General features: G+C 42.0%; 1 protein-coding gene across 1 annotated transcript; it reads right to left on the reverse strand.

The window, feature by feature from the left end:
* Window positions 1-11,379: 11,379 nt before the first annotated feature.
* On the reverse strand, window positions 11,380-54,694 carry hectd2 (HECT domain containing 2). Its single transcript, XM_056395698.1, has 22 exons — window positions 54,074-54,694; window positions 47,080-47,209; window positions 42,134-42,272; window positions 41,844-41,946; window positions 41,561-41,650; window positions 41,111-41,175; window positions 40,762-40,807; window positions 38,519-38,628; window positions 36,336-36,484; window positions 36,079-36,202; window positions 34,983-35,079; window positions 34,704-34,811; window positions 34,222-34,354; window positions 30,966-31,054; window positions 25,474-25,538; window positions 25,248-25,341; window positions 23,473-23,547; window positions 21,094-21,181; window positions 20,674-20,780; window positions 16,487-16,602; window positions 15,627-15,770; window positions 11,380-14,995 (listed from the first exon to the last, which is right to left on the reverse strand). Exons 1-22 carry the CDS (start codon window positions 54,155-54,157, stop codon window positions 14,875-14,877), a joined length of 2,277 nt encoding a protein of 758 aa, XP_056251673.1. The 5' UTR covers window positions 54,158-54,694; the 3' UTR covers window positions 11,380-14,874.
* Window positions 54,695-64,766: the final 10,072 nt, after the last annotated feature.

Here is a 64,766-nt window from a genome sequence, read left to right on the forward strand (position 1 = left end):
CCAGTGTTTGGGTAATTGGGAAATTATTTAAACTTTTAGATTATTCAGGGTGAACAAACAGAAACATGTGTTGAACTTTGACTGAAGTTATTAGATTAGAAATTAAAATAAAAGATGCACACACACACACACACACACACACACACACACACGCACACACACACACGCACACACAGCGGGGATGGCTGGTTCTCACACCTCACTGCCAGGACCAGTTTAGTCTGGAGCCTCAGACAGGTTGTGACACGGCTGCTGGGCTGCTGCCTCATCCGATCACGTTTTAGCAGTATGTGGAAACAGGTGTTGAAACCTGCTGTTTGTGAAGGCTCAGTTTCTTATTTCTTTATTTATGTGTTTTATATATTTTATATATCTTATGTGTCCGTTTCCTCTGTGTTGCCAGATTGCTGTAGACACGATTCCACCTCATGCAAATCTAATGGACAATAAAGTTTTTATCTCATCGTGTCTCATCTTCACTCTGATCCTGAGTCTGATTTATGAGAGAAAAATTCCTTGATAAAATAAAACAACTCCTTCATGCCTCTGCTCGTCCTCCACGTTTGAAAGGTCTCACTTCCTGTTTCCTGTGTGAAAACAGATGAAGAGATGCGGCGTCAAAATGCTGATTAATTCTGACTGACAACACACTCGTCCCACTGAACTGACTGTTGTGGGTAAAGTAGGTCAAGACTCAGCCGGTTATGTAACATGCTCAGTCTATCCATAGTTGCACAACACGCACACACACACGCACACACACACACACACATGCGGACACATACCGATCATCAGAGAGAGTGAGAGTGGGACTGACTCCAGCCTGATGATGAAGCAGAGTCTCTTCCTCTGGAGCAAGATGAATCCTCCTCTTAAACGCTGTAAAGTCACGTGACACTGTGCTCTCTGGTCATCACGGTGAAGTTAGTGTTAGTCATTCCAATGATTCTGACTTTCAGGACTGAAAACTCAGAGTTAAACCTGCAGTTACCTGGATAAACTCAGACCTCAGGTTGAGTTTCACCTGTTGCATCGTTGCTTCTTTTGTTTCCGCTCGATGGAACAACAAACACTGAAGCCTGAGACGTGTGGAGAGCAGCAGGAGTGACGCAAACAGCACACTACAGGTGTTTCTGTGGGTGCACAGCTTTATTGTAGCTGCCTGTGTGTCTCAGTGTTTGGTTGTAAAAGGCCGAGTTCAACGGGTCGGAGGACTCGGCCGTCAGAGAGACGTCTGAGCAGTATGTCCTATAAGGAACGCAGGACACATGGACGGATACATGCAGCCGTCTGGTTTAAGTGAAATAAAATGGGGCCTGAACTGGGTCAAGAAAGTAAAAGTGAATTTAAAATAATTTGATAAAATGTCATTAACACAGTGTCATTAACACAGTGCTACTGCAGAACTAATGTGATAATAACAAGGAAAAATGTGTCAAAATTCACTGACAATAAGCAGTAAATGAACTCATAGTTTCTGTTTATCATAATGACAAAGCTTTTAAGGAAATTTGTTTTTTTGCAATATTTCTTCTCTGAAGAAACAAAAGTCTGTGATGCAACTTCAAAATGCCACAGAACGTCTTCACCGACTCACGTCCTCCTGCTTTGACGGAAGTAAACATGGCCGACCAAACACACAGCGACTAAACTAAAAAAAGGACCTTAGTCCCTGACTGCTGAAAACCAGAATCAGTTCTTCATTGATCCATTAAAGTGAAAATAAAGTGAATATTGAACAAAGTTGTGGTTTGATTGATTTGAAAGTAAAAAAACAGACACTGTGACAGAGGGTGAGACAGAGGTACGAGTGGAGAGTTTTGTTTTTGTCAAAAGTTTAAAAATGTTCACTTCTGTCTTTTCATCATCACCTCTGAGCCACAGGTTCCTCCCACACCAGCGAGTTATTTCAAATCAGCATCAGCGTCTTTCTCTAGAAATTCAGGAACTTACTGTGAAGCACACATACTACATCTGTGTGTGTGTGTGGTTCAGGTCTTACTCATGTTGTGGGGACCTAAATCTGATGACACAGTCACATTATGGATGATGTTAATCATGAAATTTTAAGGTGACGAGTTTTAAGTTTAGATTAGGTTTAGATTTAGATTAGATTAAGTTAACTTTAGATTTGGTTTAGATTAGTTTAAGGTGATGTTTAGATTGGTTTTAGATTAGTCTAAAGGTTTTATATTACACTAATGTTAACTTTAGATTAGGTTTAGGTGAAGGTTAGGTTTATGTAAGTCAATGTAATGAGACACGACTGTGTGTACTGTGAAGGTTTAAAGGCTGTTTGAAGATTAGGTTTCAGGGTGAGAATTAAGTTCTGGGCAACAACAGGCAAACATTTCACAATAAAATAAAAATAATTGCCAAAAGAAAATACAGTGAACAAACTGTACAGAAACACGAAACCATGGGCCATAAACGCTGGACACAGGGGGATATTTAAGTTTTACAGATGTCCACAGCTGCTCACTGTCATTAAAACTTTATTCTCTCCACCCATCAACCAGCTTCTGTCAGCTGATGGAGGGAAAAAAATAAACACACATAAGCAGCACATCAACAGAGGAACATGGAGTCCCGACCAAGGGACATCAAGTCTCTGTTTGATCTGACCAGCGGCTGAACCTGTGAATGTAGGTTACAGCGTCACAGTGTGAGCCACTTTAACAGGGTCACTTCATGTCAAATACTTTAGCTGGTACACACACACATGCACGCACGCACGCACGCACGCACGCACACACACACACACACACACACACACATAGTTTAGGCCTTTGATATTCATCATTACAATTTTAACATTTAATGATGGACAACAAATCTGGTTCAGTGGCTGCAGCTTCATCTCAGTGGCATAACTGGACGTGAACAGCAGTCTGCACTTTATTTTGTCATGCTCTACTTTCCAAAATGGAGGAATTGCTTCATCTCCTACCCATGAGCACTTGCAGTCACTTTACTGTAGTTGGCTCAGATTTAGTTTCCTCAAATGTACAGTTCTTTTCATATTTCGGTTTTAGCTACAGTACAAATGGCGCCATTTTCAACCTGGATATAAAATAATGTCGGATTTTACTGGAATTTGGTGGAAAGTTTCATAATTTTCATAATTTTCATCATCCGTTTTGATACATGCATAACTTCATAACAACAAGGCGTAGGTTCTTTATGATTAATCAGTAAGAGACAGCTTGTTTTCAAAGAGGCTTTTCGGCCATTTTGAATACTTTAAAAAAGCAGTTCCTCTCCTCCTGCACATAAAGAAACATAAAGTTAGATGAGACAAAAATATAACCACAGACTATATAAAGATGGACGTCGCCTCTGTGACGTCACCCACAGGTTTCTGAAGCTCAGAGTGAGCTGCTCCACCGTCACCATCTTGGCAGTGTCTGACTCCGCCCCCTAACTCCCAGCTAATACAAAAATGGTCAAAGAGGAGGGGCCTGTGTGGAGCTGGGACTTCAGTGCATGTCGGTTTGTGGCAAGCGTACGCTCACCCACCTGTCACTCAAAGAGGCCACGCCTTCAATCCTCCATAACTGTAGTCCTTAATAAAAATATAAACAGGTGAGTTATATAAACAGGTGAGTTATATAAACAGGTGTCATGAAGGAGGAAATTAGCTCTAGAGACCAAAACAGTTTTTGTACCAGGCTGTAAACATGTTTATTTCTGCTGTAAAGTTGGACATTTTAACATGGGAGTCTATGGGGACTGACTCACTGTTGGAGCCAGACTCTAGTGGTCGTTAGAGGAACTGCAGCTTTTGGCCACTTCCCCTGGAGGATGTCCTCGCTCCATACAGTTTCCTGATGATTCTTCTTCTTTGTGACATGAACTCTTGAATGTATTATGAAATTGCAAGTAAATCTAGATGACACATTCACATGCTGACTCAGAAACACGCATTAAAACAAGCAGCAATATAAATATGTCGAGCAGCGTCAGAGGTTCAGCTGAAGCACCTTGAGAAAAATAAGGATTTTGTTTTAACTGTGAATCATGCAAATCTGCTTTAGTCCCAGAATAAGAATATAGAGCTGGAAACTCCTTTAAGCTACGGAGTAATCATGGTCACGATTCATTTCCTGGTCGGAAATGGTTTCCCATCTACGTCTTCATGCAGTGGTGGTCCTTTTTCACTACACCCCACTGCAGGACAGGTTTACTCCTGATGTTTGGCATGTGCATGGTGTTTTTTACTTGCTGGGGGGGGGGGGGCAGATGACTTTCCCCTGGCATCAAATGGACATACCGAAGATACTAGATATCCACTCGTGGGCTGACTGGGAGGGTTTGGTGGCCAGTAAAGGAGTTTGAGCCAGAGAAAGATAATTCAGGTTTGAGGAGAATCAGATCACATTCTCTACTCTACTCCAAATAAACTGTAGATAAGAGACTTTCATCTTCTTGCAATGAATTTGTCACAGCGTTGAGAAAGAGACGAGGGTTGTCATGAGAGTCTGGGCGACGGCCTGAGCAGCGGAGCCAATTTTACCTTGAGTTACGAGCTAGTGGAGGAGTTGATGCTGCCTTACAGGCTGTCTCAGGTTATAGTGTCTTTTTAAAGCTGCTACATGTGTCAGTAAATCATTACTTCAGACAGTAGTATGATTAATGGAAATAAGATCACTGCCGCAGGGCGAGCCGGAATTTTATAGCTTACAACTGGATCATGTTTGGAGGGAAAGAAGAGGAGATATCAGGCTGATGGACAAAAATTGGCCTTATGGATGACACCATTTCATTTTGTGCTCACTGACATTTATGACTCAAGTTCAGCTCTGGTGAAATCTGACGTGTAAATCTTTACTGTAAAGCAAGACCCACAGTTCAGTCTTCTTTTTTTATAGGCATATAGAACTAATACATACCCAACTGCTAACACTTGCTATCACCTGCTAACACCCGCTAACACCTGCTCACACCTGCTAACACCTGCTAACACCTGCTAACACCTGCTAACACCCGCTAACACCTGCTAACACCCGCTAACACCCGCTAACACCCGCTAACACCTGCTAACACCCACTATCACCTGCTATCACCTGCTCACACCTGCTTTTACCTGCTAACACCCGCTAACACCTGCTCACACCTGCTAACACCTGCTAACACCTGCTAACACCTGCTCACACCTGCTAACACCTGCTAACACCTGCTAACACCTGCTCACACCTGCTAACACCCGCTAACACCCGCTAACACCTGCTAACACCCGCTAACACCTGCTAACACTCGCTATCACCTGCTAACACCTGCTAACACCCGCTATCACCTGCTAACACCTGCTCACACCTGCTAACACCTGCTAACACCTGCTAACACCTGCTCACACCTCCTTTTACCTGCTAATTTTAGTGTAAAAAGGGTAAATGTGAACCCTGGACATTCTCTTCTTCTGTGGTGAAATAAAACATGCACTGTAAGGTCCTGTGATGTCAGAAAAACTACAAATCAAGGTGGATGAAACAACAATTTAGCTATTAGCACAGATAACACAGTGTCTATAGCATGAACAACTCTCACTGTGAAAATACGTAGGTGTGTTTTGGTGGTTGACTCAGCTGAAAGAGGAAACTGTGTGTGAGGAGGATGTGATGGATGAGGAGAAAGTGGAGGACTGGAGCAGAGCTCTGCATTACTCTCTCTCTCTCTCTCTCTCTCTCGCTTCAGTGTGATGAGTGAGCAGTGACGAAGCTAAAAAAGCTGCTTGTGTAACGCTTCTGTCTCTCTGCCAAGTCTTTTTTTTTTTTTTTCTCCATCACCAAACCAGGTCGTTAAAGTCTGTAAATCTGTCGTGTCGAACTCTGACTCTCGTCCAAACCGAGACTCTGCAGCGCACAAAGGCTGCTTCTTCACATCTGGAGCGCAGACAGCTGGAGCTCGTATAGAGCTGTGTTTAAAGACGGATTTTAACCAGAGGCAGAGAAAAGCATTGTGGGAACAAATACCAGGGAATTTTTTTTGACTGTATTTAGAAGGATACAAAGTTTTTTTGTTAACGTTTCCAAAACAAAAAAGGTGCTTGTGAAACTATTTTAAAAAAAGGAATTGAAGGAAATTTTACATTAAGTGTAAAACAGTTGAGAAAATCTTTACATTTCACAGATTAGAAAAGACAAAAGTGCAATTGTTTCCCTTTAATTACAGTGACATTTAACGATGCATATAATTGCAAATGTATATAGTTAGATTTCAGGTTATATTTTTTAAATTTTTTTTATAGAAATTTTTTTCCCTTCAATATAAATATTTACAATTTTAATCCTATTTGTATTTGTAGCATTTTTTTTTATAATACAAAAAATTTCATAAAAAACACAACAAAATACATCAAGTTGTCAATATCAATTTCATACTCAATTTTAATTATTTATTATTTCATTTATTATTTTATTATTATTCATTATTCTCATTTTACATTCATGTTTTTCATTTTACATTCATGTTTCAACATGTTTTTATCTTCATTTTACGTCTTTTCATGTGAAGCACCTGGTGCAGCTCATTTCTTTGTTGTAAAGGAATTTGTGCTTCATTTCTTGTTTGAAAAGTCCCATACAAAAAATCATATATATTATTATTATTATTATTATCATTATTATGCATGTACTCCTATGATGCATGTGTGTAGTATGTACTTGTATGAACTTTATGTGTAATAAACGTCCATTTTATTCTCTGCAGGTTAGCAGCAGTCTGTTTTTATTTTGGCTGATACTCTCCTGCTTTATGGAGCCAAGACGGCAGGAAGAAGCCACAGGGGTGAAGTGAGGACGGCAGCCTGCAGCAGGAGGAGGACCTAACCACAGCAGCAAGATTTACTTCAGCTGTACAGATGGGAGGATCGGTGGTGGGGAGTGTACGCCTCTGGTTGGAGAAGTGTTTCCATTTTAGGTCAGAACCCACTGACCCTTTGCACCTGGTAACTGTCTGTGATTCAGAATGTTTGAATCTGTGTCACAATAAACCAAAAGTGCGTTTGGGAGCTTTTATATCTATGACGTAACATCCTCACCTGTTGCTCTCATCATCACTGTGGGAAAGCAGTTACAGTAACAGCGACTGTAACATGAACACACTTCCACTCTGAGTGTGGGTGTGACTGAACCTGACAGCTGCAGTTTTAACCATTACTCTACAACACACTTAATACACCATCCGAAACACAGTGATGAACAATGTTTGAGGAAATCTATAAATTATAATCTAAATAATTTAGTTACCATGCCAACAGTAACCTGCTCTTATTTAGTTTGACCCCTTTGGCCTGTTGCTGCCTGATTTTACATACGTCTGATTAAAGGAGCTATATTTGTTGTTTTCTATCGCTACATAGCTAACGTTAGCATTAGCTGTTTACTTAACAGTCTTGAACAAACGAGTTCGGCATCAAACTTTGTTCCTTTACTTGCCAAGAGCTGTCTCTGGTGGTGGAAAGAAAATATCAGCTCTTGTTTTTTTTTCTTCTACTGAAGTTAGCATGCTATCCTGCTAGCTAGTCTTGTCACTTTCCGATACCGAGTCACTGTAACGTCCAGTCTGCCTGAAGGAGTAGCTGCTCAGAGGAAGTATTATAACCTCTTGTCTTGTAAACGCAACAGTGGCTGAAGCTCTTGCCAAGGCTGGTCAGTAAACAGCTGCTAATGCTAACATTAGCTATGTAGCATTAGCAAAACTTACGAATGGCTCCTTTAATAGTTAATAACTGTTTATGTAAACATCACAGAACCATGGTAAATGGCTTAAATTGGAGAAGACACATGTGCAATTAAATGTATAAGGATAAATTAATGAATTCATCTGCAGAATTTAACTGCAAAAAGTTAAATAGAAAAATTTACTCTATCGATGAAAATAATTATGTTCAATTAATACCCAGAAAACTGCAGAGTAAGTGCAAAGTAACTGCAGAATGAGCAGATTATGCTTTAAGGAAAGTGTTAATTAATTAAATTTATATTATTTATAAATCATTTGTTTTATCAAAATTAAAATGACATGTTTTTGGATGTGGCGATCAGATAAAGTGCAGATCCGCTGCCAGGAGGTGATGACTCATCATTCACCACCCAGCCACATACATTGTTGTGACATTAACAGTTGAACTGAATCATCCAGATGATGGGAAACTTTAACGTTACGCTGTGAGCTTCGTTAATCTCCATTGTCTGTCTACCTGCTCAGCCCACATTCAACACCTGAGTCAACCTGGATTGGGAAATATTGTTTCTGATTTGTTTGACCAGGCTGGTGTCAGGTATGAGGTGTGATAACACGGGACAGTAACAGGAGTGTCAGAGAGTTTTCTTCAGTCACGGTTGGTTTGTTATTAAAACAGGTTTATTTTATTATATATTATTATTACATATACGTCTAACCCGACACAAAGGAGGGAAATTCAAATTACAAAATTGTTTTCTCAAATATAAAGTTCTGCCTTTTCTGATTAAGAATTAAAGAAGAATATTATAAACAGAAAACATACTGGTGTGGTGATTGGACGGTTGCTGCTGGAAGTATCCCATCATCTGATCTGAGCCAGTTGAACCTTAATAAATAGATTTCTGCCAGTGTTGAAAACAACAAGTCGATATGAGTGTTGACCCGACTGGGTGAGTCTCGTTATGTAACTCAGATATGACCCATTATTTCACACTTTAATCTTTTGTTAAAAAAACAAAAAATAACTTTATATCGACTATGGAGAAATATATAAAACATAAATATCAATTATTCAAATTAACAACTTTTATTTCAGAAATCCTGTGTCACTGCTGGACAAATAAATAATATGATGAAATATGATGAAACAAGGTCGGTTATACAACTGTTAGAGCAGCTGGACACGTTCCAATATTAACAAATATGTGGTTCCATCCATGTTTTTTTACCTGCAACAATCAGTGAAAAGTAATGTTTTAATCAATGTATAAAGGCATTAAATGATCAGGTTGCTGATTAACACTAATATTCTGATATTATTTTAATATATTAATTCTTTAGGTCCCAACATGCTGCAGAAATGAGTTCGATCTCTAGAGGTTGCATTATGTGTGTTCAAAAACCCAAAAAGTCCCTGTGAGCTACAGACACGATGACAAGTTAGAAATGGAGGGAACAGCGGAGTGGTCGCACAGTCCACGAGGAAACGACAACAGATATAGGTCGACGCCTACAAAGAAAAATGGGAAAACTACAGATCAATGTTTTTAAACTTCAGCATGAACCTGGAGTAACTTTTCCCCTGTTTATTCACATGTTAAAAAAGAGTTAAAATCACTCTGATCTGAATGTCAGAGATTTGTGGGTGAAAACTGTCGAAGGTAAATTTAGTTTGATGTTGCCAAGTTTCTGTTGAAACAGGATTTGAGTGACACCACGTTGAACGCCATGTTTGTTTGTTGGTAGCTAGTTTTGTAAACGTCTTTTCTGCTTGTTGTCAGCTAACAACAGAGAAGCCGTGTCCCAAATCAATTCAGAGGCTTCATCTGAAGAGCGATGGCGTCACAGCGGCGAGACTCCAAGACTTCTTCAAATGTGTCCTTCTCCTCCTGGACTTAAAACCTCAGGTTTTTGAGAAAAAAAAAGTTACGTGTTCTCAAGGTTGCTAGGCGACAGGAGCCACGTTTTGCGACGCGACGGTAAGGGCGGGAACAGCTGCTGATACACAGCGAAAATACCAGACCGTCTCATGGCGGTTCGGCCCTCGCGGTCGACGAAGGATGCGCCGCCTGAATTGACTTGAAATCTTCAGCTCGTGTGTGGGAACATATTTAGACTGGCCAAGATTTATGAATGTGTGCACGCACTTATTAATATCCAGAATAAACTGACAGACGATGTATATTTTCTAGGTGTGTGTGAATCCGAGGACACAGAGAATCTGGTTGAATAAATGTGGATGTAGAGAGAACTCACAGCCTTCAGGTGGTTTCTGACTCTTTAAAGTAAAGAAAATTGAATGAAGACCTTTTACGCTCTGCAGCATCTACTTGCTCTGGATGCTTGTGTTACATCAGGACAGGTAGAGAAGCAGACATGGTGAATTCGAATGTTCAAATTTCAGTTGCTGTGTCTCCTAAAAACTGACAGTCCCCCTCCATGTTCAGTGTCCAGAGGGAGACACAGTTAGAGGTACACCCTGCGATCCTGAATCTGTGGTCTTACATTAACTCGTGTCAATAACAAGCCACCAATAAGTACAGTAGCGCTCCCACTCCTCCCCCCACGTATCTGCAGCCATGTTTGCATATGACAGTAGCAATCAATACGAGGACGGACTATGTGACGGGATTCTGAGGAACTCCGTGATCCAGCAGCAGCAAATAAAAGAAAAGACCAACTTAAGGTCATTGTCCCGACACTTGGCACAATGTGTGTGATTATTTTTGATTTTTAATAGGCTGAGAGCGCTGGGTCGGCCAGAAAGCTCTCCTATTAAAAAAAAGATAATGGCGGCCTGTTGTTGGCGGGTTACTGAGTGACAAAGCAGCGCCGGCCATGGCCTACATATTTCTGTTTGTTTAATAAACGATAAGATCCCTCGTTCCCGGCATTAAAGTAGGACACCTCAGCTCCACAGAGACGGACGGAGGGAAAACAGAAAGTAAACATGGGAAAACATATTGTTGGGCATTAATTGGTGTCTGCAGTAAAGGAGAGAGAAACACTGGATACGAGTGTGTGTGTGTGTGTGTGTGTGTGTGTGTGTGTGTGTGTGTGTGTGTGTGTGTGAGGTAACAGCTCCACCTCTTAGTGTCTTTAACTGTGACTCTGCTTCAGTGTCAGGATAATTAGTGAAATGAAAACATGAACCCGTCATTATTCTGTTCACTCACACCACACGACAGATCGTCCCGTGCTGCTGTTTTTCCCGCCGTTTGTCTCACATCAAGGTCAAAACACGAGCTTTACATCTCGGTAACAAACTGAGACTCAGAGTCAAAGTGTTTCTGTTTGTCTCGGCCGTCTCTTTGTGGCAGAGACAGTGAATTTAAATCTTTATAAAATTTATTTCTGCCACTTTAATAAGAATATTTAATGTTTCAAACAAAAATCAACTTCTTTCAAAAACTTTCTGGAATAATAACAAGTTGATTTTCATTGGAAATCAGTCTCACTGCACTAAAAGATTTTCTTTTTACTTTTTCTTTTTAGACAAAGACGTCTTATATTCATAGTATAGAGTCTATTTAATGTAAAGCTCCGTGTTTTCATCTTTTTCTGTGTTTTATTTTGAAGTGTTGATCCATAAGAAGATATATTTATGGTTTCATCTCAGTCTCATCAGTCTCATCTCATAACAACAGGTCGGTCAGCCAATCAGAAGAGAGGAGGCTCTGCACCAAGCAAAAAATTATTATGACAAAATTTAATACAAATGTTTAATATTTTCTCCGACTCTGGATAAACAGGACGTCACTTTTCTTTTGTTTGTTAACGTCATGAAACGAACACCGACACAAACACTGGTCCTCTGAACTGTAAAGCAGCAGCTGTTCTGTGCAGCTCCCAGTGTGAATGTGAGGACGAGCACGAACCCAAAGCATCTAAACAAAAGAAACAGAGAAGAAGCAAAGACAGAAAAGGTTTTTTCTAGAGGGGAACGACCCCTCGTCAACTTTTACTGTAAATACTTGTGGAAACACGGCAGTACGTACAGTATTATATAAGACTTGGGCAACAGAAGCTCGACAGGATTCAGAAAATGGGTCATGTTTGGTCGACTCAGTGTAGAGAACATCTGGACCTGAAGGTTTGCAGCTGTCGCTACATGACGTTTCTCTGCTCTTACATTTCAAACACCTGACAAGTGAAAATATTTATATCTCATCAAATCCTCTGAATCCATCTGAACTATTTTCAAACAGATTTTCGACAAGGTCTTTTCTCCGCCGTCCCACTGTATAACCTGACACAGTTTGGTCCCTTTAACAAACAACAGACCTGGTTCAGATCAACATTAAAACAACAACAACAAAACAACAACACTTTGACATTTACATGATCCCATTTGTCCGAACTGCTGCTCCTCCGACATTTCCCTCTCCCTCTTTGTATTCAGCACCAGGATGCTGACATGTTTTTATCCCCGTCAGCAGCTCCTTTTCCTTTTTTCTTTTTTCCGATAGTTCCGACGTGCCGTGAATGCAGCATGAAGTCCTCCTCAGACAGATGCTTGGACTGAAGCGTCTCCTGGCTCCAGCTCCTGCTGACTTGTCGTTAACCGCCAGAAAGAACCCGCTGTTGTACCAGGATCTTTCTCAGACCCTATAGACGCTCAGTGAGACTGGGTGAATGGGTGAATGGGTGAATGGGTGACCCAGATCTGGCTGGTGTAAGTCTCAGCGGTGCAGCCATACAAGCTGCTTGACCGTTGCTTGGTTACTTGGTTTTTCTTGCCAGATCGTTTTTTATTTTGGGGACTTTAGGCGTGTTACCGTGGCAACCTTACATGAGACAGTGCTGTCCCCGCTCTGGACGACACAGACAGAAAGAGAGACATCAGTGGCACGAAAACCATGAGAAGCTCCAGAGAGCTTCATTAGAGGCAGAGGGTTTGGATCCCACCAGAACTTTGTGGCACTTAAATCGTGTTTGTCTGATTATGTGCGATAAGCTGTTTCCCAACTCAGGGGCCACGTCCTTCAGAGACCTTCAGGGGCCTCGGGAAACCACATAGACCACGAATGCCGAACAGAAATGAGACGGTTTGGTCTACAGAGTTCACCTTTTTGTAATAGACATAGACTGTAAGGAGCGCTATGAATCTTGGGATATGTTGTCCCCTGAACTGAGACACAGCTTTACAGAGCTGCAGGGATGATGTATTTTCGTTGAGATTTTTCTGTTGTCTTTTGTACTGCAGAAAATAAACATGTTTCTGATCCTGACAGGTTTAGTTCAGCAGGATCATCTTGCTCTCTGCTAATGCTAACGCTAGCTATGTAGCAATAGTAGAACCTACAGATAGCTCTGTCGTCTCATTTAGACACTCGTTAGCAACCGGCCTTTTTTTTTACAGACGGATATGCTTAAAGAAACTTACTGACGTATTTTATGTCGTAGAATAAAACGTGAAAATGTCTCGAGCTTGTGTTAAACACAGAAACTTCAGACATCTAACTAAAAACACAGAGACTTCAGGACGAGGGAACCAGAGGTGCTAAAATGCTAAAATGCTAATTTACTTCCAGGTCTTAGGAGTCTTTAATTTAATATTTTCTGATCTGACAAACAGGAAATTGTGATGAGAATGAATGTTATGTCCACACCTTCTGCTACAGGATAAGATCGCCATTACTGAAGTTTTGTTTTTCAGAGTTGCGCACGGTGCTGCCTCTGGTGGCCACAAGTCATATTTCACCAATTTATCAATAATATTTTCCATTTGTTTTGAAAAGCAGAACATTTAAATTATAATTTAATTAAATATTGCTAGAATATAATTTTTGACCACCAGTGGCAGCAGTGAGCACGGGGCCATTATGAGGTAGACATGAGTTATTTTGGATTTTCAGAGGACGAGTGGCGGGTTTGTGTCTCTGAGATTTGTCCGATAATGTCATCTTAACTCAAGCATAGTGTGTGAAGGCTTTGCCACAATAACCGGAACATATCAATATTCAAATAACCACAATGATTATCAACATGTTAATAACAGAACAGGACTTTTCTACTCTCATCGTCTGTTCTACACTCGAGCTGCAGCGTCTGCTGCTCGTTTCTCCGTCTGACGGCAGCAAAGACACGACATTAAAAAAAACAACGTCAAACCAAACACTGATCTATAAATCAACAGCTCTGGATCAGCTGTGTCATAATATCACAACATTCAAAACAACATTAAAACATTTGTGCTGCGGCCTTTTGTTCAGTGAAACAGGCGGCAATGTCAAAAAAACAACAGGAAAACTATTCACAAGACAATCTACATCTCATGATACACAATATTATTCTTCTCCCAGCAAAGCTTTATATCCTGACAGTGTGCTGCAAACAAAGCAAAACCATATAAAACACATTTACTACGTCTTCATACAAATATATTTAAACAGTCACCGAAGCGCTGACGTCAGAAATATCAAACCCATCACCTCAAAACTCAGATTCTTAGATTTCAGTTCATTTACCTTCATATTTTACTCGCACTGGATCTTATTGCTGCTCACAATTAAATTCAATTCTTACTGAATACTCAATGACGTAATGTTGGTGATTAAAAACTGTAGTTTGAGCATTTTTTTTTAACTCACAAGGGTTAATGTAAGAGGTGGGAAAATAATTGATATTGATCTTAATTTCCTGAGAGAACGAGCAGCATTTTATATTTTAAGAATAGTTTAATTACTTTGGTGATATAAGTTTTAGAGAGCGAGGACCGGGGGAACGACCTGATCCAGTAGGAGTGATATGTTTTCAGTGGTACGAGAGCAGAAACATTTGAAATATCATTTATGAATTTGACCCGTAAAGTTTTTGGAAGGTGATCTGTCACTGAAATGAGAACTTCTTCTTCTTCTTCTTGGTTTATATTCCTTCAGTTCTGTCTTACAATCGACGAACACAGTCCGTGTGCAAATCAAAGAATTTATAGTGTCAGGAGGAAGCTCCCGTTTCACCTGCTGCAGATTTGAAAAGTTCAACATCGGCAAATTGACGAGTCCGACCCCCGATGTACCGAAACAAACCGCATCAATGTCCATTATCATGATGTCTGACGCTAGAAGCTCCTTCCCGCTACAGAGATACATAAGGCGCGTTGTGGTAGCTGTGGCGAACAGATAGCTAGCGTTTGCTAATAGTGCGAATGAGAGTGTGTGTGTGTGTGTGTGTGTGTGTGTAGGCCGGTCACTCCAGGCCGAAGCCCTCAGCGTTGGAGATGGCGATGGTGAGTTTGTGTTTGAGCTCCTTCCTGGTTCGGTACGGAGGCAGACAGATCTGATTGAAGCAGGTGTGAGAGATCGGCAACCTGAAAGAGAGAAAGACCAGACGACAAGTTACAAAAATAAAGTTAACTATCAACTCTTAAAATTTTAAATAAAAGTTAAATATTTAATGATTCTGAAAAGACTTTTTTAACCAAAAAAACACACTTTAAAACATCAAATCACTGAAATTGGAGCTAGTTTTTCATTTCACGAGCAAAAAAGTAAATGATCCAACAACAGTTATTTATCCTGTCTTGTCTGATATGAACTTATACCCAAACAGATCGTATGACTGATAGAGAAACCTCCTGCATGTGTGAAACCAACGCCTTGGAGCAGCTGGTTCACTTTCTGACTCAGAGTCTTATCACACCTCAGCCTGTTCAGTGCAGTGTTAATGCTTCACCCGTCTGTTGAGCAACTCCAACACTTCTAATAATCAAACTGTAAAACTCTGACTCAGCTGAGGCTCGATAGACTTCTGGTGACTTCTTGACTTCTCATTGTTCTACTTGTGAAACCAACAATAAATTTCAGCCGCTGCAAGTTGCAGAATGTTTGGATGGAGGTTAATGTGTGAATAGTGTTTCTGTCTGGACGCCATTAAAGAAACAACAGTCTGTATTTGTTGCTCTTATTAAAACTTCCTCGTCAGTCTCTCCAGGTTCTCACCAGTCGGTCGGAACGTCGATCTTGGAGATTTTGAAGTTGAGGTCGGCCATTCCTCCGACGGGGACGCGGTCGCTTCCTGTGGCGAAGTGGAGGAGCTTCTTCTGCAGCTCCAGGGGGAAGGCCAACACCACGTCCCAGAAGCACCTGGTGCAACACACAGATACAGCTGTCACATGACACGTATGAACAGTGTTAGTCAGACGGGTATTTCAGTAGATGAGTTATAGGTGTCGGGGCCTGGTCGTCCATCATTACTCAGTGTGAGCCAGCTCGTTTCTGTCCCTATTCAACCTGGATGTAGTGACGCGTATTAAATTGATCAAAAACTGTCAAGTAAGAATCAAAATGTGTTCAAAAGAATCAAAAGAATTTTTTCTGGTGTTCTAATCCTGTCAAGTTTAAAAATTGTGAAAATATTCTGCAGAGTGGATGACTCTGGAAACGCTCAACTTGGTCTGTGGCGTGGACGAAGCTCTGCCTGTGCAGAAGCTCCACCACGACAAACGTACACACATCTGTTGTAACACAGTGGGACAGACAGTGGTGAAGTTGAGTAACAGGCCTGTCAGGCCTTGTCGATGGATGGCTTCACTATTATTGTTGTTGCTTATTTGTTTATTTAATTCATTTTATTGTAATATTCTTCATTTATTATTAGATAATCTAAAGAAGAAAAGAAAAAGATTAACTCTGTTTCTCGTCGAAACAAACTCGAACTGATGTCAGACAGCAGCTTCACCGCCGCACAGTGGGTCTGTTGAACAGCAGCTTCCCAGCCGGTGAGGTCAGTGTGTGAACAGGAAATGTGAGGTGCTTGGACTCGCTGTATGAGCAGTGAGTAGGAAGTGGAGACGTCTCACCGGACGGTGGAGTCCGTCTTGCCGTATCCTTCGTACTGAGCGGCTTTCTGCAGGGCGCTCATGTCGAGCTCCGGGCTGCCGCACACCAACATCTCCACCTCCTCCGGCCGCAGCAGCTGGAAACACAAGAGAGAAACACTCAGTAAACACACACACACACACACACAAATTTGGTGTACAACTGAACTCATGAATCATTTCCTGAGTTCATAAAAATCTTAAAGCTCCATGTTTCTCTGTACCTCTCTTTTGATTTGCTGACTGTTTTCTGAGTGATCCAATAAAAATAAAGCAGATTTCAGGTTAAAACACTCAGAGAAACCAAATCCTGCAAGGTTTGGATGGTGGGTCCAGGTGGGCGGGGCTTGGTGACTGCTTTGTTGTGACATCACAAAGTTCCAGAAGTCCTGACGGCTGGTTTTAAGGCTCAGTTTCTGAATACAGGCTGTGTGCATTTCTCTGTGGACTGAGGCTTTGATACTTTCACAGTATTAATATAGAAGCTAGAGCTGATCTATAATCACACTACACATGGACACACACCTTTACACTGGAGGAGCTTTAAGGATACTGACTTTGACCTGTGTGGCTCATTTTGAAAACAGCTGAGCAGATGCAACATCAGCCTTTCTGCAGAATTTCCACTAAGATACAACAGTGGGCGAATGCAACACTCTCTTCCGCTGATGTAAGATCATGTAAGTGCAACACAACCAGTAAACCAGCAGCAGAAACAGGAAGTTCAGCCTCGTCAGAGCAGCTGATAATTGCAAAATGTGTCAAACTGTCAGAAAGTCAGTGGTTTACAGCAGAGAAAGTTTCTTATTAACAACCAGGCAAAAGTGACATTACATAATGGACTTTAAGAGCTTTACAGTCACACAACTTACACCTAATGTCTGACCTGTTGGATGAGTCTGACTCTGCAGGTGACTGATGCAGGTACCAGCAGGAATTTATCAAGATTAGAGACGTTTTCAGAAAGAACTACAATAATAATGTGACACTAATCATTTAAAATGATCTGAATATATTCGATAGCAGCACTGACGAGATGATATAGGTCATAAAAACACTTTACACCCCACATCACTGATGTTGCCGTTTGACTCTTTACTGACCTAAAAACCCTGGAAACTCCACAACACACACACACACACACACCAACATCAAACCACACACACAGCCACAAACTAACCACAGGCCTTACTCATCACATCCGAGCACGTCGCACAGTGTGGACGTGACCGAGCATTCATACACAGTCAGAGAGAGAGAGAGAGAGAGAGAGAGAGAGAGAAGCAGAAGAAAGATGCTGTGAAATGGTGTCACACTGTGTTGCTTTGAGTGTGAGACAGGTGTGTCTTTATTTGCCCCAGGTCACAGGTGATTCTTCACTTGTTTCATCCAGAAATATAACATTCACTTACTTTGAGCCTCAGACCTGATTCAAGTCACAGCGTACAAATGGTTTTAATTTAAAACCTGATACACCTCTCCTCTGAAGCCACTCAGGATCAACTTTACATGTTTACCTCCACTGCTGTTAACAGCTAAATCATCAGTATCAGTCAGAAATATGGCTGTTTGTTCGGTCTCGTATAAGAAGGGCTTTAAGCACTTGGACCATCAGGCATAGAAGAAGAAACAATGAGCAAAAACATTGTGATTTCTAGTGTAGTTTAGATTTTAAAAGATGCTACAAAAAGTTTCCTGTCAAACAAAGTTTTGTTGCGTTATTTTTCCAGACTGTGGGAAACGGAGGAGGCAGCCGGGGGAGAGTTTATCCCAGGTTGAGATCAGCCTGTCCCTCCTCTGACCCACATCCAGACTCAGCTGATAAACCGCAGTCTCTCCCTCCATCTGTCCGTCTTATCTGAGCTCCCACAGGTGTTTCAGACAGCTGTTCCGACACTGCCCCCTGACTGTGGCCGATAAACTGAGTCAGGACCCACAAGGTCAGAGGTCAGAGGTCAGAGGTCGCACAAAAACTATGAGCCACTGCTGGAAGAGAACATCAGAACAACCTTAGACATTTGAGTCTCTTGTTTAGACGTCATTCCCACACAGAAAGTAAATGTTACTTAATTACAATTAAGTTAAAAAATAATAGTTATTGAAGCTAATTAGGAAAATTCTTCTATTTTATAGCAGTTAGGAACGTTAACGTTTAAGTAAATTTTAATATTTATATATCTGTTTACTTACTGTTATGAAGTAAATACGTAGAATTTATTATAATTTTTTTCTGTTTGGCATTTTCAATTTATTTATTTATTTTATCAAATACAATAAATGTAATAATTTTCTCTGTGTATAAAGTCTTATATTATTACATATATACATCCTCTGGATATATGATGATATACGTTTCTAACATATATGAAATACCCATAGTAAAATGTGTATATGTACATTTATTATTATTATTATTATTATTTATTGTACATCATTATTTGATGAATCTTTATCTGGTATAACATGTTGTGTACTTATTTGTTAATCATATATATTTAATTTATATATGAAAGTTTATCAAAACAACAAATTCTACATGTTTATATATGTTTTAAACATGCATGTCTTTCTTTTATATTTAAATATACAATATCAACATCCTGTATGTCGACAATATAAGCACACATACATCAACATGTGCTAGACATACGAATATGTGAATATATGAAATTATTCCAATTTCTAAAATTGCACATTGTACATATTTGTATTGTTTTATATATATATATATATTAATTGTTATTGTAAATACTTTAATGAAACTTTCATATGGACGTATACTTCATTACATATGAATTATTCGTTTCTTTTTGTGTTAAAATGTGTTTATTTTCATTATAACTACTTAATTATTATTATCATTATTATTTAATTCTAACCTAAAAATTTTCCCTTACTATACCACAAAACATGGAGGCAATATTTAACAGTACAACAAAATAAAAACAGTCTGAGCCCCCCCCCCCCCCCCCCCCCCCCCCCCGGTCCCCAAAGCTCTACAAACAACAACATGATCAGGTCTGAGTCAGCAGCTCTTTATCAGGAGAGCAAACATTTGGCTAACGAGGAAGTCAAACAGGATTCGCTGCCTCGCCTCCATCTATGGTCACATTTCCCTCCGTTCATGACGGAGACATTCACAAGCTCGACTCATATTTGTGAGGTTTGTTCTCGGCTCCAAGTTCATATTAAATCAAACGGTGATTCAGGAGATAAAGTTTCAGTTCTGTCACTGTTGCTACACAGGAACTTCTGCATGACTGAAGCGTTCTTCCAGTGAATTAAGGTCCTTCATTTATCTCAAGTCTGAGTCACTGCTTCCACTGTCTCACTCAGTTCAAGTGAAGTTTAGATCAGCTGATGTCGTATCTGATCAAACAAGAGATGATTGACGTCTCTTCATCCTTAAACTGACGAAACACTCAGATCTAAAAATAACTGAATGCAGAATTCAGAAGGTTTGAATGACTTTTTAAGAAACGGTTGATAAACTGAAGAACGTCACATTTGATGGACTGTAAATTATTTGAGCAAGAACAGGAATGAATCTCAAATCCTTTCTGTACGATCGACCTCAGAGTCGACATCAGAGGAAGTTCAATCACAAAAACTGGAGGGAAATATTACAAAACAAAACAAAACAAAACAAAACAAAACAAAACAAAACAAAACAAAACAAAACAAAACAAAGGTCTCGTCTAAACAAAGATACATGATTAAAAGTCGAGACTCAACATGTGAGAACTGACAGAGGATTAGAACAAAGGTTTTATCACAGCGTGATCTCACTTTCTCTTCCTGTGATTTCTAAACAGCTGTTAGCTTGTGACTTGTTTTGTATGTGTTGGTACCGGAGCCTGTGTCAGAGGAAATAACGGAGTTTTTCAGCTGATTTGATTTTTGGCTTTGGAAGTTCAGGGTGACCCGGTCCGACCCGTCTCGTTTGGTGATTGTGCGTTCGACCTGTCTGAGCTAACCGTCCGGTTTTCTGTCGACAAGAGCGTCACGGATAAATGTGAGAAGGCTGGGTGTTACTGTCGTACTGCGTGCAATGTTTATGATGCTGAGAGACATAATGTGACCCTCACACACACACACACACACACACACACACACACACACACACACACACACACACACACACACACACACACACACAGTGGACTCACCATGAGCGCGTCAGAGGCACACACACTGTGGAAGCCGTGGTAAAAGGCAGCAAACTGCTTATAAATGGATTTATTCAGCAGGAAGTCGACATAGAGCTGGACGTACTCTGTGGAGAGAGAGAAAGATTTTCAATATTCCATTACACACTTTTACAGCGTTCACCCTGCAGCCCTGGCTCCTGTGTTTAACACACACACAGGGACGTCGGCCCAGCGCCGGGCCGGGGTGGAAAATAAGGTTTTAATAGCTTTTGGGCCGAGCCGGGTTTGAGTGTCGCCGCTCACATGATGCTCCACATTTAAACACCTTTTTATTTGTGTTCACACTGAGCAGGTTCATGCAGCTATAAACTCTGAGACACTGAGCGCTGACCGTCCTCCAAGTCATTTCTCCTGCCGTGACTCTCGGCGTGGACTCACCCTTCCTGTTCTGCTTGGTGACAGGAATTTTGTCTCCACCGGGCTTCAGGTTGTAGGATTTGACGACGCCCATCTCCTCCTGGAACACCTGCAGCACGCACGCGCACGCACACACACACACACACACACACACACACACACACACACACACACACACACACACACACACACACACACACACACACACACACACACACACGGGTTATGATTATAGAAGAATTTAACCCTTAAAGGACTTCTGGAACTTTGTGATGTCACAACAAAGCAGTCACCAAGCCCCGCCCACCTGGACCCACCATCCAAACCTTGCAGGATTTGGTTTCTCTGAGTGTTTTTACCTGAAATCTGCTTTATTTTTATTGGATCACTCAGAAAACAGTCAGCCAATCAGAAGATAGACTCAGAGCCTCCTCTCTTCTGATTGGCTCACCAAATAAAACACAGAAGAAGAAGAAAACGCAAGAGCTTTAAAATCAATTCTAAACCGGACAGGGAGCCAGTGAAGAGGAGCCAGGCCGACATGATGGGGATTTAATTAGTTATTTGATGCTATAAACCGGGAGTCAGACGTCATGATTGACAGCTGTGATTGACTCGTGATAGGGTGGAGCAGGCGTATGGGCGGGACCTCCACTTCCTGTTCCCTACAGCGCAGAATCCGGCTTTAAATGACGTCACCGGTGCAACATGGCAGCGCTCGTGCGCGGGAGATTCTGGCTTCATTTTTGAACAGTGACAGGAAGTGGAGACGTGTCGGCCATCTTTATCTACAATCAACACATTATGGTATTTTAATAAACTCTGGGTTTAAGTATAGAAAGGTGTGTGTGTGTGTGTGTGTGTGTGTGTGTGTGTGTGGACACTGCAGGGTATAAATACAGTGAAGGTTACACAGTGATGAACAAACACACAGAGAAAATATTGGGAGTGACAGCTGGTGGTGGGAGCTCCAGACGTGACGGACAGAGAGGGGTCCAGTGTTGGCGGGTCAGCGGGTTCGTCAGCACCGCGGTGGTGTGACTGTGACCGGCCTATAGCTCACGGTCGGCTCACACACTGGGGTGAAATAACACCTCCACTCAGGCCTTTACATAATGCTGCTGCCCACATATGTTCCTGCTTCATGCATAACCCCCCCCCCCCCCACACACACACACACACACACACACACACACACACACACACACACGCTGCACAAAGCTCCCATTATATGTGGTTACTCTGCTCAGGAGCAGCGAGCTCAGAAACCTGCTGATGTCACGTCATGTAACGCTGAGGGCGAGGAGCTGAGTCATGTTTCAGATCATTACTGAGCAGCTTCTTCTCACACTGCAACTCACCACTTCATTTAACTACAAATTAAAACACATCGCTGACACACAGATAATGTCCTGAAGTGGCTGATAAAGAGTCGTTAATTATCGTCTGAACAAAAGCAGTTTTACAAAACGTAGCTTGAATAAAATACAATATATTTAAATCAGGGAACTTATTGATTTAAAGAATAAATCTTTATTAATCTGATATTTGATGGCAGCTTTGGAAAGTTGTCATCCCGCCCCAAACATGGTCATTACTTCCTGTTAATCGCTTTGTGAGAACATGTAAGATATTTGGAGCCACACCCCTCGTACCGACTGAAACTCTGACTCCTGATGGATAAAACAAACATCAGATCCAGACTTATTGATCCGGATCACGGCCTGGTCTAAATAAAGCTGCACAGCAGAGAGAGCTGACTGTCAGCAAGTCATGCACGACATGCCGAGACACTTTAATCATGACATCTGTGGAGTGTGTGTGTGTGTGTGTGTGTTGTCCCTGTAGAGTTTTTAAATGTACTCATATCCTTCTCACATCTGTGATCAATAAAAACCAATAAAGTCATTATTTACAGTTTTATTTGAACAGCTGATCACTCAGACTGACACACTACAGCTGTTTCTTTTTCCCTTCACGATTTTAAACAAGAGGAAGTAGAATCGCCGCCTCGTGGTCGTTTGCCTCCGCTGCTCAGACTGCTTTCAGATTAAATATAAATATTATTTAATATATATATATATATATTAACCCTTTGTGTGAAAGTTTGTCTTCGTTGCTGTGTGAAGAGTTATGGTTAAAAAGCCTTTCATGTTTCCTCGAGTCTTGTGCCAAATGTGAAGGCCAAAACTGTGTTTAGCGAGGTCACTGTGAACTTGACCTTTGACCTTTGGCCACCAAAATGTAATCAGTTCGTCCTTGAATGAATGAATGTTTGTGCCAAATTTGAAGAAGTTTCGTCAGGGTGTTTCTGAGATATCGTGTCCATGACAACGGGACGCCCCGAGAACAAAATGGCAGTAACTCCTGCAGCTTTACTGTCAGTGCAGTTTTTCTCACCTGGAAGGTGAGGTAGAAATCCTCCTCCACGTTCCCCTCGTAGCTCAGCAGCTCTCCCAACCCGTGAGCCAGCTCCTGCAGACACACACAGGACGCAGCATCAGATCTGTCGGAGCAACTGGCAGCAGGAAGTTACAGACAGAAGACGTCCGTCCCCTGGTGTCGCAGCCAAAGCTCCTCTTCACACACTCACAGCTGAAGGTGAGGAACTTTAAACAACCTCCACAAGAGCTGGACGGGTGTGTGTCTTCATCTTCATCATCATCATCATCATCATCATCATCACCTGTTCATTCATTCATTAACATTTCTCTCTTCGCAGCACATCTGTGTTAGTGAACGCAACTTCTCAGATTAAACTTCATTCTGTAAATCCTGATTTAAAGTTTTCTTAAATATCCATCCATTCATCCATTCATCCATTCATCCACTGTTTATTCCCTGTTCGTCTAACTGCACTGTTTCAGAGACCATGTGACTGCAGTGTCAAACACTCTGTTACTGGATCAGATTCATGTTTGAATGGAGCTTGTTCGTTAGCAGTCACCAGAGTTCTGGTGCCGCTGCCAACTGCAGCTTCATATCTGGTGTCCTGCTGTTACGTAACCAGAAGGCCAGTTATAGCACCTCCTCTGTGTGTGTGTGTGTGTGTGTGTGTGTGTGTGTGTGTGTGAGGATCTTTCTCCCTCTGCTGCTGTCACACTGTGAGCTTCCTGCAGCAGGTCTCTGCAGAGTTTAAAGCCTTGCTCGAAGGCCCCTCAGTCTCTTTCAGCAACTGCATGTATGACACGGTTCATCTCTGACTGCAGCTTCTCTGTCAGTGTAAATGAAAACAGGCTCCAGCTGCTTCAACTCACAGACGTCTCTGTTCCTGTGGCTGCACAAACTGCTGCGTAACACAACCAAATAACAACACTTCACTATCATGCTCATATAAACCTCGGCACACAGGAGTCTCATAGAAAATGTAAATGTGTGTGTGTGTGCGTGTGTGTGTGTGTGCGTGTGTGTAGGCTTCACATCTGGGAACACTCAAACCACTGAAACTCAAACTTTCTAAGTCGTCGTTCGGTGTGAATTTAACCGAAACGCATCGTCTGTGGAGAAAAACCTGGACGAGTCGAGGGTTTGATGCGCATGGATCCACAGGGGGAAGAACATGGTGTACTTTACACATTATTTTAAATAATGTTTTTAAAATCAACACAGAAATCTGCATGAAAGAATATACAATGGAGAGATAGAGTAGTGTGGTAGAAGTGCAGAGCAGGATGCTGATTAAAGGGATTAACAGGGTGAAAGAGATTAAAGGTGTAACTCCGGCCCCCTCTAGTGGCCGACCAGGTGAATGCAGGTGTTGGCAGGAAAGACTCAGACATTAAAAGAGTGAGTGTGTGTGCAGGTACAGAGGATATAAAACATCGACATGCTGCTGTTAAAAAGAAGAAGAAGAAGACGTCAGAAAAATCCTACCAGAACAGCTGAGCTTCAATTCCTCACTTTAATTGACAACACGTTTGTACTGACTACTAATTAACATGAGTGTGGATGTGATTGGTTAATTGTGAGCACAGTTAGAAGAGGGTGTGCAGACTTATGCAACCACATTATTTTAGTGTGTTATCTTTATTTCCCTCCTTAAAGGACTTCAGTTTGTTTCCACTGAATCGTGCAGGTTAGAATTAAACTAAAGTTCTCTCTCTTCAGACTTCGGTCTTTGTTTCTGAGCTCGTATTTCATGGGGGGGGGGGGGGGGGGGGGGTTAAGACACCTACTGGCATGATCTGCTGCAGGTCGTCCAGGGTGGCGGTTGCCATGCCGACAAGGGCATTCTGGTCACATGGTACAGTGGGTGGAGTGAGGAGTTTCCTGCGAGGGAGGGGAAACATTCAGAAATAATTAAACTAAATTACAAGTTGCATTAAATTCGAGATAAACGTTCCTGCTGCTGCTTTTTAGACACACACACACACACACACACACACACACACACAGTCTTACCTGTAACAGTAGAGAGGGAAGTGGATGTCCAGAGCGATGCTGTTGTAAACTGCTAAGCCCATCAGCTGGACACGGAGCAGGTTAAGGACGTCACCGCTGTCAGCTGTTAGTTTCTATGTCGGTACAGATGTTTGAATTTACAGCGTCCAGATGTGAACATGAGAAAGTCTTTACTACATTCACTTTACACATAGTATAATTATTACAAACAAATAAAACCCTCACCAGGAGTCTCTAACGGCCTGTAACAGCTGACATGATGTCACAGATTGACCTACGACCTCTAACTGTCAAATCCTTTCACCAGATATCTGGTGAAAGATCTCCATAATGGCCGCCATGTTGTTTTGTTTCAGGAATCAGAAGCAACGACTGAAGGTCTGACAGGTTGACAGGTCACCTCTGAGCTAAGGCTCATGGGAAACATTCAGTATTAATTGACCGTAATAACATAATATTTGTTTTTATCTTTGTCAAAATGTTTTTGGAATCTGGATTAAAAAAACTTCAGAAACGTGATTCAGATCTGAAATAAAAGTGAAAACACAAAGTGACTCAAAGCTGGAAGAACAGAAGCTAACACAGCTTCTTCACGCAAACATGGAGCTGGAAATCCAACGTACATGGACAATTACAATGCTAACATAGCTAACGTAGCTAACGCAGCTAACGTAGCTAACGCAGCTAACGTAGACCTCAGGTTTCATTCGACAGACTGCTGAGCCACTGTGTGTGTGTGTGTGTGTGAGAGAGAGAGAGAGAGAGTGTGTGTGTGTGTGTGTGTGTGTGTGTGTGTGTGCATGTACGTGAACTCAAAAAGACCAGCCAGTCTTTTTTCTTTTATGGCAGAATGAGTGTAATGTAGATGAATGACTTCATTGTGTAATTTCAGTGTGTGTGTGTGTGTGTGTGTGTGTGTTTGTGTGTGTGTGTGTGTGTGTGTGTGTGTGGCCAGGCGACGGCGAGTTCATGTACTGAATGTCCCATCCACCTGCAATTTTTTTTCCATTTACGTCCAAAGGGCGGCGGCATGAAACACACACACACACACACACACACACACACACACAAAGTGCTCTCAGCTGCCACATGTGGTGACCATATGTGGTGTAATTGTATGTGTAGGTTGAATGTAGGTTTGTGCGTAAGTAACACACACAAATAAATCCTTTTCCACACACACACACACCACACACACACCTATACACACTCAAAAGCATCGACATGAAAATAAACATAAACTGTACAATTACCACGACCATTAAGGTCATTAAGAAGTCACACACACACACACACACACACACACACACACACACACACACACACACACACACACAGATATCAAAGGGAGTGCAACAGAAAGCATTTGGAGGCCCTCGTTTATATATCTTCACTTTATGGGACAGACATGAATCAATCTCTCTCTCTCTTTTCTACCCACTTCCTTCTGTGTGACAGACTGGTTCTTAAACTTCATGTTGCTTCATTGGTGAAAAACCCTGAAAACAACTAATATAAAGATCTTAAAGCTCCTCCAGTGTAAAGGTGTGTGTCCATGTGTAGTGTGATTATAGATCAGCTCTAGCTTCTGTATTAATACTGTGAAAGTATCAAAGCCTCAGTCCACAGAGAAATGCACACAGCCTGTATTCAGAAACTGAGCCTTAAAACCAGCCGTCAGGGCTTCTGGAACTTTGTGATGTCACAACAAAGCAGTCACCAAGCCCCGCCCACCTGGACCCACCATCCAAACCTTGCAGGATTTGGTTTCTCTGAGTGTTTTTACCTGAAATCTGCTTTATTTTTATTGGATCACTCAGAAAACAGTCAGCCAATCAGAAGAGAGGCTCAGAGCCTCCTCTCTTCTGATTGGCTCACAGACCTGTTGTTACTAGAGCTGCAGAGAGAAGCCTGAGAGAGGAGATGTAAAACTACACTGAGATGGTTTTTATATCTTCTGATGGATCAACACTTCAAATAAAACACAGAAGAAGAAGAAAATATGGAGCTTTAAAAAGACATTAACAATCAGTTTATCCGATAATGATTGATTATTTTAACCTGTCAGGTGATCTCAGGTAAAACTGAGATGTTGCCCTATAAAGCCCTTCTGTGTTGTCATGTGCACTAGCTAACCAGAATAAGATGTTTACATGTGCCGGATTCTCCAAAACTCTTATACCCAGATCTTATTTACTTCCCTCACATGTAAACCATGCTCGGCTTGTGCAGCTTTCACAAAGATTGAGACGTATGAAAAAAGGAGCACATGTAGATATTCAGGTGATTATTATTATCTCCAGGTGGTTACCTCTCAATTATCTAATTTTCCTCAATTGTTCAGCCTTGGCAAAAACTTCCCTCGACTGATGGTTTGGATGGTTTGGTGTTTGAGAGCTGCATCACCAAACAAAGCAGGGCCCTAAAAACTGCCCTGGGTCCTAAAAGCAGCAGGTTCAGTATCTGGAAGCTGGTTTTTATTAATTTGACTAAATATGATTCTGTTTGGGAAATGTGTTTTTTTTTAACCTTTTTACGTTGCGTTCATGACTCTTTTATTCCAGGTTAGCGAAGCTTCTTTCAGTTCTGCTCTTTACCGTCTGATGTCGGGAAACTGATGTTTCTTATTCCTAAATTCATTTGTGTTTAATCAAAGTCCCACACAGCCAACCTGTAGCTTCCATCGCAGGAGTCCCTCTCATCTCGCTACTTCCTGTCTCACTTTGTCTCTCTACTTCCTGTTTTCTCATCTGTGTTTGTTCCTTTGTGTAAACATCTGTTTGTCCGCCGTCTTTCCGTTCTACACCTCCCTCTGTTTTTCATTTATCTGTCTCGCTCTGCTGCTTTCACTCTTTCCCTGTTAGAACATTTTCTCTCCGGCCTCCTCCTCCTCTTCCTCCTCCTCCTCTTCCTCGCCGCAGCTCCATCTCCATAGTGACGCAACGCTGCCATGACAACCAAACAGGAACGAGGGAGATTGATAAATTAGCTCTTAGCAAAAGCACACATGGCGAACATGCATGGAACACCCAGGAGCGCGCACACACACACACACACACACACACACACACACACACACACACACACACACACACACACACACACACACACACACACACGTCCTACCTTTTCGTTTCTTTTTCGCTGTCTTGTTTTCTCCATCTGACTTTTTTTCCTTGCTCGCTCACTGTTCTAAACCAAACACACACGCACGCACGCACACACACACACACACACACACACACACACACACACACACACACACACACACACACACACACACACACACACACATACAAAATAACCTGGCAAGGAACAGGCAGCTATTAGGTTATATAACCTTTTGACAGTTCCCAGCTGGCTAGTAACTAAGGCTAAATTGCTGGATTGTTCTTTAGTCGCACACACACACACACACACACACACGCACGCATGCACGCACGCACGCACGCACACACACACGCACACGCACACACACACACACACACACACACACACACACACACACACACACAGGCAGACATATACACACATGCACATTGTCCTGAAGTGCATTTTACAAACAGCAGAGACTGCTAACGTGAAAATCGTGTTTCACACAAACGCATCATTCTGTATGAGACAAATAATAAATCAATAACATCGATCAGAAGTCGTGTCGGAGAGCGCAGACCTCCGCCGAGACCGAGGTCCAACAACACGCACCAGACTCCAGAGGAAACAATTTATACTAGATGATCCGGATCTGTCCTGATATCTAATGAGTTCTTCTCTTGCCCCTCCCCCATCCTTCCATTGAGTTTGGTGAGTATCACTTAGTGTGATCATACTGACAAACAAACAAACAAACAAACAAATAAAAACAAACACTGTTAGTGGAAACATAAACCATTTTCCCACCAACATTAGCAGGTATAAGCAGGTTTTTTTCAACGTGAGTAAAACCACAAAAAAAGTGATTGACTCCTTTTATACCACAGACAGACACACACACACACACACACACACACACACACACACACAGACACACACACACACACACACACACACCTGGACAGGTGACAGGTGTGTTTACAGTGTGTGTGCTCTGAAAGACGGAAAAGGCCATCAGGCATTACAACACCTGAGCCAAAGGAAATGGACTGATTGAATTATTATTGTTTATTATTTATTATTAACTGTTATTATTATTATTATTACCAATGAGCTAATGGACACATGAATTTCCCCGAGGGGATAAATAAAGTATCTATCATCTAAAATCCGCCTGTTCTCCCGGGTGTTGTGTTTACGTCACTGCTGAGTCATGTGACCCGGGACTGAACGCTGATTGTTCCCTTTTCCATGACGACAGAGCCTGGTGTCAGCGGGTCATAGCGTTTTCTCTTTTAACCAGTGGAAAAGGAGCCGAGGACACATCCGAGCAAGTGAACAATTAACACTAATCACAGCACATTAGCACGTTAGCATGTTAGCTTCCTGTCCACCTGACCACCCTGATCCCTCCGTACGCTGCTGAACTCTGTTCCTAAGAAATGAAGAAGAAGAACGCTGCTGATCCGACACAGGTTAAAAGAAACATAAAGCCACCCACCTGCAGGTCCTGCAGCCTGCCAGGCCGCTGAGCAGCGCACAAACAACGCACTTATCTCAATAGAAAAAATGAATATAACTGAGGCTGGAAATCAGCAGAATATAAAGATCACTTCTTGGAGACAAAGCTGCTGGAAAAAAGCCCGGACATGTTCTCTGCAGAGAGCGGCAGATCCCAGATCTGTGCACAGTGATTATTATCAGTATGTTGATACTGTCCATGAGCAGAGAAACAGTAAAGCAGAAACAGCTGATTTGAGATCAGTCTGAGTCCAAGCCGACAAACACACAGTCAGTGAGTGGCGTTCGCTAGTTCGACCAAACATCTGTATTCTGTCAGCGCGGCGGCTGCTAACAGTCAAACTCAATATTTAAAACAAAAAGACTTTTATTTTACTTTATATTCTTTAGCTTGAGATGTTTTCATTCAGAGCATCTGTCTGGAATATGAGAAGAAGAAGAAGAAGGAGGAGGGAAAAATAGCAGAGTGTCTGTTTGTGTTTGTGTGTGATCCACAAAACACCACAGAGACAAACCGCTGAAGAAATATGAATATAATGAATTTAATGAAAGAGCATTAAAATGCTAACGTGGTCTGTTTGTGCGAAACGAGCTGCTGCTCATGGAAGAAAAGTTGACGACTCCACAGACAGACTAAATGTAAAACCTCGGTTACATGTCCCAAAGCTCATTCTCCTCTTATTGAACCCAGTCTGACGCCATCACACCGAGTTATTATATTATTATAAACAGATAAACATTAAAACAACGACGCCTTCATGTTTAAATTAAAGCCACAGACTCTAAAAGACTCGGACCAATAAACACAGCGACAGGAACTGGTTGAACAACAGAGATTCATTAGAGTTCCTCGCTGCTGTCGGTTTGATGAAGGATACAGTCCCGACCAACTGGAACTCAGAGTAGTTGTCACACTTCCAACTGCTGAACCAATGGCAGCGCGAGTCCTTCATGTAGGTGAACATCCCTGAAACATGAACAGAAACATCACCCAGGATTAGATTCCTCACATTCCTGAGGGATGACAGAGAGAAGGAAGGGAGGAAAGGAGGCAAGGATGCAAGGGAGGAGGAAACAAAAGGATGAATGAAAGGAGGGAAGAGAGAAACAAACCTTATGGAAGGAAGGAAGAAAGAAGAAGGACATGAAGGACAGATGGAAAGACAAAATAAACAGAGAGAGGAGGGAAAGAAGAAAAGCATAAATCAAAGACACAAAGAAAAAAAAGAAAAATAAAACAAATGGAGGAAGGACAGAAATACCAATATTATAAATTACATTTAATTAAAGAGAGAAAAAGAAGAATTACTAAAAAATCGAATAATCTGATATCAGTTATTAAAATCCAGAGATCTATTGTTTATATTTCTATACGTCTCCCTGTTATTCTCACGTGACGAGATCTGGTCACATGGGAGACAAAAACATGGCCGACGCTGCTCCACTGAAGGCAGATGTGTGGCTGCATTTCACATTAAAGCTCCTCCAGTGTAAAGGTCTGTGTCCATGTGTAGTGTGATTATAGATCAGCTCTAGCTTCTATATTAATACTGTGAAAGTATCAAAGCCTCAGTCCACAGAGAAATGCACACAGCCTGTATTCAGAAACTGAGCCTTAAAACCAGCCGTCAGGACTTCTGGAACTTTGTGATGTCACAACAAAGCAGTCACCAAGCCCCGCCCACCTGGACCCACCATCCAAACCTTGCAGGATTTGGTTTCTCTGAGTGTTTTTACCTGAAATCTGCTTTATTTTTATTGGATCACTCAGAAAACAGTCAGCTAATCAGAAGAGAGGCTCAGAGCCTCCTCTCTTCTGATTGGCTCAGCGACCTGTTGTTACTAGAGCTCCAGAGAGAAGCCTGAGAGAGGAGATGTAAAACTACACTGAGATGGTTTTTATATCTTCTTATGGATCAACACTTCAAATAAAACACAGAAGAAGAAGAAACATGGAGCTTTAAATATAAACACTAATATTTTATTATATTCAAACTGAATCAGGACGTCGTGAATCAGAAATGAATCGATTCAGGAAATCAGTGGCGATACTCGGCCCTGATTCTCTTCATGCCCAGAGTCGACGTCTTCCAGTGTCAGTGATAAAATAAAAAAAATAACAAAAATAGAAACAGGATAATGAGCAGGTTTTTAAATAGAACAAACTGAAGAGAACAGTGAAGCGTTCTCCGCTCAGACTGAGAAACAGCAGCCGTCTGTTCTGAGCCGAGACACATCTGGACCGCTCACATCTCTGAACACCAGAAACTGACACCGCTTCACACATAAAAGAGCCTGTGTGTGTGTGTGTGTGTGTGTACACCTGCGAGTGTGTGTGTGTGTGTGTGTGTGTGTGTGTGTGTGTGTGTGTGTGAAGCAGAGCTGGGGCTTTCCCTGCGCTGCTAATGAGGGGAACACAGCTTTCGTTGAGTGTGTTGCTCTGGGCCGACGTTCCCTGGCACCGAAAACACAGACGACCGCGGAAAGATGGAGAGACGATGGAAAGAACAACCGACCAGAGGAGAGAGAGAGAGAGAGAGAGAGGGAGAGAGACAGAGAGAGAGAGAGAGACAGAGAGAGAGAGACAGAGAGACAGAGAGAGAGAGAGAGAGAGGACGCAGATGCACAGACAGACTTTTGCTTCGTTTCCATTGAAGGATTTTTTTATGCAAATTCCAGTGAACTGAACGACGGCGTTGAATCGAAACTGCAGCAAAATCTTGGAGAAATTTCTACATCAATATTGAAGTTCGGTTTTAATCCTCACATGAGTGTTTCTTGTGGTTAAAGGAAACATTGGAGCGACAGTGATGGAAACAAGGACAGAAAGTTCGCTCACATTTCACCTACATTCAAACTGGATTCGAGTCGACTCCTCGGAGCCTCAGAACGCTGCTGAATTTATTTCTCTTGATTCAATCGACCAAATATGAAAAACAGAAAACACTCCGACATCTGGAGCCACCAGTTTCAAAGTGGTGAACACACTGGTTAAATCACCACTGGAATGTGCGACCAGCTCGTTAAATCAGGCGGTTCGGCTGCTGCTCAGATTCTTATTGTCAAGAAACAATAAAAAAGATCCCAACAGACAGAGAAATGATTGTGTGAGTGGAAGTCTGATGCATTAGACGCCATTACTGTCCAAAAACAAAATGAGCAACTGTTCACATTTTTAGCTGTAAACTCAAAACGTTCCTCTTCAGCCTGGCATTCATTAAATATGGTTTTCAGTCATTAATCACTTTATTTTATTCACTTATTTTATTAAAATAATGTTCTAAATTGTATTTTATCAGTTTTTTTTATCATTAATTTTCTTTTTTTTGTTTGCTAATGTTATTGCTCCTCCTGCTGTTTAAATAAAGTTTATGTTTGCGGTTTATTCTGACTCAGAAATCCTCACTAGAGCACGAAAGGTGGATTAATCTGCTGCTGAAAATAGTTTCCTCCTTCCATTTGATAGAAACTGCAGCAGCTGTTTACAGGCGCTGCCAAGACGGCGACAGGGGAGCAGCTCACTCCGAGCTTCAGAAACCTGCGGGTGACGTCACAGAGGCGACGTCCATCTTCTCTCACAGACTACGGTCACTCGCCTGCAGGATACGAACTCATCGGGAGTCGCTTCAGGAGGAGAACGACTGAGAAGAAGTGACCCAGAGAGAGAGAGAGAGGAAATCTGAGTCCAGCCGTCGGTAACGAGAGGAGAGGAGACGGAGGAGAAGTCACAGTGAGAACTGCTCTGATCTGAAGTCAGTATCCAAAACCAACACTGACCACTTTCCTCAGCCATCTGACACCGATTCCTGCTGCACTTCGTCCACCGAGACTCCATCTAATAAAAAACTTCATCTCTATCCAATAAAAAAATCTGATTTTCTTTCCGCTTGTTTTCAATAAAATACGGCTTCACTTTCCTCCGACTTTGCATCTCTCAGGTTTTTACCAGATTCCTGTTGTTGTTGTCGGCCTCAGATTTTCCGCTCTCGTCATTCACGCTCGATCGAGGCCGTTTCATGGACGTAGTTTATAGTTCAGTAAAAACGGCCTCGGCTCAGACCGTAGGTGAGCTGATGGCTCGCGCTGTATCGTATAACGGGGCTTTGAATTCTGGGAATTTGAAGTGAGTCTCACCGTAGTCTGTGTGGAAGATCTGTCGCACCAGCAGCAGGAACCACTCCTTCGTCAGGCCGCCCATGTCTAGCCCCGCCTCCCCGACAAACGTCACCCGCAGCTTCTTCTTCAGGTCGCACCGCTTCCTCGTCAGCTGGAGGGGGAGGAGTCAAGACTAATTAATAAGATTCACCAGATTAATAACCAGATTACATGTAAGATTACTGTTTTATGTCGTTATGTTCCGTCTAATATCTACCGATAGTCAGCTGGTGAGGCATTTAGGGAACATCTGTAAACTGTAGCGTCTGCTAACAACATGCATCTCAGTGCTTTAGGGGATGTCTGTAAATTCTAGCGTCCACTGATAGTGCGAGGCGTTGAAAGGACATCTGTAAACTGTAGCGTCTACTGATAGCCTGCAGGTGAGGCATTCAGGGAACACCAGGGGACATGTGGGGGTCGTGGATGCAGTGAGGGGAAGGTTGTGTTCGTGCACTGACCTCATCCAGTGAGTCGCTGAGGAGCTGCGCTCGTCGTACTTTGATGTTGAGGAACAGAAGGTTCATGTCCACTCTCTGCCTGCGAGAAACTTTACTGACCAGGCTTTGCTGTAAAACACAAACACACATATTTCAGGTCTGATGCTTGTTATGTTCGATTGGTCCTCAGTTCATCAGCGGGCTGTTTAAGAGTTAAGGCTGGGTTATGGTTAGGGGAGGGGCTTGGAGATAAGTGTGTGTGTGTGTGTGTGTGTGTGTGTGTGTGTGTGTGTGTCTCACCCTGGCCTGACTGATCATCTGCTGCTCGGAGTCTTTCTGGATGATGGCTTTCTTCACCACCGTTGAGAGGATGAAGGGAAACTGACAGAAGGAAAATCTGAGAGATGAAAGAGACGAAATATGAAAAGTTAATAACCCTGAAAAGGTTTTTTTTTTTTTTATCTGTTTTGCTGCCATCAGTTACAAAAACATATTTTCTTTAAAGTCAGCAGAACAAAAAGAGACTTCATTCCTCACCAACTCTCAAGTGTTTTTAAAATGATATGCTTCACAGGAACGAGCAGGTTCTGAAATCTGAACCGTCCAAACCCAGAATGAAGCAGAATCCCCGGCCACAGCCTCCAGGAACTTTTCATGCCGCTCGTTTGAACTGTAAACTCTGGATCCGTTTCCTTTATCGGACGCTAACGAGCTGTGACGCGGCGTGAAACAGACTTCACGGCTTCTGAGAGCGTTTCCACGGCTGTGGAGGGAACGTTACCTCGTCCGCGCTCAGGAGGAGAAACTCCCGCCGGCTTCACGCGACGTTAACCTCAACCTCAAGACGTGGGTGGAGCCTAGTCAAGCTAATGTGTTGTAACATCTGTTAGCATTGCTGGTCCTCATTAGCAGGCGAGAGCAAAGTCACTGTTCAGCTCTTTAATAATGTAAATAAAGTGATCACGATAATGATGAAGTGAAAGTCTGATATCGTGACAGCTCGACTGAAACAAACTTCTTGTTCTTATTGTTTAGAGCTGAAATGATTAATTGATTCATTTTAGTTGATAAAACCAGATATTCATCTAAAATGTTGCTTTTCTCTGATTTGGATTATTGATCAACCAGAACAGGAAAGAAAGTCTCTGTTTTATCCTGTTAAATCCTCCAACTGTCACCTCACCTTGTTGCCAGGACACCTGATATAACCCCTCCCACTTTGCTGCTCTGCAGAGAGGTCTCAAAGAACACTGGGTAATTTCTCTGAAGTTAGTTGAAACCTAACTTTGTTCACAAGTGGAAAAACAACTTTTTTTCCTCCTAAAAATCAGAGAATATTTCCGTCAGACTGACGGAGACACTGGACAGGGAGAGAGAGACGGGGCGGTCGTCTGACCTGTTTGAGTTGCCGTAGTTCTGCCAGGTCCTGTACTCCTCCATGAAGTCGATGTGCTCAAGAGTGATGTTGTAGAAGTCGGTGAAAGGCATGATGGGAGGAGAGGAGACGCTGTTGGCTGCGTCTGAGGGGAGGAGCCCAAGAGAGAACGTCGAATAAAACAAACAAATCAAACTAAATAATATTGTACTACGTGGGTAAGGTGTGTGTGTGTGTGTGTGTGTGTGTGTGTGTGTGTGTGTGTGTGTGTGACTCACTGAAGAGGCTGAGCACTTTGGTGGCGGAGGGAATCCACCAGGAGCACTTGGCGAGAGGAGGAAGTTCGTCTGGTTCTGCAGGAAACAGACGGGTGGAGATGAACTGCAGGAGGCGCTCTACCAGCTGCCTGAAGCGCCGTGCTGACAGCCTGACAACACACACACACACACACACACACACACACACACACACACACACACACACACACAGTTAATACTGGTTCACATCAAAAGCTTGGCAGTGAAACCTGCACATACCCTGAAATATACATATGCACAGAAATAGAGCCTCACACGTGAAGGGGGAGGAAACGGCGGCGCTGGATGCAGAAACGGTTTGAGCAGAACTAAATAGAACTTGTAATTTGAAGCAGCTCGCTTGTAAATCATCACCACAAACATCAGCACGAATTCCTCCGCTTTTCTAATTCAGGCTGAGACAGAGACGTTCGGGAGCTGCTCCACATCTGCGAGCTCCGGGATCTGACGAGGTGGAGAAATGTTTAATGTGAGAATAAGATAAATTAACACGGAGACGCAGAGAGGGAAAACGCTGGACGATGGTTTAAAGACGCTCGTCTCTCTGAGTCTCTGTCACAGATCGAGTCTCTGTTGTTGCTTAAAACACACAAAGGAGTCTTTCTCTCTTTTCTTTTCAGCCTGCCATGAAAACAGAAATGAAAAGCAGCAAACAATACGTCCTCTGTTTTAAGAGGCTGCGTATTCTTTGAATCCAAATTTCATTTTACTGCAGATATGAATCAAGTTTCATTTGTCTTAAAGTTTAAAGGTCCCATATTTCATACTTTTTATTTGAAGTTTTAGATTTAAAAACCATCTCAGTGTAGTTTTACATCTCCTCTCTCAGGCTTCTTTCTGGAGCTCTAGTTACAACAATGATCCAATAATAAATATAACAGACTCCAGGTAAAAACACTGAGAGAAACCAAATCCTGCAAGGTTTGGATGGTGGGTCCAGGTGGGCGGGGCTTGGTGACTGCTTTGTTGTGACATCACAAAGTTCCAGAAGTCCTGACGGCTGGTTTTAAGGCTCAGTTTCTGAATACAGGCTGTGTGCATTTCTCTGTGGACTGAGGCTTTGATACTTTCACAGTATTAATATAGAAGCTAGAGCTGATCTATAATCACACTACACATGGACACAGACCTTTACACTGGAGGAGCTTTAACTCATAATACAGTACATGTACTTCTGACTATAAGTTGTGCAACAAGCCACGTTACAGCCTCTTTGGATCCTCATATATTTCTTTATCTGCCTCCATATAAGTTAAAGTGAGTTTCAGCAACAAATCAGCTCAGAGTCCCTGAACATGGAAATCTCATTTTATTAAATATGGGACCTTTAAATTTCACAGAATTGTGGCTCATGGAGAAAAATATAATCAGTGAGTAATCAAAACAAAGAATCTCATCCAGCATTTGATTCCAACTCGTGACAGATTTCAGAGCTGGATGCCAAACATAGATATGAATCAGAAATCCAAACGTATGGAGATCTGATACGCAGCTCTCTGAGGCTGATCAATACATCCAGCCTGAACCGGCTCCAGTAATAATTCTTATTTCAGACTGGGAGGACCTGGCACACAGTGGTGGACAGTGTGGTGCCTAAGGATATTTATGGAAACATGACTCCTCCTCCTCCTCCTCAGATTAAAGGTGGAAAATAAAGAAGATGAAACATCATATATTTGCAAAGAGAAAGTGAGTCGGAGCAAAACGTCTCCAGCCAGAGATGGAAACTCTTCAGATTTACATTCTGGTCTCACAATCAATCACCTGCAGCGAGGATGAGACCGACAGGATCCACCTACACAACCACAACTCATTCTCTCAGACGCTTCACGGTCTGTTCAGTCTACGACTCTGCGCACAGAGTCCGGTCCAGAGGAGCAACAGTGATGACAACACCAGAGAAATACAAAGATACAGAAAACGTCCCTTTGAGTTCCTGCTGCTGCTAAAGGTTTTAACTTCTGGGTCCAAAACAGAGAGAAAACAAACAATACAAAAGGTTGAGAAACACAGAAGTCAGTGATTAACACACACACACACAGACACACACACACACAGACAGACACACACACACACACAGACACACACACACACACAGACACACACACACACACACACACAGACACACACACACACACACTTACTTTTTAAGCCAGTGAACCAGGAAGTGGTGGTCGGCCTCGGACAAAGCTGCGATCTGCCTCAGCAGGTGAGCGTAGATCACGTAAGTGCTGGTGCTCGAGTACTGGGGGTTCTACACACACACACACACACACACACACACACACACACACTGTGTTATGACGTCATCATGAAAAAAACCCCTAAGAAAACAGGAACAGAGTTCAAATAAACCAAAATGATTCTTTAACTACATTAATTAACTCACACTCAAATTAATAACGACCCGAGTCTCGAGTCTTTAGGAATCTGTCACTTTCCCAACAACAAACTGAGTCTGAACTGAAGCTGCAGTCAAACAGTTGTTATTCCTCTGTTCCTTCATGACTCACTGTGACTGTGAGAACGCCAGGTTCTGACCGGTGGACTGATGTTTGGACACAATAAAATATACTAACAAATGACTTAATAAGTGAGATAATCCCAAAGAGATCCACTCGGTCTCTACAGGGTTTTACCAGAGAGAGAGACAGAATGTGGAGCCTGTAAAGGAGGGAGAGTCGTCATCAGACAGGAAACCAACAGTCCTCAACTCCAACATGACCTCACCCACTCCCTGTGTGTGTGTGTGTGTGTGTGTGTGTGTGTGTGTGTGTGTGTGTGTGGGGTTGTGTTCTCCAGAGAGTTGGAAGACGAGGCGAGTCCTCAAAGTCAAACGGGACAAAATCAGGCATTTGTGTGCGTGTGTGTGCGCACGCGTGCACGTGCATGTGTGTGTGTGCGTGCGTGCGTGCGTGGGTGGGTGTGTGTGTGTGCGTTGATGGAGCATGGAACCACAGTGGAACTACTGTAGATTCCTGCCTTTATTTGATTCTAATTCTCAAAACCATATATGGGAATCAGACGGGAAGAGAGAGAGAGAGAGAGAGAGAGAGAGAGAGAGAGAGAGGGAGAGAGGGAGAGAGAGAGAGGGAGAGAGAGAGAGATGGAGAGAGAGAGATGGAGAGAGAGAGAGAGAGAGAGAGAGAGGGAGAGAGAGAGAGAGAGGGAGAGAGATGGAGAAGGAGAGAGAGAGAGAGAGAGGGAGAGAGATGGAGAAGGAGAGAGAGAGGAGGGAGAGAGAGAGAGAGAGGAGGGAGAGAGGGAGAGAGAGAGAGGGAGAGAGAGAGAGATGGAGAGAGAGAGATGAGAGAGAGAGAGAGAGAGAGAGAGGGAGAGAGAGAGAGAGAGGGAGAGAGATGGAGAAGGAGAGAGAGAGAGGGAGAGAGATGGAGAAGGAGAGAGAGAGGGAGGGAGAGAGAGAGAGGGAGGGAGAGAGAGAGAGAGAGAGGGAGAGAGAGAGAGAGGGAGAGAGATGGAGAAGGAGAGAGAGAGAGGGAGAGAGATGAGAGAGAGAGAGAGAGAGGGAGGGAGAGAGAGAGAGAGAGGGAGAGAGAGAGAGAGAGAGAGAGAGGGAGAGAGAGAGAGAGAGGGAGAGAGAGAGAGAGAGAGAGAGAGAGAGGAGAGAGAGAGAGAGAGAGAGAGAGAGAGAGATCCAAAATAGGATCAAACAGGATCAAAGACAGATCAAGGATAAAACCCACAAACAGAAATCAAGGGTGAAATGAGAAAAAGAGAGAGAGGAGGATTAGTGACGATGAAAGAAAAAGAGAGGAGAAGAAGAAAAAAGGGTGTGAGAGAAAAAAACAAAGGAAAGACAGAATAAAAAGGGTCTTTATTCAGTTTAAATTATCTGATTATACAATAATCAGATAATTTAGGATCAAGATCAGGACCAGGACCAGGACCAGGACCAGGACCAGGACCAGGACCAGCTCTCTAAAGCCTGATCCCTGTGTGATCCTGTGTTTACTGTGACGACAGGAGACGACATGAGACACTCTGGGAGAAGAAGATAGGAGTTAGGAGCTACAGTAGGAACCATGAAACACCAGAGGATCCTATAAGACACATGTGCAATAACACATAACGTCTTAATAAGAATATAGTGTAAAAATAACAGAAAATAATCAGAAACAAAGAAAATGCATGAAGCAGTTTGTGCTACTGATGCAACTGTACATCAGGAAGCTGAAACACATAGTTCAACAGTTTAACCTACTTCCTACAGGAGAACACAGTGTCTGTTCAACACAAGTTCAAAAATAAACAGGACAATCATTTCCAGACAGCTCGTCAATATTGCGATTGGCCCGTGTCCATAAACCAGATAGAAGAGAAATAAAGGTCAGTGCGGCTGCACTGTGTGTCCCTTGGACCGTCTCACCTGAACCAGGATGAAATACGCTCGCAGGTCGTCCTTCGTCCGAGGCCTGAAGACAGAAAAACACAGGAACCTGTCAGGCAAAGCACACAGCTGAGTTTGGCTAGCTCTGACTTTGTGCTAAGCTAGTGCTAAAGCTTATAAGAGAGAGAGAGAGAGATGATACCGCCATTAATCCTTTCACTAATTAATTCCCTAAGACACTGGAGTATCACTCGTTTAGCAACCGTGTCCATGTTGCTAATGATTCTCAGTCATATAATAATAAAAGAGATATACAAGTAAAAAATAAAGTTTGGAAAAATAAAATGTGGACGATTTAATTCTAATAAAGTAAATAAAGTCTTCTCACCCTTTCCACTCCCTCAGCAGGCTGTTGATGATCCCTTTCAACACCGACTTCTGGATGTCCTGAGGCTGAACACACACACGATGAATTAGAAGGTTGAATCAACAACCCGGGATGAAAACACCGGCCATCGCATTTATCTCATCTTTTCTTAACCACAAAGGTCACTGGAGAGCACACAAGTGTTTATTAGGACGACCCGAAGCGTTTCAAGGCTGCTTTTTAAAATCACTGAGTCAACTGACCTGAAGGAACCAGGCAAAACTTGTTAAAATTGTTAAATTACGTTTTATAGAATGATTCTACAAACTCAGTTACAGACTTGATGTCGCTGGTTCAAATCTCCAACCAGAAATGTGTCATTAAGGCATCGAACGGTCAACAGATTAGGAAGCAGTTTGACGGCGTGAATGTGTCGGTAGGTGAGTTCTTGTTGTGTGGAATCACGCTTACTGTGCTGAGCAGCGCGTCGTAAACGGCGTTGACAAACTTGGCGTTGACTCCCGAGTCGTCTATGGTGTTAAATGACCCGTTCGCCTCTCGCTGGGAAAAGGAGGCGAGCAGTGAGGGAGGAAAATGAGGAAAGAAAAGGGAAGGAGAGAGCATGAGAAAAAAGGAGGAAAAATTGCCTTCCCATCGTAAAACAGTTACGGCATCTGGTGAAATTTACCTACAACACTTTTCTCACAACGGGCATTCTGCTGAGAGACGACTGTGAGTGTGTTTATGTTCCTACCTTGAAGGCAGCATTGATTTCTATGAAGGAGTCGAAAGTGGTCAGGTAAAACTCTCGGACCTCCCTCCAGTCCCCTGATTGGACGGCACGCTCCATGTCCTCCCTGGCAACACAAACACACATAAACAATGCTTAAAACACAAACCAGAACCGGCTCATTACGTAGTGTTTGTTTTCAATTCTTTAGAGAAGCAGAAGTGAGTTGGGTTTTCTTGTCTGGACTTTTTTAGCTGACAGGCTCGTAAGAGTTTGAATGTTTTCGGGTCCCAGTTCAGGGACTGGACACTCACTGAAACTCCTTGGTGGTCTTGGTGCGCAGGGGGATGATGGGGTCAGAGGGGAACGGAGCTTTGACCTCTGGAGGCAGAGTGTCGATGGAGAGGCGCTGCTTCTGACGAACATCGCTGCAGATCGGAGGCAGCTCTCTCCCTGGAAGAGAAAGACGGCAAACCACTCGTTAACTCGAGTCTCCTTCGGCGCAGGGAGCTGATTTTCATTTCAACTCTAGAGACTCAAGCGAGAGCTGCTCAAGCTCAACGGTAGAAATATTTCACACACTAACTGCAATCATCTGTACAAAAAAAATTATTGAAAAAGTTCTTTAAATAAATGTAGAGCTAGAGCAGCTCTCACACAGAGAACAATTATACAGAGTTCAGATGAAAACATCAGCTGGCTCCATAACCAGCTCATAATCAAGACTTCATGTAGTCCAGAGGATTAAGATGCTGCTTCCGGAGTTGAACCAGATCTTGAAAGGTTATTCTGTAAAATATCTTTTTGTACAAATACAAAATTAGATATTTAAAGATCCAGACAACACCCAGAACTTCAGTTAGCAAACCTGCTTCTTAACCATCTGAGCTATTGCAGCTCTCACACAGAGAATAATTATAGGTCTTGAAAGGTTTTTTGTTTGGACTCTCATTTTGAAAAGTGACAGGACCCCAGAACGTCTGTTACCAAACCTGATTCAGCAACTATCAGCGCTTTCTGAGCTACATCAGCTCTCACACAGGGAACAGATAAAGTTATAGATGTAAATACAGAGATACAGTTTCAGCAGGATCAAAATTTTAATGACAATCATGATAATAATCATGAAGTCTGACTATTTTTTCTTCACTTTCTAAATGTTATTTCAGTCTGCTGGCGGCAGTCAGTATATTTTGGGATTTTGCCAGTGACAACATGTTGCACCAAGTTGTTCGCCAAGTTTATGAAAGAGGAAAAACAATTTATAAATTAATCAAACAATCAATGATGACTGCCAATCACAGATGTGACGCTCAAACGAGCTTTAAATGATGGAAAGGAAAAGAAGATTAATGCGATGAAATTATTTTTACTGTTTCTGTTTGTAAACAAAGAGAAAAAGGAGGACGGACGGCAAGAGAGACAGACTGAGGAAGGGATGTCATTGATGATGTTGCTTCCACACACACACACACACACACACACACACACACACACACACACACACACACACACACACACAAACAACAGCTATTAACCCCAATCAGTGTGTAATCACAGAGGCCAGGCAGAAACACACACATTCAGTTTCACCCATCCTCCCACACTTTTGAACATCTATTCACCCTGTTTATAATTAGCCTCCTATTGTTCTCCGTCTCCACAGTAACAATAGCCACCAGCAGACGGACCTGACCAGGTGCATTGTGGGTGCTCGCTGGTGTAGGCGTGGACACATTGTTTAGGCAGAAGCGACGCAGACGGATAAATGACACTGTGATCGGGTTTTATATCACAGGAATCCTTTGAAGAGCAGAGTGGCAACGTTCATCCTGAGGGTGGCGCTGGAGAGAAGGTCATAGGGTCACCTCGTGGGCAACAGGAAGAAGAAAAGAACAGCTGATCGAAAGCGAGAGCGAGGAGAAGACAAAACATCTTTCCATCTTTGCACCCTTGCCCTCCCCCGCTCCTCACCCTCTGCTTCCTAATTACCCCTGCTTCGTCAGTTTGTGTGTCACCCAATTTAGTCCTGACAGCAACAAGTGCCCGTCGCCATGACACCCTTTAATTAGAAGAGTCATTGTCAAGACCTCCAAGGACATCCTCCTCCTCCTCCTCCTCCTCCTCGTCTTCTTCCTTTCATCAAAGTTTTCTTCAACGGAGCCTTTGAAGTCCTTTGACGAGGTTCAAGTGGACGACCTCGTTGTCCTTGTCATCTAGTGCTGTCCATTAATTCATGTAATTGTTCCTGCTGAGGTTTAATGAGCGGAGCAGTTGACAGACCTCAGTGAAGATGAGCCGTTAACCATGTACGGTGGGAGGAAACCAAATATTAAACACCTTCGTAATAAGAAATCCTTTTAATTAGGAAGCAATTCACACTTATTGAAACACTGGCCCTTCAGTATTTCATTCAGGTTACTTATTGTGACACAATCTGCCATTCAAATGCACCTGTATGTGGATAAAGGTGGAAATGCATTCAGAAGGTATGTGATCAGATCTCAGCCAGGTGTAAAATCAATACAGAAACTGGGAGCAGCAGCAGCAACAGCAGCAGCAACAGCAGCAACAGCAGCAGCAACAGCAGCAGCAGCAGCAGCAGCAGCAGCAGCAGCAGCAACAGCAGCAGCAGCAGCAGCAGCAGCAGCAGCTCCCAGCAGCAGCAACAGCAGCAGCAGCAGCAACAGCAGCAGCAGCAGCAGCAGCAGCAGCAACAGCAGCAGCAGCAGCAACAGCAGCAGCAGCAGCAGCAACAGCAGCAGCAGCAGCAGCAGCAACAGCAGCAGCAGCAGCAACAGCAGCAGCAGCAGCAGCAGCAACAGCAGCAGCAGCAGCAGCAACAGCAGCAGCAGCAGCAGCAGCAGCAGCAGCAACAGCAGCAGCAGCAGCAGCAACAGCAGCAGCAGCAGCAGCAGCAGCAGCAGCAGCAACAGCAGCAGCAGCAGCAGCAACAGCAGCAGCAGCAGCAGCAGCAGCAGCAGCAGCAGCAGCTCCCAGCAGCAGCAGCAGCAACAGCAGCAGCAGCAGCAGCAGCAGCAGCAGCAGCAGCAACAGCAGCAGCAGAAGCTGCAGCAGCAGCAGCAGCAGCAACAGCTGGTGAGTCGTCCCTCTAATTAACTACAGCTGTACGTGGCAGGAGCTCCACCGGCCTCGCATGACTAATCTGCATATGGAGAGCCAATCACAGCGCAGACACAAGTGAGGTGACAAGGAAGCTTAAGAAGTGTAAATGTAGAGACTGATGTTAATACCAAGTCTGAATGAAGCCTGACACTCAAGTGCCACTTTGAATCTGATACGTGCATCTACTTGGTTTTAATTTCAGGTGCTTGGGAAGGTGTTGATTATTCCTTGTGCTTATAATAAGATTGATTAAGTTAATATGTGATTTGTTTTTTATTTGCAGTTACCTCTTTATTTTCCTTTTAATGATCGATTGTTTTGCTTCAGAATTAAAAATGCACTGTGGTAACTATATGTTCATCACACACACCTCAGCTGTTTAAAGCTCCCTCCAGTCTGAAGGTAAAGAAGAGAGGCTCAGAGCCTCCTCTCTTCTGATTGGCTCACCGACCTGTTGTTACTAGAGCTCCAGAGAGAAGCCTGAGAGAGGAGATGTAAAACTACACTGAGATGGTTTTTATATCTTCTGATGGATCAACACTTCAGATAAAACACAGAAGAAGAAGAAACATGGAGCTTTAATGATTTTATTTGAGCAGGAGGAAGTTGGAGTTTTAAGGAGAAAGAGACCAAAGGCTTTTAAGGACAACAGAGTAAGTAAATTATATTTTTAAACTAACTGTTCCACTTTCTTCACTGTTTCCTGCTCCAGTGTTCCACATCAATAAAGTTTGGAATCTTATTCCATAACAAACCATCACGCCAGTGTTTTCTGAAGCTGAAACGAAACTCACACAGATTCCAGCTCGCGTCAGACTCTTCGCTCAAAAACCGTTTCTGACAATATTAACAGGAAGTACAAACCTGCTGTAATACTTCACAGGTGAAATAGCAAATTGCGGTGATTATGCAGCGAGCCGGACGACTGTAACGGCCCGAGGAATGCTGCACTCATCATCTTATGTGTGTGTGTGTGTGTGTTGAGTGTTTTTGCTTTCATATGGTTTTCATTTGGGCCGGAGGTTTGCATAATTATTCTGGCATCAGTCGCCGTGGTGACAAAGCGAGCTGGTGAGCGCTCCGCTGGGTCTGCGTTCTCACGCCAGTCAGAAATAACTTCGCCTTCGACGGGAAGCAACACTCGCTCTAATGTCACAACACGACGCACTCACGACAAATAAACAATATCGCCGCCATCTTTTTTCATCCCTTTTCCAGAACAGATGATCCTGGTTTCCCTCCATTTCTTTAGTGAAATAAACCGAGCCGGGAGAAGATTCAAACATCTGTCAACACAGAATCTGAAATCATTGATCTCTGATTGATTTCGCCTCTTAAATCTACTTCAACCATGAAGGTGAAAAGGCAGAGAATGAAGCATCGCCACAACAAACCCTCTAATCAAACACGTGATCCTGTGACTTTCTGCACAGTGAGATTTTGTAAAATGCAAAGTCATCAGCTGGAAAACATGAACCGCGGCTTTTCCTTTTTTTTTCTTCATGAAAACCTTCCACTTTGGAGACACGAGTTCGCTGCTCCGACGTCGTTGCTAGCAGCTCAACATAAACACATACATCAAGCGTACTGTAAACAGAGGAAGTAACACATCATTACATCCCAGACGAGATGGAGACCACGGTTTCTCCGAGAGAACAAAGGCAGTCAGACAGTGAACGCACCACGCTCGCAGCAGCATTCACACGGCTGCTGCTGCAAGTTAAAGGTGAATGTTGGTTCAGTAAAAACGATGAAAACCTCACGTGACTTGCTTCAATATTTTTTTTTCTCTACAACGATTTCATGCAACATTTTTTCCTAAATCTGGTTTTAGGAAAAATAAAACATTGATTTTATTTTTGAAGGCAGAACATCCAACCAAAATTCAGCCTGTTCCTGTTACATTCACTGCCACGCTCGGCTGCCAGCAGTTTCTCATGGAGCCGCCAAAGTCCTGGAAGAAATCTGCGCAAAATAATAATATAACATCTTAAAATCTTATTTTCTTTGAACAGTTTCATCATTTTATTTATTCCTCAGTTTCTTCCAGGACTTTTCTGAACTCGTGTGGTTGTCCTGATGCTGGTGCAGCAGCGTGCTCCAGACCGACCCAAAACACTGAACCTGAACTCACCGTGCCTGAGCCCCAGGGTGCCGCTCAGGGTGCCCGCCAAGCCCCGCCCCCCTGCATCCCTCCGCTGGCTCAGTGTGGAGATGAAGGTGCCCAGAGATGGAAACGGCTGCTTGGCTCCTCGCCCCAAACCCTGTCGCAGGAAGATGACATCATCATGGTGAGGAAACAGAGAAGAAGAATTTCTGCTTGTGTGTTTCGTTTGTTGGAGAAACTGAACTGTGATCAGCTCGTGACAAATATTATCAATAAAAATGATGGTGAAAAACGAATAAAACAGACACTACTTTACTTTTTGGGCCTGAATCCTTCAGACTCGTTTGTTTGTTTGTTTGTTTGTTTGTTTGTTTTAAATTGAAAAGCATCTGTACACGACCCTCTCATACAAACTTTGTCCTTTATAATTGGATTATCTTGCAGTTAAACAACGTGGCAGATCACAGTCACCAATTCTAAACCTGTGTGAACAGTAAATGAAATAATCACAAAAACAAATAAGATAAACACATTAAAGTTGAATGAAACAGAAAATATGTATAAAAATGCTGTTTTTAAAAATGTCATTTCACAATTTTGCTGCACTACAATTAAATGCAATTTATCCGCCAATATATTCTCCAATAAGTAATTAATATAACAAGATGAGGAAATGATTGATGGATCAAACCTGCAGCTGAAGTGAAACTCTTAAACAACGCGACGACTGTAACAGATGAAAACTGCATGTGAGCAGGAAATGAACTACAAACATAAATATGTATAAAAATGCAGTTTTAAAAATGTCTTTTTACAATTTCCTGCACTGCATTTCATTTTCACTCATCTCTTCACTTGTTCACCAGTAAATCTGAGACAGATCTGAGATCAGCAAATAATAAAAATGAACAAAAACATATGAATATGGAACATCTTGAAAACGATTAGTGACAAAATAAAACGAGGCCAGAATGTAAAACCTTTCAACACTAATGTTTAAATGTAAATCCATCCTTTGTTTTTCATTTATTTATTCATTCTTTTCCCTGAAAAACACCTTGAAATAAAGAGCGAGAAGCTGAAGCAGCGACTGTTTCCCAGAGAAGAAGAACGTGAGACAGAACCAGGACTCACAGCTGCTCGAACGCTGAGCCGAGCTAACACAACATTCACTAACTGTTCTCTGTGATTAATCACCGGCTGCGCCGCGACGGAGGGATGTGGAGAGGAGAGGAGGGAGGAGAGAAAATAACGGAAATTACAGGACAAAATAGAAGGAGGGAGGGAACGAGAGGAAGGTGAGGCAAGAAGAAGAGGATATGAGGGTGAAGAAAAAAGGGATGGGATTAGGAGGGAAAACGAAGGAGAGGACGAACGAGAGAAAGTGAAAATGAGAGCAGGAAAGGAGGGATAAGAGAGAGAGAGAGAGAGAGAGAGGAGAGGAAATTGATGCAGATGAGATGGAGAAGAAATGAAGATGAATTAAATGAGGAAGAAAGAAAAATATGAAGGACTGAGGGAGAGAGAGGAAATGAGAAAGAGGACAGGAAGTGAGGGAAGAAAAAAGGAATGAAAGGATGGAGGGAGAGAAAAGAGAGAGAGAGAGAGAGAGAGAGAACAGGAGGAGGAGAGAGATCAACAGATGCAGAGCAGCCGCTCCTGACAGCACCAAACACACACACACACACACACACACACACACACACACACACACACACACACACACACACACACACACACACACACACACACACACAGCAGCGATGTGTTCAGGGGCTGCAGAACAGAAGGAGCAGGAAGACGGTTAATCTCCCGTTCAAAATGAATCAGTTTCCAAAGAAATAAGACCCAGAGGAAAAATGTGAAGAAGAAAATATCTTGGTCTTGGCATCAAGACACACACACACACACACACACACACACACACACACACACACACACACACACACACTTCTACTGTTTCCATGTCATTATATCACTTTGTCTCTTGTGCAGAGCAACAGAAAAACAAAGGGCAGTTTGTCTGAGGAAACGTCCCGAGTCAGTTAGTGACAGGTCACGTTTTCAGAGGCGTTATCTCTCTCTCACACACACACACACACACACACACACACACACACACACACACACAGATGACCTTATCAACAACTCAACTTTAAATAACAACAGATTTACATGAAGTGCAGGTGTTAGCTCGTCGCTCCATCGTTTTGGTTCAAGACTGAAATCTCTCTCTCTCTCTCTCTCTCTCTCTCTCTATATATATATATATATATATATATATATATATTCTTTTTCTTTACTGAAACGTTGACGGTCCTCACAGGATTCGTTTAACTGAGTTTATTTATTTATTTAATGAACATGGATGATGCAATCCAACACAGTTCCTGCATGAAACTGAGGTTTATCCTTCAGCTCTTACATGTAAAATACCATCAGTCACTTTTCACTGTTGTAAAACCACAACGCTCCACAGGTGTGGAAGTAAAATACTACATTTATAAACTCATCTGGGAAAGACATAAAGGATTTGTCAGTATTTATTCCTGCATTAATGAATCCGTCTGATACTGAGAGTTTAAACACTGTGGAAAATGAAACTGAAGAAAAGTCGTCTCTCTCTCCAGGAGAGCAACTCTGTGACACGTCTGTACTTCAGTCTGTTGCTGTTGATCAGCTGACATGTCTGCTGATCAATAAGCAGCGACGAGCGCGATCACAGCGAGACACTGACACCTGTGCGTCATGCTTCATGTTGCGTTCACCTGGTAATCGAGGCTGATGACTCAGCGACCTCATCGCTTCCTCAGGTCTTTCCGTTTCTACCGTCCAGAATAAAACACAACCCCAGACTGTTCAAACTACAACAGCTCCAGCAGCGTTTCTGAAACTCTACTCTGTTTTCAGGGCGTTGTGTTGACGGACGGAGGAAAACGTAGGAAAATAGATGCGTTTTAAAATGAAAAGGATGAAGCCTTAGTCTCGTTTACTGACGCTGGTTTCCTGCGTCATTCTCTCACCTACCGGATAAGTGACGGTGTTTAATTACACTTGTTTCTCAGTGAAGCCTCAGAGGCCACGCGGCCCCTCCTCTCTCTTTCATTATCACCGTCACAGCCCCGCCCACACCGGCTGATTGACAGGTGACCTCTGGGGAAAGGTCGGAGCGACAAACAGAGACTACACCCACATCAGGAACAATCCTGTTGTCATTAACCAATATTTCACTGGAGTTTGTCCTGATGAAAAGAGCGGCGACGTCAGGCCGGGTCACATGACGACGATCGGCAGCTTCAGCAGCGAATGATGTCACTTCTGTCCAACGCCGCTCAGTCATCAAGTCTGAGAGGAAATGCTGTCATCCAGAGAGAAACCACACCAAGGAGCTCAACACACACACACACACACACACACACACACACACACACACACACACACACACACACACACACACACACACACACACACACACACACACACACACACACCACGCCTCAGTCTCTGATGTTAATCTCTGATCAGACCCTTCAGATTTCTGACGACAGCTTTTTCTAAGAAGAATCTGATGTTAAACGTTTCTAAACCCTCCGAGCTCGACCGAAGTTTCTGTTCAGACATATTAGTAGAAATGTTCAGAATCTGTCGACTCCACTCTCCTTTACATATTCCTGTGAGGTCGTACGTGACTCCGCCTCTAAACTCCGGTGAAAGCGACAGACGACTCAACATTTCATCTTATTGCATTTATTCTCCGTTCATCTATTTTACTCACGTTGCTGTTTTAACCTACAGACTGAACACATTTCAATTCATCCACATCAGCAAAGGTTCGTTTTCACTAAATATTTAAAGAATATTATTATATGTTATTAATATGTAAGAACCCTTTAAAAGGTGAATTTAATTAATAATGTAGAAATGGAGACGTGTCAAACGTTGGGTTGGGTTGACGGACCTGCAGCTCTGTGAGAACACACACACAAATCACTGTTCCTTCTCTACTGAATATAACACTGAAGGTTTCATTTCCCCTTAGCCGAGGGAGTTACTGACAGGTGCTGGTCACATCTGGAATTTAAAATCAATCCCTCATCATTAAGGGTGTCCGTTATCTTCTTGGGATCCGTTCACCTTCTTGATTTAACACCAGAAATGTGGAAACAGAGTAAGAGGTACCTTTAGTTTTATTCCTTAGTTTGGTTGCCAAGGTTTTTGTGCAGCGGTTTGAGTGATTCCTTAAGTAGAAGACGAAGATAAAGAGGAAACTTTAAAGGCTTACGTGAACATTTAAAGGAAATCTGAACTCAGACTTTCAGGAAAATCTTAAGGTGTTTTGTATTTACTGAAACCACAAATCTCAAATTGAGTTTGATTGAAATTGAATTGAAATATTTGTGTTAAACCCACAGTCATTACTCCTCATCAAGTCCGGCTGAGTGTCGGCACATTCGGTTGAGTGCTGGCACCAGAGGACCAGACGTGAGCCGAGTCTCCGTCGTACGAAGCTGCCAGGTCTGACTGGGGTTCGGGTCGGGTTAGATTTGGGTCAATTAAAGCTGACAAATCAGCTTCTGGCTAACGGCGCTTGTGCCAGCTTTGGGCCAGAGATAGCTCAGTGTTTCCCCTACTGTCGCCATCACCATCTCTCCTGTCCTCTGCTTTCTGCTTTACCGACTGAGCAGAGCAGCAGAGAAACAGGTCGACAATACTATCTAATCTATCTATCTGTCTGTCTGTCTGTCTGCCTGTCTGTCTGTCTGTCTGTCTGTCTGTCTGCCTGTCTGTCTGTCTGTCTGTCTGTCTGTCTGTCTGTCTGTCTGTCTGTCACGAGTCTGGATACCAGTCGTAACAGATTCAGGTCACATGGTGTGTTTGGATATCTGGGTGTGGGTGAGATAAAAGCATCACACAGAAGAATCAGAGTGAAGTCAAAGTAAAGCTGCTGGTTCTGTGTGTTCAAGCCTCATTGTTCATAACGGAGTCGTTAACGAGTCCAGAGCGACACGGGTTCAAGCTGTTTGTAAGCAGCTGTTTGTAAGCAGCTGTTTGTAAGCAGCTGTTTGTAAGCAGCTGTTTGTCAGTTTTCTCGGCTGATGGTCGTTGTTTCTTCTCAGGAAGACAAGAGCTTCGGCCATCTTGTCTTCATAACACGCCCTCTGAGCAGCTGCTTCTTCAGGACCGGTGCAGTGACTCGCTATCGGAAAAAATGACGAGACAGGCCGGGGCTAGCTGGTTAGCATGCTAACTTCAGTAGAAGAAAAAAAACTTGACAATTTGTGTTTGTTTCCACCTCTGGAGACAGATGTTGGCAACTAAAGGAATGAAGTCTGACAACGTGTCTTCTAGACCGCTAGGTAAACAGCTGCTAACGCTAACGTTAGCTATGTAGCAATAGCAAAAACTTACAACTAGCTCCTTTAAGGTTGTTGGATAAATGTCTGAGAGGTGCGACAGGTGCACCACAGCTCCCTGTGAACCTGTCGCACTGTGTGGAACCTACAACCAACAGCTGAGCGCCGGCTGAAGCCTTTGGAAACATGTTTTATCAACTGGTCGATTGTTCAGTTGTCGACCAACTGCTGAAACTCAAAGATGTTCCAATCACAGCGACATTAAACACAAACAAGCTGCACAGACTCCAGAGACTCGTTCGCATTTTTGCACTTGGCTTCATGAATTAATTCACCGTTGAGCCAATAAACTTTTATCTAATCTGATGTAATGACACCATCCTCTCCCCAAACTCATGAGAAAATCTGGTGAAGCAGCAGCAGCAGCTCTGAGTAACTTTCTCTCCAGGTAAAAAACATACTTCCTCCTTCAGTCTTCACCAGCTGTCTTCAATTCCTCTACTTTTTTTCCTTCCTGGTTCTGCAGCTCACTGACGGCCTCGGTCTCTAAAACCTTCTCTATCCGAGCGTTGAGCCTGATTTCCTCAGATGTCCCTGAGCTCGGGGGGTTGAGGAGACTTCTGAGGAGGACTGGAAGAGAAGCAGGTCTGACTGAAGTCCCAGAGAAACCAGAACGCATGCAGCCACTTTATGGCATTTCCAGACACCAGCGTCGAGTGGGCCTGAGCAACGGCCGACTGTTTATTGGTCAAAACCATCCGATCTGCACATTCCTGCTCCCTGACACAATGGAGATGACATCAACACAACCAGCCTGCAACCCCCGAACCGTCGGCTGCGAAGTGACACCGATAAAAACAAGAAACCACAAGCAGAAACACACCAGCGGAGAGAGGCTCCCTGCTCCGCGTTTAACAACACCAGCATGACATCATCGGACGCTGCTGGAGACCTGATGTCAGGACTCTTTATGTAACACAGGGGCATCACTTTTTCCAAACCGCAGGGAAACAACGCTTTTCTGTCACTTTCAGATCCTGTGAGAGCTTTTATTTCCTGCGTGCTCACCTGGCTGCAAGGTGAGTTCACACTGACAGCTGAGAGGATGATCCCTCAGTCAGGTTCGGGATCACAACTTGCACCGTGTATCATGTTTTCTATTATTTTATAACTGCACAATGCAAAACTGTGAAAAAAAAAAAAAAAAACAATAAAATATAATAAAATATAATAAAAAGTTTAGATGTTGAAACGTTCCGCTAAAATTTCAAAGACGAAACAGGAAAAATAAAAGCATCATCCAGACTTTAACATTCTGGCCACTTTCACACATCGTCATCAATAATCACTGATCACGTCCTGATGATTATGTTGCTTTCTTCCTAAAATCAATATTACTGAAAAAATAATTTGTGGTTGATGAGAAATCTGTTATTTTCTTTTTAACAAGGATCAATATGTTTCCTGTTGCTTCGTTTCTGTTGGTTGTTGTGAACATTATTAATGATGAAGCTGTTTTGCTCTGTACAGTTTTATGACTTCATCAACAAATGCAGTTTATTTCCTAATTGGAAAATTAGAACTTTCTGATTGGATGCTGCTTTTTAAACAAACACATATAAAAAGTATTTGTGCACAAGAGAGAGAAAGAAGGGCAGAGCTCTTACAGCTGGAGGCGAGCTGTGGTAAATGGGTGGAAGCTTGTCTCTCTCCCTCTCCACTCCTGACAGCGCAGAATGTTCTCCATCCATCCTCCGGCCGTGGAACACTCTGTGGAAAAAGTTGTTTTTTTCCCTGGAAAGACTCAGTCCTTTACAGCCGCGGTGTTCCCGCTCCTCACAGGGCTGCACATGTTCTTCACCAGCGCCAGCTCTGACCCCGAGTTGCCCGTCTGCTCCGCTCGGTCTGCTCCGTTACTTCACATAAATCAGGGAGATTCACATCCTAGAAGAAACGGAGCGAGATCTACCTTCGTCCGACAGGTGGGTTCTCCGTCACGCGCGCAGCCCGACGCGTCAACGTCTCCAAAAGCCGCGCGTAAAATCTCCGGCGGACACTTCAAAGCGCCAGAGTCCAGTCCTGCTCGTGTTTACAAGAGTTTAAAAGACGTTGAGGAGTTTCTACCCGCGTCTTCTTCTCCTCTCTCTGTCCCTCTCTGCGTCGTCTGTCGGGGAGGCAGCACAGCTGCGGGCCGGCGCCATGTTTGGAGGAGGAGGAGGAGGCGCCGCCTGGAGAGCAGAGGCGGGGAAGGCAGCGTCACACACACACACACACACACACACACACACACACACACACACACACACACACTGAGGGAGAGAGAGAGAGCGAATAACGGGAAACAGAAGCTTTGGATTCATAATAAAAGTGAAAGAAAGAAAGAAAGAAAGAAAGAAAGAAAGAAAGAAAGAAAGAAAGAAAGAAAGAAAGAAAGAAAACAAACATACAAAATGATGCTGTAATTAAAATGTGGTTGAATTAAAATGATGAGTCAGGAAGCTTTTCATTCATTAGCTCATGTTTTCACCTCAGATTAAACTTGAAATTTTCATTTATATTTTATAACAAATTAGAAAAAGATCGATGCCTCTGACAAAGATGTTCAGGACAGACTGATGACACAACTGTCTTCACTGCTGAAGTTAGAAATAGTTCCGTTATTTCTGTAAATGTAAAAGAATTCTTAAAGGAACATTGAAGCTTAAACTTCTGCTGCTCTTCCCCTTCAAGTCTCTGCTGATCACTCTGATTGATGAATCTGTGGTTTGAAACCTTTTCTGTCCTCAGTCCCGTTTCTTTACTGTTTATGCCACATCTGTCGCTGGGGGCTTTTGTTTTGACAGTCCTAACAGGAAGTGATGTGCTGTGACTCCCCCTGTCTTGACCTGGCTCCTGCAGACTCCGCGTCACCGCTGCAATTTAACTTCTGTCCATAATTAGTGAGAAACAGGATCCGGGCTGGAGGCCAAGTCTCACTGAACATAAAGAACATAAAGAAGAGGAGGAGGAGGAGGAAGAGGGCTGCTGAAGGCGCAGATCTGTGTGTGTGTGTGTGTGTGTGTGTGTGTGTGTGTGTGGTTAAAGCTGAGATCATCTGCGCTCTCTCTCTGTTTGGTTTCCTAAAAACAGCCTCAGTGTTTCTGCAGGTCCTGGAAAAACCTTGAAGACTCTTTTAGATGTTCGATTGTCCCTCAGACTCCTGCAGTCACACAGCAGCCAATCAGCAGCCAATCAGCAGCCAATCAGTGGAATCAGTGGAATCAGTGGAATCAGTGGAATCAGCGGAATCAGTGGAATCAGTGGAATCAGTGGAATCAGGTCTAATGACAAGAACACTGCTGCTGGAAGAAGCAGAAACGTTCATACAATAATAAAAAGCTGTGAGTTCTGTTTTCACTTTCTTAGTTCTTTCTTTTGCATCACCAGTAAAGATAAATAAAAAGATAAAAATATTAATAATAATCATCATGAGGATATTTGCAGATACAGTACAATAAGTCAAATCTTTGCTGTTAAATCATCATCCAGTGAAATGTGCTCATTAACAGAAGATGATCAGGGTCACATGTGAAATTCATTCATTTATTTATTTATTTTACTTTTCTGACTTTAAACTCTCAACTGTGAAAAAAGAAAAAGAAAACGTTGTTCACACCTGATCCTCTTCTGTCGTCCTCACATTACATCAGTCAAAGTCAAAACAAAAAGGAAAAGAATATATTTTGAATTTATTTACTATTTATTCATTAAATCTGTCAGTTACATTATGTCTTGTTATGTTATCACTTTCTTTATTTTGCATCACCTATAGAAGGTAAATAAAAGTAAATAATAATAATAACTAATAATCATGAGGATATTTACAGACACATTATATATATACTGTATATATGTATATATGTATAATAACTCAAATCTATACTGTTAAATCATGTAAAACCATCATCCAGTGAAATGTGCTGATTGAATCACATCAGTCAAAAGTCCAAAACAAACAAACAGGTCCAGTCAAGAAGTCAGGTTGAGCTGTGTGTGTGTGTGTGTGTGTGTGTGTGTGTGTGTGTGTGTGTACCTGATGTGGAAACGTAAACACCTGCCGTGAGTTTTGACACATGGTTGAGTGGCGGCCCCCTGAGGGTCCCTGAACGCAGCGTGACGTCAACACCTTGTACATAAATGATCAGATGATTTAAACATGAGTCCGCCTCAGTCCAGGTCCTCCTGGTCCAAACTGGGTGTTCATCGTTTACGTCTGGAGGATCAAGGCAGCAGACTGAGGCACCAGGCACTGTTGCATTATGGGAGTGTTATGTAAGAGCAGATGGGCTGCGGGTGACTCATGGATTTATGGGCTGTGGGCTTCTTCTACAAACACGTCCAGGACACGGCTCCAGAGCTGAGGAGCGAACGCCCGAGTCAGGAGGTGAATAAATAAGAGGGTTGAATGAATGAATGAGTGAGTGAATGAATGAGTGTGTGAATGAATGAATGAATGAATGAATGAGCGAGGGAGCGAGCGATGAGAGGCCGAGCGCAGGATTGTTTATTTGATGTAAACCCTTCACAGAGCCGAGAGTCCTGCTGAAGATGAAGGACTTTCTCCACAAATAAAACCATCCACTAAATATTTACTTTAGTTCCCAAACCACATGATTTACACAAACTCAAGTCTAAAGTTAAAAATAACCCCACAACCTTTAACCCCGACACTGCTGGTTGGTTCGACCATCAAACCCAGAAAGCTGCTGTTCATCGGACTCAACCTGCTGAGTGTTTAATATCACTCTAATATTACACCAGCTACTTCCTGCCTCTACTTTATATTTCATAACAATAACAACAACAAATGTTCATTTTATAACAATTATTATCGTTCTGCACTTTATAATTTCCCATAATGATGCAAACAAACACTCTACAAAGAGAATCTGTCAGTGTGTTCATGATAATTAACTTTTCATAACAAGTTGTCTATAATATACAACAGAGCACAGAGAGAAAGTGGAAGTAACAGGAAGTAAGTTTAGAAACAAACATCTACAGGCCGCAGTGAGAGGCCATGTTGGTCGCCACCTGTCAATCACTCATCAGTCACTTAAAGTCGCAGTACAGCTCCAAACATTAAAGTGTGAAAGGAAAACGAATGAAATATATTAATTCAAACTCAGTCTTCACAAACTAAATGTGAAAGTCATTTAGAAATAGTAGTTTGGACAAATATTATTATTACTGTGAATATTACTTTAATGTTGATGTTGTCTGTCCGTTGAAGAAATACAACGAGATGCTTGAGTCACAAAAATAGATTGAGGTGCTTTAAAAATGTAAAAACAGTGAGCGGGAAAAACCAGGACTTCCACAGGAAAAACAAAACAAAAAAATTAAATACAACTTGCAGAAGTCACCTGTGTCTCACAGCTGTCCTCAGAGAGCCTCACACCTCGTACCTGACAGGTTTATAACTGCTAAGCCCCTCCCCCCAGACCAACCGAGAGCTGCAGCTCCAATCACAGTTCTCACCTTCAACAACTATAACTTATTAAAGGAAACACAATTTCCCAGTTAAATAAATAAACCCACAAACTTTACCATCATTTCATAAACACAGCCGTGACCCGTCAGCTCACCTGCTCAGGTAGCTGCTGTGCTTCACATGCAGGGACAGTGGAGATCATGTGACGTAGTGTGTTTCTATCGTCACATATTACTGCAGTGGATGTGTGTGATGTTGTGACTGTGTCATGTGTCTGGATGAGTTTTGAGTTATTAACATTAAAACACACACAGCACATCTCACAGTGTTTAAATACGTGTCTGTGAGGTCGTTAAAAAAGCAAGAAATAACAAACCAAGAACGAGAACAACCATGAAAAACAAAGAAGGATCCAAGAGTAAAAAAAATCAACAGGATTGTTTTACATAATCAAAACAGAACAGCTGATTTCTATTGTGTTGTTTCCTTTAGATTTTATTCTTCCTCTGTTTGTTTTTTGTCTCATTTACTTTCTGTTTTTCTTATTTACAGTTTCATCATTTACTGATTTTGTTTTACATTAATGGTTTGTTATTATTTTGCTTTAAAACATTATTTAAATGACCTTTTCATAGATATATATAGATACATAGATATATAGATACAGATATCAAGCAGTAAACAGTCTAACTAAAGCTAAACTTACAGACTGTCAGTGAATGAGCGGTGGGACGTCTCGTGGTGGGTTTCCTCCTCTCCTGTAGGTGAATGTGAAGAAGAGTCTCTCACCTCCAGCAACTAAACAGTTTGAGCACGAAACACAGTGTCGCATTAACATTTAAATGGTTTACTATTTATGACAACCGGCGTATATGTTACCAGCTAATACGATCCCTGAATGTCAAAAAGTAGCATGTAATGCTAACCTTATGATGTCCAACATTATGAATTCTAGCAGCTAATGTTAGCAGCCTTAAAATGTCTTATTGACTTCATGCTAGCCTCGTATTCCATAACTTTGTAGCTAATATTACTGACATGTTTTCATTTCACACTCCCATTAAAATTATGAGGAAAAATTAACAGCTAATGTTAGTAGCAATGTAAAGTAGTTTAATGCTAGCCTTATAATGCCCTAAGGTTAGCAGCTAAAGCTATCCTTATAACATTCAGAGGTTAGCAAGAGCTAAAGCTAATAAACCTCATGCTTTGTTTAGCTGAATATCCATCTTCATATTTAGCATTGGAGACATATGACAGGTTTGTTTGTGGAAAACATTTTTTACCATCAATATATTTTGTTTAAACATGAACAAAGATGAGTTTTGTTTCGTTTCTACTCTGTTAGTTTACCTCTCCTGATCCTCCACAGTCACCATGACCTCCAGGAGTTGCTAATGGGGGCGGCAGCCAAACACTTCCTTCTTTTCTGCTCTTGCTGATGTCATCAATGATGTCACGGGTTATACCAGCACTGTGGGGGTGGTCATAAGTTTAATATTCTGTGTTGATAAGTATTTGTCCCCTTTGGAGTGATTATATAGTTTGTTTACAAGTATTATTGTGTACATCTTGTTTGTTCTGTTATTGTTTACTGATACTGAACTTTTTGTGAATTGATTTTTTTGATCAGATTACTCGGACCCCTGAATGACGTTTGGTTCTGCCCAGGCTGATTGTTCTGGAGAGTGAAGGGACTATATAAAGAGAGAAGGACGTCTGTCGCAGGTTTCCAGATAGCAAACATCACTCTTTTTGATCGTAGTGGTGCATTCAGGCGCTCCTCAGCAGCTGCATTTGGATGAATCTGAGTAAAAGAAGATGAGATGGAATAAAAGAAGTTTGGTTCTTATTAAAAACATGTGATAGAAAAACGGAGATATCATCCACTGACAGATGAACTGACTCTGGATATTTGTGTGATCGTCCCTGCGACAGTGAACAGACGTGGAGCAGACTGGGAGCCGTTGGCAGAGAGGAAACTCTGTAGTATTTTTAACCCACATAAGCATCAAAAGCTGCTGAGCCACGCAACTTTGTGAAGTCTGGGCACTCCTGCAGAAAATTACCAAAAAAACACAGAAGCCTGCCTCCGGGTTTTCCAGCCCGAAGAAGATTTGATCCTCATCACAGGCTGAGCTGTTCACTGACAGTAGGGAAAAAAAAGATTTCTTTTTCTGTAATTAAAATGCAGCATAAAATAAATCCATCTGACAATAAAGATAAAGACAGAAGCTGATTCGCCACTTAAAAGATTTCTAGAGATCCAGGGTCACATTTGTCTGAACAACACTGACTATGATTCATTTTCACTCTGACATGATAAAGTCCAACTGAGCAAAAAATGATTTTCAGTTCATTCTTATAGAAAGAATCTAGAACTGACAATTGATCAAAGATAATGCGATAAACAACCAAGTAGAATATTATTGAGTTAAAATTGTTGAATGGTAGTTTTTTCTCAAACATGTTTTATGTAACATACTAATATTTATCAAAAAGTATAAGGTCTCTATCTATTGGATATTTTAAAAAAAATAAACTTTTGGATTCATTTATATATTTTATTCCATATATTTTTGTTTATTTCAAACATTAAAAACAAAAACTCATCAAAGAAAATAAAGGTCTGTGTGATGGTGTAATGGTTTATATGAAAACCACCACTTTGCACATGTAAAATAAATAAATAAGAAAATAAGAAATGCAAAGAAGCAGGAGTAAATAACATATTTACAGTATAAACAATTATTCTAATAGTGATTATTATTGATCCAATGACACAGGAATCCACCAAATGTACAGTTTCATAACTCTCCGATAATCAATAGAAAATCAACCACAGGATTTTTTTTTTCTTCATCTGTCTAATTGGGTAATTATGGAATTGTGAATCATTGACCAAAAATCTAAAACTATAAAGAGAAATATACAGATGTAAAGAACGTTGATGTTAAGAAAATAGTTCATTAAAATGCAGCTCTTTATTACTGGAAAGCATGAAAATCTATTTAATTGAAAGATGATATAAATTCATAATCTCTCTAAGCCTACTTGTTATTTTTGATTGTTGTTGAAGAACTCTGAACATAAACCTACAGCCTCGACTGACGGGGTTAAAACATGAGCTGCTTTCTGTTGCATAACTTTGTGTTTTTATGAAGCCAGACTCTTCACCAGAATCCCTGTGTTCCACCTTAACAAATATAAGAGCTACGATGCGTTCAGAGGTCGTCGGGACAGAACCTGACACAAGCTGAATGAAGCATCGTCGACATGTTCGTCACAATCAGAGAATAAAAAGTTGAGAAACATCGATTTTCTCCGTGTGTGTGGAAGGATGATGAACTGATGTGTTTATCTCCGTCAGTTTGTTCTGATGTGAGAAGACTGAGGAGCTGAGGAGGAGGAGGAGAGGCGTCTGTTGTCAGGAGGAATTATTGGTTTGACTCATAGCAACGCCTCAAACTGTGGGAGAGAGAGAGAGAGAGTAGCAGTCCTCTTTTTAAGACCTTTTGGCAGCAACTCACACACACGCCTTTCCTCAAAAACCAGAGAGAGGAGAGGTTACTGTAGTTCAAATCAGATCCAGAGAGAGAGAGAGAGAGAGGAGGATGAGGAGGAGGGTGAATGGTGCACACATTTCCTGCACATGAGGGTGTGTTTCTGTATCCGGTCTTGAATATTTCGGTACACAAGAGTGTCTCTTAGCAGCACTGAAAGAATGGAAAGATGAAAGAGAGAAAAGAAAAGAAGGAAGACGAGGGGAATGGTAAATGAAAAAGATGGACAAGAAAACATTAAAGATGCATAAAAAGAGAAGAAGAAGAAGAAGAAGAAGAGTGTATAGATGGGTCCAGTTAAAGGAGAAAGAAAGAGAGGGAAAACAAAACATGATAAAAGAGATTTTGACAGGAAACGACAGACGAGAAAAAGCGTGAAATGAAGGTTTTGGTGAATGTGCCACATGTTCTGTCTCCATCAGACCATGACGTTTCTCTGCAGCTGAACTCGAGTCTAAATCACCTTTCACATAAAGCTCGTTATTCCTCGTCTCGACACGAGAGGGCGCTGTTTACCCATGATCCACCTGGTCTGCGGTCATATGGGTTACATGCTCTCACCATACTCTGCAAGATAACAGATTATTTCTTTAGTTTTACTGTGAAATATTCAAAAGATTAAAGCCTCAGTTTTTCACTGTTTGTGAGTTCAGTCCATTTCTTAAGTTAAACATCACCTGCTGCTGTCTTCATTAACAGAAACCATAGTCTATATATACATATATATACACATATATATATGTATATATACACATATATATATATATATGTGTGTGTAGTTATCTTATTCTTATTAATACTGTGTAACAGAGTAACTTTTGTAACTATAAGTAACATTAATAATGTGGTGATTTTTGATAATAATAATCTTATATTCTCATATTGTTTGGAAAATGTTTATCTTTTGAAAAAATGTCAAAACACTGTGAAAAATGTCAAAATAAGACGGTGATAATTGGTCATGTGACCCATGTCTGTGTATTTCTCACACCTGTGAAACCTGAAGAAGCTGCAGGTGAAACATGTCGTTTGCTCTCAATAAAAGTCTCAGTGAAGTCGTCTGTGTTCGTTAAGCTTGAATTTCACTTTAACGGTTCCTATATATATATATATACACACATATATATATACACACATATATATATATATATATATATATATATATACGAGTTACCTCTACTTTAATACCTGCTAATATACACCACATTCACTATATATAGTTATTAATTACAGACTTTAATAGTTTTAACAGGCAGCTGTTTCGGTCACTGGAGCTAATAGAGCTCAACACCACATGATTATTATTACAGTATTTGTCAAAACAAGATGTTTAAATAATAAACACAATATAGTTAAATCATTTATTTCACGATCGTTAACGGAGTCGTTGCTCCCAGTTAGACACTTTTCAGATGTTTTGAGTAGAAATAAACCTCCATCTTTGGTCAGTGTGGTCCAATAGTCCACTGTTGTTGTTATAGCAACGTGTGTGTGTGTGTGTGTGTGTGTGTTTGTACATGTCTTTCTATGGTTATGTGGATATATTTTAGTTCTGAACCATCGTTGAAGACATTTTGCTCGATCCTCACGAAGGTTTTAGGGTTCAGGTTAGCGTTAGCCACATTAGCCATAAAAGTTATACTTAAAGTTAGGTGAAGAGACTAGGGATTGTTACAAGTCAACAAGTGTCTTCACAGCTATAAAAGACCAATGTGTGTGTGTGTGTGTGTGTGTGTGTGTGTGTGTGTGTGTGTGTGTGTGTGTGTATTCTCGTCAGTGTCCCTGTCTGTCCCTGAGACATTTACTGCCTCACATTACCACCTATTTACAGCCTCCAGCTCCTGGAGAAATATGATCTGATTAATCACACACATCAAACTGCTCTAATGTTGTCCACTCACTGTGTGTGTGTGTGTGTGTGTGTGTGTGTGTGTGTGTGTGTGTGTGTGTGTGACGCATCTGCTTGGCCATCTGTGAGACTGGGCTTTGAACACTGCCCCATGTTTGCAGACGGTGTTGGGTGAGATCAGTAATTACAGTAAATGTGTTAATTTTACTACATAAATGAAATAAAATAAAAGTAGGAGCCTGTATCTGCTCGTGTCCTCATTAGTCTGTTAATGTTTTAAACTCGACACTTCTCTCCATCATCATTGTAACTTAAGTTTTGTCACAGTAATAAAAAGTAAAATCTAAATTTTGATGAAATTTGAAAACTAAAATTCCACATTTTTACTTTTACTTGTACATAACTTCATTTCAGGTTTAATGGGTTTGATTCCACAGTTAAATGAACAGCTAGGTCTGTTAAACTGGAGTGGTTTGGTCATGTATTACAGACAAAAGCATTCCTCTGAGAATTGATGTCTGACGGAAACACCAACACACCTGCGTTTAACTGCTTCACTGCTCCGTCCGGACCACAGCAGCCGTAAAGATCAGAGGCCTGAGGGTTTAAAGGAAAGGAAGACATTTAAATATTAAAGCTCAGAACCTGGAAAAGGGAAAAATACAACCAGAAGAGAACTGGACACATTTCTAGAAGCTGCAGAAATTGTTTTTCTTTTATCTGAAGGAGAAACAACATTTTCATGTGTCCTGCTCGAGCTGAGCGTTCAGCTCATTCGAACGAGTGTCACGTTGGAAACGAAGATGTCATCGTCATGGATTTCTAAAGTGGTTCACATGAACAAAGCACATGCTGGTGACCGTGAAGCTACATGACATTTCCCAGTATGTCTGAAGGTATATTTATAGTGTGACATGTACAGTGTTTATTGATCTCCATGTCGTCCACATGTCTCTGCACCACGTCTCACCTTCTGACACATTTGAGTGTTAATGGTTCAAATGCACATGTTGTTGTAACCGAATTAAACCAAAAATAAACTAAACACCTGGAAACAAACTCGTTTTAGAAACTTTTTACTTTTATTCCCATTTCTTTGGTCTCAGTGAAAAAGTCTGTAATGTTTTAAAGATTAGAAATATATCTATAAAATACATAATAAGAGTTGTTTTAATCAAATATGTTGTTTAATTGTTATTGTAAATCAATAAAAATCTATGACAATATACAATGAAAATAACAAAGCAAGGAATGAAATACAGTCAAAAGATAAAGAAACTAAATCCTCAAACGACTTCCTGTTGGCTCCTCACACACATGGACGGGATAAAATGAATGTGCAGTTTTATTTTGAAAAAAAAACATTTATTTGGGCGACAGATGAAAACTGCACATTTTAAAGGGGGCTTTTATTGTGACGAGCCACCTGTGCAGTAATCAGCATCTTGATGTTCCACAACAGATTTAAGAGAAAT

Source organism: Seriola aureovittata, chromosome 14 (assembly GCF_021018895.1).
Source record: "Seriola aureovittata isolate HTS-2021-v1 ecotype China chromosome 14, ASM2101889v1, whole genome shotgun sequence".
Classification (NCBI taxonomy): Eukaryota; Metazoa; Chordata; class Actinopteri; order Carangiformes; family Carangidae; genus Seriola; species Seriola aureovittata.

Coding starts and splice junctions, on each gene's coding strand:
- hectd2 (XM_056395698.1), bottom strand. CDS start 54,157: ATGGATGGAGAACATTCTGCGCTGTCAGGAGTGGAGAGGGAGAGAGAC. Junction 40,808..41,110: donor CTGCTGAGGGAGTGGAAAGG/GTGAGAAGACTT, acceptor TTCTGTCTTCAG/GCCTCGGACGAAGGACGACC. Junction 15,771..16,486: donor AAGACGGACTCCACCGTCCG/GTGAGACGTCTC, acceptor GTGTTGCACCAG/GTGCTTCTGGGACGTGGTGT.